Source organism: Mytilus galloprovincialis, chromosome 12 (assembly GCF_965363235.1).
Source record: "Mytilus galloprovincialis chromosome 12, xbMytGall1.hap1.1, whole genome shotgun sequence".
NCBI classification, from domain to species: domain Eukaryota; kingdom Metazoa; phylum Mollusca; class Bivalvia; order Mytilida; family Mytilidae; genus Mytilus; species Mytilus galloprovincialis.
This window is the reverse complement of record NC_134849.1, coordinates 17,303,311-17,375,399: the sequence shown is the minus strand read 5'-3', so window position 1 is coordinate 17,375,399 and position 72,089 is coordinate 17,303,311. Positions and strand designations below refer to the sequence as shown.

Sequence of the window (72,089 nt, the reverse complement as noted above, 5' to 3'; positions counted from 1 at the left end):
GAGCAAGTTAGTACTAATGGAATTACACATTTTAGAAGTAGTTGTACTTTGATAGTTTTACCTAAATCCTGTTAAGTCCCAACATTGTTATTTTATTTTTAAATCCATAATAAATAAATCCAATAAAAATTGAAAAGTATTCGGAAGGCAAGATATACATTTAAATTTGATATTTTCAGCCTATTTATTCTTAAACAAAATCTCAAAAAAGCATTTATGCATGTATATTTTGTATGTAGCGGCACAACGAACAAAAAAGATACTACAAATTGATGAAAGATAACAAAAATATTCAGTTTAAATCAATTAAGATCTTCGGGCATTTACAAGAGGGGAAATGTAAATACACATTCTTTCTAAATAAAGGTAGATACATGTATATCTGATATTTTTTTTAAACGTTACATTTTGTGAACACAATTTTTATAAATGTCAGAAAACTGAAGATACAAAAACAGTGAATGATTATGTTACAGTTGGTTGGTCAGCAAAACAGACATACTTTAAGGTACATTCATACTTTCATTAAACAAGTACAAGACATACTTACCACAGAAATTCAAGAACAAAACCCTGAAAATTATGTATAAAAAAAGCGTTAAAATCCTACGCAAATGAAATATTATTACTGTTGAATTTATAACCTAGTTCTGCACAGTTACTTACTGTCTTTTGGTTGTTGGAATGTGCAAGTACACGGCCACGTCCACTTGTATTTGTATCATTTGTATTTGTATCCATCTGATGACTAAGTCCTTTTTCAACCGATTTTTTAATTCGTTCTTATATTGTTCTATAAAACTGCTGTCCAAGGTTAGAGGGAGTGTTGGAATCCCACTAACATGTTGCCACATTCTGTTAGTATGTGCCTGTCGCAAGATAGGCGCCTGTAATTCAGTGGTTGTCGTTTGTTTATGTGTTACATATTTGTTTTTCGTTCATTAATTAGGCCGTAAGTTTTCTCGTTTGAATTGTTCAACATTGTCATTTCGGGGCCTGTTATACCTGATTATGCGGTATGGGCTTTGCTCATTGTTGAAGGCCGTACAGTGATCTATAGGGGTTTATTTCTGTGTCATTTGGTGTCTTATAAAGGGTTTTCTCATTGGCAATCATACCACATCATATCAAGACAAGACAATATAAACAGTTTCAAGTTCTTCAACATAAGTCTAAACAAAACTCTTTCAAATTCCTTGTAGCCTGAAAATATATCCTCAAATATGAACTGGGATTTTGATATATTGATATAATGGGAGGGCAACACATATGAAATTGCCTATTAGCATTAAAAAGGGCATGAACTCACTAGTGGCCATTTGTTGTTCGTTTTGAACTATAAGCGGCATCTGCCTAACGCGTTGATGAAAAAATAGACTTTTCAGAAACATAGTGTTCGGTCATCAAATCTGCGAATAATAAAAAAACAAAAAAAAATCCGTCCAGGGTTTAGTTACATTAATGATGAATAAATTTTATGAATTTTTCGCTAATTTGTCGTCTGCCTAAAAAAATGTCTAAATAATTTATTTAGAGACTTGTTTTGCAGCAACGCAAACATAAACAATTAAAGGCAACAGTAGTATACCGCATTTCGAAATTCATAAACCATTTATACACATAACGTTTGTAATACATTATGTAATGTATACCTGTACAATGCTGTACTGAAACCAATTATATTGATTTATTATTTAATTATGGTATTAAATTATTAATAGGCTATTTAATTCAGTGAATGGTTGGTTGTTTGGTTTATTGATTGTTTGGTTGATTCGTTAATATATTTGTTAACTGTTTTTTGCTATAAAAGCACACTTTCAGCACGATGGGTTAAAACGTTCCCACTAAACTTTTTGTGAATATAACTTGTTAAAGAAAAGGAAAACGGTCAAGTATAAACATGCTTAACCTTTTTAAGATTTTATTTGTCGCCACTGCAAACAAGGGCCTAAGGCATTGATGACATTCCGGCCATAGTCTTTAAAAATTGATTCGCAATTGAATTGTTGAACAGTTGCCACTAAACTGTTATGGATTAAATCGTTATAGATACACGAAGTAGAATAATTGTTTACGCCACACGCGCTTTTCGTCTACACAAATTAAAAAAGTACCCTTACATCTGTTCAATGCTAGATATATAGTACTGTTCTAAATAACCGTTTATAAAATACCTATAAGACAATGAATGTCTATACGACGAACAATATTGGTTTCGCCAATGGAGGAGTTGCAAAGAAAAAATGTATTATATTCTTTTTTAAATGATAAAAAGATAAGGTGAAAAACTACATGGTTTGTTCATTAGAAAAAGGTTTCTTACACTATCTGATAGGATTTTTCATGGTTCTAACATGGAACGATTGGGATACGAGTGTCTTTCATAAGGATGTTCGATGTGCAGTGAGCTTACGGTGTAAAAAATAAAAAGGGCTATACGCTTTCGCTAACTTTATTCTCGGTTTATATTCAAAGAGTTGGCCAGTAAAATGAATGCATAACATCATTGAGGTAATTCGAATGAGTGAATGAATAAATACTCAGTCAAAATGGCTAATGGGAAAAAAGAGACAATCGGTTAAAATACAGAGCAGAAAACTATACTGGTGGGCGATCGTCTCCTCACTTAAGTATTTAGGATACTTACAAGACATATTAAATAATTCATAGTGGAAGAGGTATAATTATTATTATGCAGTTATGATCTAACAGTAAACAAATACATTGTATATAATAACTGGAATAAGTAGATCATATATCGCCAAAAAAAATTATAGAAACATAAAAAAGAAAATAACATTAATTCAATGTCAATCGTCCTAAGTGAAGTCCTAAGTATTCAACTGGAATGCTCGAAACACAACATATTACCACCAACATGACCTAGAAGTATAAATATGTAAAAACTTTAAGAATCATATGGATAACAGGGAACTTATTATGTAAGAAGGATTGCCTATAAATGCGATTAAGTTCAAAACATGTAACGATTGAGTTTTTTTCGATCATTTTTTTGAATAAATGACATTTGTGTAACTTTTTGTATTCATACATTACAAATAAGGTAAAACTATGTTTTAATTAATTTAAAAAACTAAGTGTGCGAACATTTTCCCTTACGAAGTGCCATAACAAGCTACCCTTTCAGGACACAATTTTTTATTAATAAAACAAACACAACATCAAATATACGTGTGATTATATTCAAGTTATACAATTGAAAGATGTAAATTAGAGTAACATTACTAATTATCATATTCAACATCATAATATTTGACAAATACAAAAACAACAGGTTATGAACTTTTCTTACAAAATACAAGGACCATCATGTGTTTTTGAATTATGTGTATATGATCCCTAATGATTATTGTATAACGAGATCATATTGGTATGAAGGTTGACTAATTTTCGTCAAATGCGTAAAAGCAGAAATCTTGGATAAAAACCTGTCATAATTTTAAGCGATCATAATGTTTAAAATAAACAGTTTAACAACAATCTTTATGTCCCTTTTACTTAACTGTGAGGTTATACACCAGTCATTATAACGTATGCATGTATTTCATACATATTTGTCAATACAGATATTTCAATACTAAGATTTTTGAATAATGTTATCAAAATAAATAATATCATCTCTAAATAGATGTCATTTGCATCGCAGGTTGTGAATGTACTGCAAGTTCGACGCATGTGGTTTTGCGACGATATTTTTTTTCTTTTCAAATAGATTAATTAACTTTCGGTTATCATAAGTATTCGTCAGAAATTCTGATGAATTGGCGTTAACATTGGAGATAACTGCATAGTTTAAAAATGTGTTCTCCTCCTTCGAAAAAAGGCAATTTAATTCTTTTTTCAGCACTACATTTTTGATGAATTAGTATCGGGTCATGTAACAAGACGCACCATGAAAAAGAACAATCACTGAATGGGAATTATGTATGCCTTTAACATGTTTAAGGGCATTCTCAAATAGACTTTTAGAAACGAATCAAGTTGTGTAATGTCATCGCAACTCATTGATCGAGACAACAAATAAAATGTACTTTTAGTATCAGTAAATAAGGTACAAATGTTTATCAAAACAAACAAAGGACCTAGAAACTGAGTATAAGTGAACATGGTAATATCATTGCTATGGTATCATACTTACCAGCTTTAGGAACATTGACAATCGGTGCGTTTGTTTAATTGTTCAAATTTGGTCTTACTTCAGGTCCTTTGTGGTTTGATCCGCTTTTTTGTATTCTAATTTTGGTAATCATATTGGTTGCTCTAATCTAATAATTAGTTTTTTAATGTTTTGTGGTTGTTGAGACTTGGTAAAGTATGTTGTGAAGACGATAAGTTTGTTTGTTTTTAAAAGAAAAAAATAAACTTTTGATTTCAAGTATAACCCTTTCAAATAATTCAGGAAATCTTTATGTTACATACTTGTGTAGATTTATAAAACTACCGTCAGATAAACATGATACGAACTTATTGAAGTGGATGTTTATCTTCTATATAAGATAAAACAAACGTTAAGTCAGACTTTGCAGACACACCAAAAATCATTTTAGATCTTCAAAAGATAAATATGACAATTTCAGTAGATACAAAATTATATCGTATTTTCTTGTTTCTTATTCCGTTTAGACAAGAGGGTAGGAATAAATGTGTCGCACCGTTTATCTTCATTGTGAGTATTCGAATTATTATCATATTTTTTTCTTTGTAGTCCTACCAAACTATGTTGGATTTATATATGCTTTTTAGACTCCTTTGTTTCCTACGATATTTATGTTTTTTTTTTCATTTGCATGATCTTTGGCTTTTAAATGTCATAGCAAACACCTTGTACAGTAAACATGTTTACAATACATTTCTTCACATCATCTATACACGTGGTTTAACTAACTGTGCATGAGATGTCTTCACAATTGCAAACTACATTTCATTTAAATGTTCAATACATAAAATCGAAATTCAAATTTCTCGGATCACTTTTCTAGCAGTTATTCAAAGAGATCGTCAAAAAATAACGGTTCCAAACCCCCATAAACCCGAACCCGGATTCACTGATTACGCATAACAAACGTTGGCTTAGTGAGCTACCATTTTGAGGAAGGGGGGGACTAGATGAAAATCTATGTCCTGAATTGTTTGAGATGTAATCTCTATCCTGCCTTTTTAAGTTTCACTCTATTTAGTGCTCCCTTTTTTATTACATCTAGTTTATCCTGACTTGTTTTTACTTAGATTGTCTTCCTGACTTTTTTTACAAAGTGTCTCATCCTGTATTTTTCTTACTCAAAACACCTGTTCTGCCCCAACCAACCTACAGCATTTCTATCTTTTTTTCTATTTCTAAGTGAATTTGACCGGATCTGAGATACAAGCAAAACATTTCAATTCACCGCACAATCTTTTTAATAAAACATTCTAATGGGTGAGTCGTTAATTGAGAAAAGATCTTCGCAAATATTTCTGAGTACGTCCATTTGATTCAGGAAGAATGGAATAGGCAGATTCAGGGGGCCTTTGGCCCGGGTCCCCCCATTTGTGAGAAAAATTTGGTTGCTAATATTGGTAATCACTGAAGCGTGACTGGACCGGGTCCCCATTAGGTCAGTCATTGGGCCTCCCCTTACAAAAAGTTCCGGATCCGCCACTGAATGAGTTGTTTGTTTTGAAATGATGCTTTCTGTCCTGATAAGGTGTGAATAAAGCTACCTTCAGTTGTTTTTTTAACAAAGCAATATATCGAGTTGAGACAAATAACTCAGTAAAAAACTTTATTGGTAATTAATATAATTATTCAAAAACGTTTCTTCATGTTCTTAATACCTTGTTTTGTTTACACTTAACCCACACAAAGCCGACATTGACTATCGACTGAATGTAGACAAAACATGATAAAAAATACATGGCATGACACGGGTAATGTTCTTCTCATATATGTTATGATGGTATGATACTAAACCCCTAACGGGAAGGATTGTGCCTGATGTTCATATGATGAAATTATAATCTTTCAGTCAGTTTAATTGAAGTCTGGAGCTGGCATGTCAGTTAACTGCTAGTAGTCTGTTGTTATTTATGTATTATTGTCATTTTGTTTATTTTCTTTGGTTACATCTTCTGCCATCAGACTCGGACTTCTCTTGAACTGAATTTTAATGTGCGTATTGTTATGCGTTTACTTTTCTACATTGGCTAGAGGTATAGGGGGAGGGTTGAGATCTCACAAACATGTTTAACCCCGCCGCATTTTTGCGCCTGTCCCAAGTCAGGAGCCTCTGGCCTTTGTTAGTCTTGTATTATTTTAATTTTAGTTTCTTGTGTACAATTTGGAAATTAGTATGGCGTTCATTATCGCTGAACTAGTATAAATTTGTTTAGGGGCCAGTTGAAGGACGCCTCCGGGTGCGGGAATTTCTCGCTACATTGAAGACCTGTTGGTGACCTTCTGCTGTTGTTTTTTTCTATGGTCGGGTTGTTGTCTCTTTGGTACATTCCTCATTTCCATTCTCAATTTTATGACTTTGTAAACATTGAGTTTTATCACTGAGAACGTAATCATGTTTAGTTTACGTGTGAGTTATACTGACACAGCACCGAGTTTAGGTCAATGTGAACACGGCTTAAGTAATATAACTCCTAGTAGAGAATTTTAAGTTTTTGACGTACTTAATTAAACGTGACAAACCTTAACATTTGAAAGACATGTCCATTGTTATCTCCCGTTGACCATTTAACTTCTGAATTAAACAAAAACCGTATATTTTGACGTACGCAATACACCTTAACTTGGTCGTTGTAAAATTGTGTTTGTCTCCTTTTCTCCTTTTCTTAGTTCAAATTTATTTAATATAGCGTATTCCACGAGCTAGAGTATACACTTGTCTTATACGAAAAATCCAAATTTTGTTCGGATGGGACACAGATATATATTTTGAAGCCTAGAATAATGATAATTTGCGGAGAGAATTTGAACGTCAAATAATTATGTTTAATGCATTTATTATGAGATCGTTCTGGGAGTTTTTTTTTTTATTTTATTGCCTTTAACATGAGTAAGGGCTTTAATTTTTGTGTCTTATTGATAAATCAGCTTTTCTTTTATTCTAAATGAATGATCTGTGTCGTGTGTGCCATAACCTATCAAGAAAAGTAGTTTGAAAACTTTGCCAGCTGAAGGACACCTCCGTGTGGGGAAATTTCTCGCTGCATTGAAGACCCATTGGTGGCATTCGGCTGTTGTATGCTCTATGGTCGGGTTATTTTCTCTTTGACACATTTTCCATTTCCATTCTCAATTTTATTTTCCTTGGAAAGTTCATTACGGCAAGTGAAAAAAAACAAATCGCTGTGTTATTCATTTGACATGTTTCATGTTTAGAATTCCTTGAAGGATGTAGATTCAACAGTGTCAACAGGAGTGTTACGAACGGACAGACCGACGGACGGAGGAATTAAATGTAGCATTGTGTTACTATTACCCCTCGAAGCATCGCTGGGGACAGGTTATTACTCTGAAGAAAAACAAGAATGTTGTCTCTTGAAAAGAAGAGTTCGGCGTTTCGACAAAAAATTTCAAACTGACATGTAAGTTATCAAAGACAAGATACGGTATCAAATGACGCAGAATGGGTGATAATATCTCAAACATTTATGTCAACGAAACACGACTTGATTCTATGATTTTTGGACCCTTTTATCGCGATCAGCGCATAAACTTTAGAAATTGACTGTCACATGGCATTGCTGTACAAGCTAAGCTGTCAATAAAACCAATACATTACCATAACAGGTGAACCATGCCGAGTAAGGTTTTCGGAAATAGTAATCTTTATCGTTTATAATGTTTTTCCCTGTTGCATTGCCTTAAATATTGGAACCAAATTATGCATAAGTGACAAGCAAAGCTGCATGAAGCAGCATATTTGATTTGTTTAAAATTTCTGTTGTTTTTATTCGGGTAGCTATCAGACTAGTCTTATATGTATGATTATTTTATTAGTTGTTAGTCGCCTTGAACTAGCCGTCAGTATTTTCATATCTATTCCTCGTATCTTTTTGTTGTTGGGATGTAAAAGTACCCGGCCACGTCCACTTTTGTTTTTGTCTATCTGATGAGTTTATACTTCTTCGAGTAATTTTTATAGCTCGTTCTTACGTTGTACTGTTATATCACTGTCCCAGGTTAGGGGAGGGTTGGGATCCCGTCAACTTGTTTAACCCCGCCACATTACGGTGCCTTTCCTAGCCAGGAGCCTGTAATTCAGTGTTTGTCGTTTGTTTATGTGTTTCATATTTGTTTTTCGTTCATTTTTTTTTATATAGATAAGGCCGTAAGTTTACGTGTTTGGATTGTTTTACATTGTCATTTGAGGTTTTTTATAACTGACTATGCGGTATGGGCTTTGTTAATTTTTGAAGGCTGTACAGTGACCTATAGTTGTTAATTTCTGTGTCATTTTGTTCTCTTGTGGAAATTTATCTCATTGGCAATCATACCACATCTTATTTTTCATAAATCTGTTTCATGATCATCCAGACTGCAAGAAACTTGGATATATTGCAAAATCGTGGTTCTATGGCGGTAGATAGTAACAGGGGCGGATCAAGAAATTTCAAAAAGAGGGGTTCCAGAATAAAAAGGAAAAAAATAGTTGTTGTCTCTTTTTCTGTAATATTCACGTAATATTTCGAATTTTGCGAAGAAAAAAAATTATCCAATCACAGACCCGCACCCCTGGCAACAGCCACTGAGTTAACCTTTTGTAACTTTTTATCTGTAGTACGTGGTAAGCTGGTATGGTCTGAAGGCAAACTACCGAGTATGACCAACGATAAATGACTTTCTTCTGTTCAACTGAAATTGATGCGCAGAATTCCATGACCCTGACCTTTGACATTTTTAGTTTTTAAGTTCATTTCTTTTCTGAGTCATAATTTTTTTTTATAATAAATATTATATCATTATTTTGTTCAGTATATATCTTCTCTCGATTTATCTAACAATTATTGTGTTTAAAGTTCTATAATCATGAGACAAAGGTTTAAGTTATTTAAATTGTTTATGCTTAATTAAACTTGATGCACATAACTGATTTCGTAGTGACGACGTAAAACTTGCCACTTAGGGGATAACTGTATTGTATTTTAAGCTCCGACGGCATCAATTGGGGATTTGATGGTCGCAAATTCAGTTTACTAGCGACGCGTTTGATGCCGTCGGAGCTTAAAATACAATATTGTTATCTCCATTCTAATGAAACTGACAGAAAACAACGTTAAAACATGAATTTAAAATCTGTCATATGCCGTCTGCGCTTGCGCGTACGTCCCATAGCATCAATTGTCAATTGATGCCAATCAATTGTCAATTGATGCCATGTAAGAAAGTGACGTTATCCAATCAAAATGAACGTTACAAACGTTGTTGCATTAGAATAATTATTAATGATCAGACTGAAACGATCAAATCGAACTGAAAAGTTTAGATTTTTCAGTTTATACAGTCCAATTTTCAGATCACAGTCCTTGCTGTAATGTATATATCAGTTGAGTCTGTTTAAGTCTCACTCACCTACACGTCCCTACTTAATTAACCACAAGGATTGTAATTTGAAAAAAGAACAAAAAAGGTTTTTAAATATTGACAACTTTATCTTTTAAGAACGAAATTTAAACAAATCTTGCATGACTTTATTCTGCAACTGTATGAACATCTTGTTCTTCGTCAGGATCATTTATAAATCCAGCGCTTCTCTTTGCAAGTCAAATACATAACTCAACCTCACACGACGTTTAACCTTTATACACTTGTCAACCTGTCGACCTATGCATTTATCGAATTCTAAACATGTCGACCTGTCAAACATAACACTTGTCAATATTGTGGACCGTTTTAGTGTCAACCTGTCAACCTTTCTAGTGTCTGTCAACTTATGAACTGTAAAATATAAACCGATTTACTTCTTAAGTTAAACCGATTTACGCTTCCTTTTTACCGATTAAACATCTTACTTGACCTGACCTTATGAGGTATGGTCAGATAGTTGAACTGCTTTCTGCACAGTTCGATGCAGACCTATAGATTTTGCATCCTGGTATAGTGAGTTCGATAATTTCCTCAGTCCCGCGAAGACGGAAGACGGATAAAAAAGAATGGAAAATATTGACTTTCAAAAACCATGAATACCAAAAAACGTTTGTGTTAAACTTTTTTTCTGCACATGTGTTATTTTCTTACTTTTGCACATTTTACTTTCGTTCAGTTAAATACATGTCCATGTTTTTGATAAGGGAGCAACCCTTTTATTTTTGAGGGGAGGGGGTACATAGATAAATTTGTTTTATCTCTACTTTTTTGGAGAAATTTTGATTGAGCCTATTTTGTCATTGCTTGCCGGCATGATTTTTTCTATATTCCAAACAACATGTTTTGTAGCCCTTTTTTTATTCTGTCTTTTGATTTTGTAAATCGATCATTTAATTTTTCGGGGGAGGGGGAGAGATATTGATTCAGAAATTTTGTTTTGAAATTTATTTAATGGGCAGAAATATCTTCTTTTTAAATTCACAGCACGACCCCTCTCCCCAATATCGAACAGTCCTTGCCTCGTACATGAATGTTATTTTAGAATTAAAACAAGAATGTGTCCAAAGTACACGGATGCCCCACTCGCACTTTCCTTTTCCCTGGTCAATGGACCGTGAAATTGGATAAAAAAGCTAATTTGGCATTAAAATTAGAAAGATCATACTAAAGGGAACATGTGTACTAAGTTTCAAGTTGATTGGACTTCTATTTCATCAAAAACTACCTTGACCAAAAACTTTAACCTGAAACTCGCACTTTCATTTTCTATTTTCAGTGGACCGTGAAATTGGGGTCAAAACTTTAATTTGGAGTTAAAATTAGAAAGATCATATCATAGGGATCATGTGTACTAAGTTTCAAGTTGATGTAACTTTAACTTCATCAAAAACTACCTTGACCAAAAACTTTAACCTGAACTTCGCACTATCATTTTCTATGTTCAGTGGACCATGAAATTGGAGTCAAAACTATAATTTGGCATTAAAATTAGAAAGATCATATCATGGGGAACATGTGTACTAAGTTTCAAATTGATTGGACTTCAACCCCATCAAAAACTACCTTGACCAAAAACTTTAACCTGAAGCGAACGGACGCACAGACGGACGAACGGACGCACGGACGCACGGAGGCACTGACCAGAAAACATAATGCCCCTCTACTATCGTAGGTGGGGCATAACAATATTATCCGACTGAAATTTGACATGCTGAAACCGGCGAAGGGAGACAACCACAATTCAAATTATGTCTTATAAGTCGTATAATTGTAAAGCCTAAGTCACTTGCGTTTACGTAGGTAAGTTTCGTTTGAAACGTAAAATTTCTCTAGTAGACATTGGCGGACACTACGTCTATACCTATGATTACACTTAGGCTTTTGATTACAGGGCTATCTAAGAATTAAACTAAAATAAAAACAATAGATATACTAAAAAAATCCAAATGATTTTTTTGTTATGCGAATACAACTTTTCGACGACATTCTAATGCAAAAAAGTACTAATATGTTTTTCAAATCGAACAATTCCAGGTGTTAGGCAGACATGGCAGGTAACATTGAAAACGGTCGATGGAGTTTGATGAAAGCATGGCATACTATTTTTTGTGTACCCTATTTCTGGGAGGGAACGTCTTTTTATGCATACAATGGCAAATCAAAGCATGATTAATATTTGAGTATTTTTATTTTTCTAATAGGATAATGTGACTTCTTTTATTCTCGATAGTAAACCTTCCTTCCAACCTGTTGGCACAAAGTATGTTCGTCTAATTTATTTGAAGGGGTATTGTTTCTACAAAAAAGTAAAAACACGAGCACCAGACATACGTACAATATTTTCGATATTAACGGTTGAATGTTTAATAACTATTTTTTTTTGTTCATTCAATCATATCGATTTTAATTATACATGGTATAAGAATTTTCTAACTATAATTTATTGTTCATTTTAATAGGAAATCCCATCAAAATACAATAAAGTTCATGTTTTATAAAGTTTCTAAAAAAAAGTATTCTTCCAATTGATAAATCCCTTTTCAAATCTGAAAAATGCAATTTCTAATATTATGCACAGATGTAATCTAAAATCTGCTTCCATACACTATATGCAGTAGAAAAAAACATTGGCCAAAATGTGCGATCAAAAGGTGTATCAGTTCTTCCATCATAATTGTCTGTATTGAATGTATCTACCTATTACGTATTGGACACGTTTCGGTAATCATTAGCTAGATATTATTATGGCACCCTCAACGGAGTTGGGGTGACATACTGTTATTCTACGTTTCTTTTTTTTTTTCTTATTATGGCACCCTCAACGGAGTTGGGGTGACGTATTGTTATTCTACGTTTCTTTTTTTTTCTTATTATGGCACCCTCAACGGAGTTTTTTTCTTATTTTTATTCTTCCACACATTTTGTCCATACTATTTCTCGGAATTGGTCAGACCAATGTTGATGGAACTATACCATAATATGAACCGCCATGTGAAGTTGTGCAAGAGACATTGGAATGGTACAAAATGGCCGCCGTTACCATGGAAACTAAAAAAATGTAAAAAAAAATCAAATTTTTAAATCTTTCGTTATAAGAGGCAACCTAATGAAACTTTATGTAAATGTTGGCAGTGGTGCCCTGAGGTACCAACAGTACTTAGCTTATGCAAAATCTCTACCATTGCCATGGAAACTAAAGAAAAGTTTAACATTGAACCTATGGGAAAAAACATCAATCTAGCCTTTTCTAAAGGAATATTCGATTAAATTCAAAGAAACTTTATGAATATATAACATGGCATAAGTCGATGTTGAAACTGTTGTTGGAATTTTCAAAATGGACACTGTTACCATGGAAACAGCAAAAATGTAAAAAAATCTCAAAATGCGCCAAACTTAATGAAACTCAATCTAAATGACCAATGGCAAGTAAAGATAAGAAATTGGACTTCGGAATTTCCAAAATGGCCGCCGTTGCCATGGAAACTACAAAAACTTCAAAATTTTCAAAATGCTCCAAAATTCAGGAAACTTTACAACAATGTTAACAGAAATCTGTAGATGTGGTCTTTGACTTTGGAGTTTTCAAAATGGCTGCCGCTCACCTGGCAATAGGGGAAGGGTGCCATCCGCTATTGCTTGCAATGGCAAATCTAGTTATTATTATTTTTCTTGCAACAAATTTTGTCCAGGTGATTTCTCGAAATCCAATGGACCAATGTTGATGGAACTCTACTATAGTAAGGACCCCCAGGTGCAGAGTTGCAGGAAGCATAGAATGGTTCAAGATGGCTACCGTTTCCATGGAAACACATCAAATGTGAAAAAATCCAGTTTTTTGTTTTGGTAAACTGTTTGCATATGCTTTATCTCAGAATCATTATATTTTAATACAATGTAGGTGCCCACTATATACAGGTGTTGGATGATTTTGGTGATCATTGGAACTACTATGTTGCCATGGAAACTACACCAAAAATTTCGAAATTCTCAAAATGCTCCAAACTTCAGGAAACTTCACAGTAACGATGAGCAACATTGGAAGATGTGGAATTTGGCGTTGGAATTTCCAAAATATCTGTTGTTACCTTGGAAACAATGCAAAAAGGTCAAAACTTTGAATTTTCACAGAACATTCCAGAACATCAATGTTAAATTTATTATAGAGACATTAAATGGTATATTATTATGGAGGGCAAAAAATGCAGCACGGGTTTGACTTTGGAATATTCAAAATGGCCGCCGTTACCATGGAAACAGCAGAAATATGAAAAACTTCAAAATGCTTCAAATTTAAGGAAACTTATAACAAATGTTGCCTAGCTTATGTAGACTTGACTTTTGAGTTTGGAATTTTCTAAATGGCCGCCGCTCACCTGGCAATAGGGGAAGGGTGCCATCCGTTATTGCTAGCAATTACAAATCTAGTTATTTTTCTTGCACAAATTTTGTCCGCGCGAGTTCTTGGAATCCAATAGACCAATGTTGATGGAACTCTTCTATAATGAGGACCCCCATGTGAAGTTGTGCACCTTGCTATGGAATGGTAAAAAATGGCCGCCGTTTCCATGGAAACAGCACAAATGCGAAAAAAATCAAAGTGTTCCAAATTGGAAGAAACTCCACAGGAATGTTGACTGGCATGTGCTGATTTCCAGTTTGACTTTGGAATTTTCAAAATGGCTGCCGTTACCATGGAAACAGCTAAAATATCAATAAATCTAACTCTTGCGTTATAAGATCCATCTGGATGAAACTTTATGAAAATGTTCTCCAGTATGCCAAGATGTCAAGACAATATTTGGATAGTTCAAAATGGCCGCCGTTGTCATGGAAACTGGGGCCAAGTTTTACATTGACCCTATGGAAAAATGCATAAAATCAGCATTTTCTCAGAGAGTAGTGCACCAAAGTAAATGAAATTGTATTGATATATAACATGACATGTGGCAATGAGACGTCTGCTTTTAGAATTTTGGAATTATCTACTGTAACCATGGTTGCAGCACAAATCTTCAAAATTTCCAAAAAAAATTAAGTGCTGCAAACTGGATGAAATTTTACAGGAATAGTGACTGACCTGTGCGGAGTTGCATTTTGAAGTTGGAATTTCCAAAATGGCCGCCGTAACCATGGAAACAGCAAAATTGTCCAAAATTTCAAAATGCTCCAAACTTAATGAAATTTTCCAAAAATGATAAGTTGCAGGTGTAGATGCACTCTTTGACTTTGGAATTTCCAAAATGGCTGCCGCTCGTCTGGCAATGGGGGGACGAGGGTGCCATCCGTTATTGCTAACAATTACAAATCTAGTTTATTCAAGATATTAATAAAATTGAAAAAAGCATATTATCATTTTAAAGACATTCAAATGTTCATAAATGTGCTTCAATCGATAATAAAATGTATTCTGCATTGTGCTTTTCTCCCATCCCTAAATATAGAGATGTCAATTCTATGTTTGCTTTCAAATGCATTATATCATTTTATTTTTCTTTCCATTGTGTGTGTTAGATACTAACCAGTATTGTATATGGAAATGGAACATTCAATTATTTGTTTTCTATAAAATGTAAATCTGTACTTTATACTAATAGCATACACTTGATCAATTAAAATGACTTTCAAGACATAAACTCTATATTTTAGATAGCATACGCTTAGTTGCTGGAGGAAGATTAGACGTTTTACATAGCAGTCAATGGGGAACCGTATGCGATGATTATTTTGACGACAGAGCCGCAGTGGTAGCCTGTCGACAACTTGGGTTTAAGTAATTGACATTATTCTTTAGATGATTATAAGTTGAAAAAAACACAGATACGACAGTAATGAAAACATCTAAAAATACTAGTAGACAAAGCAAAACCGCAAAAGACCAACTTTTCCGACATTTAAAATGGAAAGGCTCAAAAAACTTGAACCTATAGTAATACAAACGCATTTGTATTGCAAACACATATCCATCTAACCCTGCTATAACGTGCATCACTATCAACTTTATTAACGATACAATTCAGAAAACATTACTTTATTTCTAAAATAAGATTGACACATCGGTACATTTTATGTTGTTCAGTTAAAAAAATGAATTGACGTAAAGAAACCATCAGATAGAATTTATATTCATCAACCTTTTAAAAATAATTGTTTATCAAATTGATATTTTTCATTAGAAACCTAAAGTAGTATTTAGATTTCAGTACACATGGATCGTATACATATTTTGTTGAATTTTGATTAACATTTTCATATATTCGTGTTTTTTAGGGGTGGTATTTTCATAGGCAATTCAGGAAGTGACGGCAATAGTAAAATTTGGTTGGATGATCTAAGATGTAAGGTTCAGAAAGGACACTGGTCGAATGTCGAAGAACAGGTTGGGGAATTCATGATTGCCATCATTCAGAAGATGTTTGGATACGTTGTGATAATTATGTTCGAGCAGAAACCGGTAATAAGATGTTTGACATAGAAAACAATTTGTTCTGACCTAAAATCTAGTTACTTGAATAATTAGGTCAAAAGTGGATGGATAGGCTAGTTAACAAAAATTGAAACTGTCATGTATTTAACTACGATATACATATCTCACTCGTCATTTTCAGTCTTTTACCAAAGAGTTGACATTTTCTTTATGACATTTGAGCCTGATCTGTGTTTTCTGAAACTTCTATTTTCTTTGTTGTGAAAATGTAGAAACAGTTGCATTCATTCTAGACTTGAGATCATTTGATTAGACTTTTCAATATTCCGTTACTAGTTCCTATTACTGTGGTTAATTTAGATTTGCATCATGATTGAATTTCGTCAAGACATATTCAGTTACTCTGATCAAACTTTAGTATAATCTAAAACAGTCTAACATATGGCCCGATAACACAGTTAAAACAATACCAAAAAGATTTTAACAGTGAAGTGTTCCCCTTTTTGGACACATGATATAAAATTTAACAAAATGTATATCGGCTCTAACTAAAAGATGAATTGTTTTATGTTAAAGGGAGTCTGTAATTCAGACTGACACCATTATGCATGTTAATTTGTTTCCTTGATTTTTAAACCAGACAAAATCACTACCTTACCTAAAAATTCTAGCCAAAAATAGTTTAACATGGAATGTTATCCCCCTAATAACAATTGATTGCAATAAATATCAATGAATAAATTTTGAAGGTGTATGAAACAATTACAAGTTTAACACTGTATCCAATAGAGACTCTGTGTGTAGACAATGTACTTAAAAGGACCATAACTGTGTCCGAACACCAAATACAGATAGTTATATTTCGTTTTGACAGTTTTTATATTATCATTCACGGTACATTGGAAAAGACGTGTCTACAGTTAGCTTTGATACTTATGATACAATTCTACATCGAGATAAGAAAAAATTATATTTTTGACAGTTTGTTACGACCAGTTTTTCAGAAACACATTTTCCTTGTGAATAGTATGAAATCAAATTGAGAATGGAAACGGGTTATGTGTCAAAGAGACAACAACCCGACCAAAGAGCAAATAACAGCAGACGGCACCCAGAGGCGTGTTTTAACTGGTCCCTAAAAAAATGTATACTAGTAACACCAACAGGGTTTCCTATGGCTGATTACGTTCTTGCCAACCTTCTAGCCAAAACAACATTTTTCTTTCGTTTGTTTGGCAGATAAACCTTCCTTGCAAAGAAATTCTATTAGCACCTTTGTCGTCTCTTTTCCATCTGAGATATAATATAACATGTATTAAATCTCAAAATAAATTAATCCTACCTCTTTATTCATAATTTATTTTAGTTAAACATTAAATTATTCATGTTATGATAATAATGTTATTTCAGTTAACATGTATATATACTGTGCAAATACATTATAACGGTAATAACTAAAAATGCGTATCAGTTTATGTTCAGTCCTCCGTCTTTTTTGTGAATACTTAAGTCCTAAGAAAACCAAATATGTTTTGAATGTTATTGTTCTTTTTTTTTTTAAATATCTATCTCTCCTTGTTCATTGTTTAACATAAAACTACGTTTATCAAGCAATATGTATATACTTGTAAAACAACTAATGACATATGAAGTCTTTTAACCACTAGGTTTTATCCAAACATACAATTGGCACCTTTTGTTGATTTGTTTACTGTCGATAACGCTGTACATAATTCAAATTGTTGGTATTCAATTAAATTCAATATCATTTGAGCTTCCATCTATAAACGTGAAAGAAAGATGCCACATATCTGGTTCCTAAGAAAACAGGGGCATATCTAACTTATCCCTTATCAAAACGTCCGGGTTTAAAGGTGGTTAGTGATCAAGCATATTGATAATGTTGATTTTGTTAATCTTTTATCGGGCATTATCATATAACGATACAGTTAGGTTAGTTAAATTAATGATTTATATCCGGATGTAAAGATATGCGCTGTTTGCAAAAACAATATCACTTGACACAATTTTAATTTCCGAATCTTTCCACTTCTATCCAGACAAATAAAACATTATCTTAATTAAATTTATAAATTATTTTATATTTCAGTTATGACATGTAAGGACCATGTAAAACTGGCAAATTGTTTTCAAAATAATCGTACCAAAAGCGTTAAATGTTAAGATAGTTCAAATGTTTTCATAATAAGGGGTTTTCTTTATTCCAACTAAAGATTTAAGTGCGATTTTCAAGCATTTGTGTTTGCTTATTGTCTTATGTATTGTAATGATCTGTTGTCTCACTTATCTCTTCATTGACATCGACATTTTGATCTTTCAATTATTAATAATTAAAAAAAAACGTATTTTGTGATTGTTCATGTTCCTTTAGACATTTTGTTATTCAAGTTCAAAACAATTTGGAAAATGAAGTATTACAAGAACCAAAATATTTCATTAAATTGTTTGATTCGTGTCATTCTATTGACAAACATGAATGCATATGATGAAAATATATTCGTACTGTCGTTTTTGTTTAAATATATCAAAGATATAGAAGGATGTGGTATAAGTGCCAATTAGACAACTCTTCACCCAAGTCACAATTTATAAAAATAAACTAGTATTGCATGTATAGGTCAAGGTACGGTCTTCAACACGGAACATTGGCTCATACCGAACAGCAAGTTGGAAAGGGCCAAAACAAATTACTAGTATGAAACCCTTCAAATGGAATAACCAACGGTCTAATATCGTAGTTCTCTTATATTTGATACGTTTCCCTCAGTTTTAGTTTGTAACCCGGACTTGTTTTTTTCTCTATCGATTTATGAATTTTGAACAGCGGTATACTACTGCTGCCTTTTTCTAATACAGTTATAAAACAAAACGAGAAACGAGAATAACGTATGAACCACAACTACTGAACATCAGATTCCTAACTTAGGACAGGATCAAACAATCACATCGTTTTAAAACGTTTGAATGGTACCAAAACTTCACCCTTATCTGAAACAACAGTGTTACATCACAACATAGAAATACACACAACACAATATCAATTGGAATGGCTAAACTCAATCAAAAGGCGTAGTAAAACAAATGAACAAACACTGAACGAATAAATTTGATTCATGCAATTTTAGTACACAGTTAATTAAAAAAGAGATGGTTCTTAAGTATTAGATATACAAAGAGAGCTACGAAGTATAAATATATCATGCATAGGACATAAAACGGTATTTAGAATATATGAATAACATCACACATATATAGCTTGTTTTTGCTACGATCTATTAATGTATCGTTTATGTTCTTTTGTTTTGATTTCGAAAAATGCATTTATATCTTAGAATGTGTTTCCCTGAGTTTCAGTTTTGTGATCCAGATTTGTTTCAGTTTAATCGATTTATGACTATTGGTCATCGGTATACTACTATAGCCTTTATCTTCTCAAAACCATTTTGAATTGTTTTACATTCAAACTGGACAGATTTTTAAAAAAAAATTAAACGATGCTGTATTGTACCTTATATTGGATTCCCTGTCTTATGCGTTTTAATAAAAGTGAAGGATACATGTACATAATGTCAAAATATATGTAAACTTCATACTACAAGTCCTTACAAAATGCATCATATCATAGTATAATGCGGATGTAATTGTGCTATTTGTTCAATTACAGATGGTGTATGGGGAGATTGGTTGAATTGGTTGGTATGTTCGTCAAGTTGTGGCGGAGGAATACAAATGCGACAACGAAACTGTAACAACCCACCACCATATTTGACTGAAGATTACTGCTCTGGAATGCCACTCGTCAGTCGTTCCTGTAATAAGATGTGTTGTCCAAGTATTTGTTCATTGAATTATGCGTATATGGTCACAAGGGAATAACCCTAAACCGAAGTATACAGTTTGAGTTCTTCTATTTGAGTTAACGTTGTGAACAAAGTAGTCACTGTATGGCAATTGTCATCAATTGTTAAAAACATCAATTCATCAATCATGTAAACTTTGATGTCTTTCTATGTGTGAAATATCATCATTCCTTATTTTTACTGACACTTTTGATTAAGATATGTTCGCGCTTATTTTACAATCATTTGCAAATCTAGTATTATATTAACTATCTAAGCAAGCACTAATCATTTTGGGCGGGATAACACCTAAATGGCTCAACATGATGAAACTGTTTTTGAATTCAATGATAATGACCTGTATGCAATTGGGATTTGTACCTTAACAATTGGCAGAAGTTACGAAACGGCCATACAAGACTCACATGTAAAAAAAACCCAAAAAATACGAAAACACTTAAGCAGTTCAGAAAAAAGAAACATATTTAAAGACTGAGCATACCGTACTAAATGATGAAGGGAAGTGTATTTACATCAGACAGTGTTACATATATTTTAGTTAGGGTTTACGTATCCCTATTTATAACAGATAACCCTATAATAACAACCCAGTTAACACAAAAATATTTTGTTTATGTTTTTAAAACATTTTGAAAAATGTTGTGAAAATATCGTAGAAAATATTAAAATAACGTGCCATTGTATGGTTTCACAAATATTTTCAAAACATTTTCTATAACATTTCCAGAATATTTTTAAGACATCATTAAAACGTTTCTAAATTTTGTTGACAATGTTTGTAAAATGTTTTATAAATGTTTGTTTTATATTAAAATATCCTTGAAACATTTTTAAAACATAAAACAAAAATGTTTTGCAGGAAATAATGTTGTGAAAATGTTCAAAAAACATTTTACAAAATGTTTTAATAATGTTCATATTCTCAAAACATCATTTAAATGTTATATGAATATCATTAGAAAAATGTTTTCTAACATCATTATTCAAACGTTTTATAAAATTTTATAAAACAGTTGATCGTGTTTGAATATGGGGAGATCCTGGGTCCCCGCATGGAGCTATAATTATGGTTTATCTAATTCCAACTATTTCACTTCAACTTTGTCTAGTTTAGAGCATGTGGCCACTTTTCTCATAATCCTAGATCTGCATCTGAAAAACAACTGCTGTCATACTGATCTTTACCCAACATCTCATTTTACAATTGTTTGTTGATTACAGTTGAATCAGCATATATTTTATTTACTTTTGTCAGATTTAGATTGATATCTCATTGACATAACCCTATTTTTTGTATTTATTGAACACGTAATATTATATAGTTTGTCATGGTTTTACTTACAGAAAGGTATTCTTTTTTTCTGATTTTAAATATCTTTGCGCATTTTTTTTAAAAGTATTTCTTGATCTCATGTTTGATCACAGGTACCCTCAGACATTTTTCTGCTTCTGCATAGTTTTTTAACTGTTTTCTCTGCTACCTTATAAGTAATTAGTCAACACTATACAAGATAGAACTACAATTATAAATGCAAAACATTTATTCAATATTTTCATATCACTGTTCTTTTTCAAAGTTTCCTTTGTTCCATTCTTTTTATTTCCTTTGACATCTGCTGGCTCCTGTAAAATAAAGTGTAAGCAAATTAGTCCTTCAGTTTAGTGATTAAACAAGTGGCTGAAATTTCAGTTAATTTAATCAAAATTACACTATAAACTATTTCTCTTCATTAAATCCAGCGGTTTTACAAAAATATATTGAAAAGTGTCAACTTATCAGTGTTAATTGATTGTGAAGCAACAATTGTAGCTATTTTAAACATCTAGAGGTTTTTTTTATTATTAAACAAGTGTAACGGTAGATTTCACCAGTTTTTAAAATAAGACACTATAGTTTTCTCAACTATAAAGAGTAGCCAGCCATGAAGAACCTGTAACATTTTCTTGGTCTTCCATAAACAAAAATATTTTGTAATGGTTATTGTATATTTTTGTGCAAATACATGTAATGTAGATTGAGGATTTAAAATAATAAATACCTTCAAAAATTTGCTCTTCCAGGATATTTGTAGTCATTTCTAAGCTTATATTCTTCTTTAAAATCCCCATTTCCATTCTTCATTTTAATCTGCATTTCAGAAAATTTATCATAAATTTTGGAACGTCTAATTGATCCTACAAAAGTTAAAATAAACAAATGAATAAAATATAAGTTAGAAAAAGTCACAGTGTAATAGTCAGCTACAAAGGCCACAACATTTAAAAGTGAACAGCTGCTCCATGTATATAAACAATCCAGTGTTATTCAAATTGGTTAAAGCTTTTTTGAGTTAGTGTCGGACATGTTGACGCAACAGATAGAGGAACGAAGAGGCCGACCGACAGACACAGTATACATTACCATAATACGTCCTGTAAAGTCGTATAATTTAAACAATTCTAACAATGAAAGTAATGGCATAATTTATAAAGTTTAACGAAAAAACAAATTTGTCAGAAATGAACCGGCAACTACTGAATCAAACTCCTGTCTTGGGATCGGCACATAAATAATTATCTGGCTGGGTGATAGGTTGTTACTTGTAGGGCTCAACACAAAAGTACAAGTTACAAAAACATAAAACAATATATTATAGAGGCAACAACACTCGCTTTGTCAAATAGCAAAAGCTTTGATAATCATTGCGTATTTGAGATTCCCTTGATAAGTAGATGTGTAGCCAGCGATGGAGCAAATAAAGTATTGCCCTGTCTGTTAAAGCAAATAATAGGCTGACTTGTAATGCTTATAACAGAACTTTTCAGACATGCTCAGTGGTTACAAGTGATTGCATTTATAGACTTTAAAATAATATAAAAAAACCTTAAGTTTAACCCTGTTTGTATAATTCTAATATTCACTGGACATACACATCACAACATCAAGGCAGACTAAATTATCATCATCCCCCTTTTTGTATTATACTTGCTTACACTCGTATTTATTGTTTGAATATATTAAACAAATTAACCAAGATATTTTTAGAAGCATAACAATGATTTATAAATGTGAACTAGTGTCATATCTTACCAGTTTTAACGCATGATAAAGTTATTCTTTATTTTGTACGTTTCCTTTGTCTTTGTTTACAGCATGGCAATAATTAAAACTTCCGGTTACTGGTTTCAAAATTCCTTTGGATCAGGTCCGTTGATCATCGGGAACAGTTAGATTTTAAATGTGTAAACGTTTGATGTCGGTAGTGGAATATAAAATCCGGAAAATAGCAGTGCGTGCACTATATAATGCTATATATATATGGGATCGAGGTACAGCTCCAATCTGTGTCATTTATTAAAAATAAAATAAAGTATTTTACATAACCTAAATCAATGTTTGAAAAATATTGTTAAAACATTTTCTATTAAATATTTTTTTGTAAATGTATTCATAATATTATTTTAGAATGTTGTTAAAATATAAGCAACAAAATGTTTTATAAAGTCATTTTCTCAATATTAAATGCGAAACGTTTTTAAAATGTTTTGGGGTAAATGTGTTCATAATATTATTTTAAAATGTTGTCAAAATATTAGCAACAAAATGTTTTATAAATTCATTTTCTCAATATTAAAAGCGTAACGTTTTCAAAATGTTTTCATCAAATATTATGAAGAAATGTTGTTAAAATATCTCAAAGGCATGTTATTTAAACATTTCATGAAACATTTTTAGAAAATATTTTTAAAACATCGGAGTGATATTGTTAAGAATGTTCTACTTATATACTTTTAAAATGTTTTTCAGAGGTAGAACCTACATATCTTCTGAACATTTATAAAACATTCATACAAAATATCTTAAAAAATATTATCGAAAACATTTTTATTAATATTCTTACATCATTGTAAAAATATTTTCAAAAAATGTTTTAAATAAATGTTTTAAAAATCAAAGAAAAAATATTCACATAACATCACGAAAATATTTGTTTGACAACGTTTTGATAAGACATTTATACAACCTTATAAAAATGTTTTGAAAATGTTTTGTGCTACCTGGGAACATGTTAATAATCAAAATAAACAATATGATTTACATATTGTCGATTTTATTTTGAAGATAAATTAACATAGAACAATTATTATGTGTTTGGTTTTGGGCGCTGACACGGCTTTCTCTCATCTTATATCTGAAGGTACCTGGTCTGAATGGAGTACCTGTCCAGTTAGTTGCGGTGGTGGTATTCAAAACAGATTAAAAGATTGCCACATTCAATCATCAATTTGGGATTCAACCTATTGTGATGCGTCAAGGGAAAGTCGGTTGTGTAATAATACCTGCTGTTCCGGTACGTAATACTTTAATCCAAAATATCATAATGATATATAAAAGTACACACAACCTACCTTAAACAATTGTATTGAGAAACATTTAAAGCCAGGTTAAGTATGTTACATTTTTGTAGTTAAAGGTTTATATAAACTTGTAAATCTATTTTCATCTTTACAAATGATATACTTTTGCATATAATGCATGCAATTTCTATAATACGGGAGATGAGTCTTCTTTTCTATGAACATTACGATAGCTCTTTCATTGTATAATTTATAATTATGATTGTCTCATATATGATGATAGTAAATAAAGATTGTACATTGTGAACTTTGATTTGTAGTATTTATATTGTAACCTATTATCTACTAACACTGTGCTATGTTTGCTTTTCTCACAAAGCTTCAAGCCTAAGTGCATGTTCTAAATACAGTGCATACAACCTACACTTATTATTTGTACTTGATTATTGGAGTATTTTTTTAAGGAAAATTTGAAATTATCGAATATAATACACCTACATGTATTTATCCTCTAACGATTTAAAAATCAAAATGTAGTTTTTAAGTGCAACTTACCAATTCATATAGCAATTAACCAACAAAAAGTATATCTGTATGTAGTTTTTTTTAACAATTTTTTCTTTTAAGAACATTTGTTTCGTAAACGTGTAACTTATATTCAAGCCGTCTGATTGTTTTTACATTTTTCACGGTAGTAACCCGTTAGCACAGTCTTTTAAAATATAAAAATCACCAGTAAAGCACTTTTAATCAATTACAGACAACAATAACGTAATTCATAAATTAATGTCCAAAACATAGTATAACAAAATATAGTTTTCGTATTAACGTTCATTTTATCAACACAGTCATACAAATTTATTGAAAACCATTATCAAAACATTAATTTGTAACTATCTATTTTGTTTGCTACAGTAACTATATTTACAGAGTACATACTGTCCAGTAGAGATGCAGCAAACGTAGGTGTGGTATCTGTTTACTTAACGTTAACGTTTTGTTTAAAACGAAATTAAAACATATGTCAATCTGTACAATTTTGTATACCATAATAATACCCGTCTGAATTTATAAACTGTTTACCTTTGAATTATTCGTTACTAACGTGTTAATAGATAGTTAATGATAGAAGAGTATGTATTTGTTAAATTGTAAATTTGATTGTGTATTTAAGATTACACTTTCTGTTGAGTTGTTTATCTTGATCGCAAAAAAATATTTAATTGATTATGAATTATTATTCTGTTCTCTATTTGCGTAGATAATTTGTTGCGTTTAGGAGATATCGTCAGTAAGTTTTAGTATATTTGACTGAATGTATAATGTTCTATTTTTCATTATCGTTGTTTTTTAAGACAACTGAGCATGTTGAAAAAATATGAATATAAAAAAAAAGATAACTTACTTTACATAGTTCAGTGAATACGTTTCGTTCGTGCATGTTCACACTATAGGTTGCAATTTGTAAATATATCTGTTTCATAAACTACGCCAGTTTTTGGGAGATATATTATATTCATTTATACTTATGTTTTGTTTACGTAAGGGTTTCCATATATGATAGCTAAGTTATATACCATAGAGACATAACTTGGACATGTTACCAGTATAAATAAGCATAAAAATCCGCTTGAATTTTGAAGAATACCCAAAGTAAAAGGGAGGGGGTTAATCATGTTAATACAGACTGGTAGTTTACGATTTTGGCATATAAATGTTGAAAATAGGCCAAAAAGGTTTATATTTTTTACCTATGAAAAGAATCGTAGTGTATATCAGCTTGATATTCTATCATTCAAATGCTTTAATGAAACGTCATTGTAAAAGTAGTACAGATTTAGCCGTAAAAGGAGTTCCTTAAGGGAATTGATTGTCTATAATTACAGACATGCAACCTTTACACATCTCTTTCAAACCGTTTTGTTTTGTGCTTTTAACAAAATATCCTCAACATGTATTCTAGGAGAAACTATTCTGATCGACATTGCACTGGGTTTATTATCACCACAATACGATGTGTATGGGTTTTAACTCAACAGAAAACTTATCTAAATCAATTTAAATATTCGAATATAGATGCACGAATAACTTCTTAGTAAAATAAGATATACATATTGTATGGTTATATTGTTTATAAAGCGAAAACTCTAGAAATAGCCCTTTTAAGTTTGAAAAACTATTGATACGGGATTTTATGTAGATTGCTTTTTATTCACATCTTTTATTTTTCAACAGATTAAACCAGAGTCATTTGGGTCATTGTATTGGTGCGTCAATAGATGATGAAATTCATATGAATCAAAAAACACTTCCGAACGTTAGAATTGAACAAAAACATTTATGAGGAAACAATGTTTGTAATTTGATACTGATGTCATATTAAACTTTCAATAAACGTCTTTAAGTCAACATCGTAATAAGGTTCCAGCCGAAGGTCTATAAGTCTTGATTAAAGAGTATTAATTTCTTTTTCGTTATATTTTATTGAACTAATATTCTATGATTTTATAAAATACATTTAATAACTAACGCTGACAATTATTTTCAAGAAAGTAATATAAAGTTGATATTTATATTGATTCAAGAACTGCAAATATTTATATTTGCTGTTCTTGAGGTAAATAATGCGTTAATGTGCAATTTACTTGTAACACAAGAAAATATAAAAAATAGATACAAAGAACTTTTAAAGAAAAAATGATCAGCAGGATAATTTTCTACAAATATAACTAAAATTGTGTGTTAACTTTTTATACCGTTACTCCTCTTTTATACTCAAACGACACCTTGAGAATGTCCAATAATCGAACAAGACCGTCAGGGTAGTAAAGGTTGTAAAAACTACCCTCTGTCGTCGCTTGACGGAAATGTTTACTTAAAAGTTACAATTGTTAAAGTTACATGTGAGCGACACCTAGTTTGATTACATAATACGTTTCCCAACAGACAACACATTTATTTTAATTTTAAAATGTTCTATAAAACAGTAGACGGATGACAAGACTCATTTTTCAATTTATACGGATCAAAGAACTGTTACGGTAGTTAAAAGTAAAGGACAACACATTGTAAACCAAACCAACAGCTGTGATGTGATTTAAACGTGGAATGGGCTCTACAGACAATATATGAATAAAGTCGTTATAAAATGCCTTGACAGTTCATAATTAACGCGTAAATGTTTTCTCTGCTTTATATATCATTGAAGTTATATTTTATGAATTTACCGCTATAACATGTATTATACAGAAATGAAACCTCCTGTTGCTGACAAATATTTTATGAATTTACCGCTATAACATGTATAATACAGAAATGAAACCTCCTGTTGCTGACAAATATTGTCATGAAAAGTCTATAAATTACAGATTTAGATAAATTATCACTGGTCTTGCGGTAAGTTATAGGATGTGTTAATATCCAATTAACTTGTAATAACAAAACGGAAATGTTCATAGTACTATGGGACAGATACAATACAAAAACCGACCACCAATTTTATCTTAACACCTATGCATTTCAAAGAATATGATTGGTTAACAGCAACCGCGTGGATACCGTGTACATTTCGATACACCGTTAATAGTGATGTTACGTCGCTTCAATAAAAAACAAGGTGTTGAGGGAAAATCTGAAAGGTTTCAGTAGACAACGAAATTGATGATTAACGATTGAAATAAACTTATATAACACATTAAAAGCTAGCAAGAAGTTATTGTTGGCATTTGTTTTTAAATAGACAATTTGAAGTAGGTTCTTGATACTAAGTATTGAAGACTAAATCATGTTGATAGCCCACTAGTCTATATACAACATGTTAAAATAGTCAATAAGATAAATTCGTTACATAATGTGTCAACGACCTTATACGATATATATGGACTTCTCCCTCATCCCATATGGAATTTACTGACTCAAATTTTATCATATAAGGTCACTAGCACCCTCTGTAACTAATATCACAGCCCCTATCGACAACAATGGTTTTCAAAAACGCTGAAAAAAAACCCGAATCCATACAAACCAAAAATTAACACCATAACTGCAATAGTCGTAACACATACATCTATTACACTATTAATCGTTACTTTAGGATATGGTTAAAAAGAATCAACCAAAAAAATCAATTGGTTTTTGCCCCAGATGCAGTTTAGAATGTTTATATCATAGAAAAAGTTCCAAATTATCTCCTTTTTGCCCAAAAATGTATTATTTTTGGCATTAAATTAAAATATCTGTTTTAACTCATCGGTGACCTATATTCTTTTTTCAAATAAGCTGTACTTAAACAGTTGTAAAATTCAAGCGATTTCTGTATTCAGTTCTTCTTTTATTTCGAGATTACCTCTCATGTTCCTATTAGTTCAACAGACAAAAGTACCTTCACAAAAATCTTAAATGAACGGTGACCCCATTTTTTTATTTTATATTTCTACTTAATATACATGTTATATGATAAAGTTCATTTATTAAAAACAATATCGAAATCCTATATTTAAAAAAGGAAATTATACCATCGAGTCCCCTTAAGTTCAAACGAAGTGGATTTAGGCGATTTGTCTCGATTCTTTAGCTATTTAGTCTTGATGGATGTTGGCAATAATTTGTTTTGTTTCAATCCAAGCATTGTATATTTATGGTATTTATTTGAACATTTCGAAATAGTGGACAAACAAAATTATGCTCCTTTAGATTTTTTTTAAATCATAACAAAACATACAAAAACAAATTATATTTAATTTCTAATATATCTCTTGGCTACTGCCCCTTTAAATGGCATATTATATATATGTATGAACACTACCACGTTCGTACATGTTAAATGTATATTGTAAATGTTTGCATTACTTAAAAAAGAATTCGTTGCATACTTATCTTTGAGACATCAATCCAACAATACATTTAAAGTGCAACATGCAGTCTTAAACGTTCGACATGTGTCTATACAATATGCCAAATATATAAAGGTTTGTATAGGTTCAACAGAAACAATCTAGGTATGCTGTCAAAAGCGACTACTCCTAATAATAAAATCCCATTGAAATATAACCTACATATAAAACAAACACTGATTGGGGTCTAGAACAAGAATATGTGGCAGGGTTAATTTAAATCGAATTCTATTTAAAAGAAGAAAACTACAAACATTAAAAAGTTTTGCGGTATATCTCCAGCAAACACAAATTGATCAGAAATTAAGGAATTTCACAGTGGTGCTAAAGAGAGATCTTGTAGGTATACTTAGTGTAATATACATTTCTAAGTATATTTTACAGTCAATTCCGAAAATTATATTATGTTTTCTCTTTTTTATTTTGGTGGTGGGGGGGGGGGTTACATGGATATGTTAACAAAGACTAAAAAATGAGAAATACCATATATTTACTGGGAGACCTATTATGTTATTAAGCCATGCAAGGTAAGAGGAAAATTGATATTTTTTTGGTTTGGTTTGTGTTTGCGTCATAATATATTTTACTGCTGAAACTATTGGTAGAATATATACGGAAAAGAAGGACAACTCGTACTGTCAACAATAAAGGGAAGTTTTTAACAACCTTGACTGGCTATACACCTCTTTTACCAAAAAATGAAAGAAAAAATACATATAAGGTCAACTTTATGAATAGTGTCTACCCTTTAAATTAATCACTTCGGGGCCGGATATGTCAATGTATTGTCGCGGACTATAACTGAAAGTATCAGGCAATAGAAACAGATCGTCGACAAAAGACTGTAGTCATTATGTGATCAACAATTGATTAATATTATAAAACCTATTAGTAATGCATTCTACAAAATGGAAGATAAAATGAATGAACAAAAAATACAAAAAACAAATGAGAATGTTTGTCAAGCATATGTATAATAACATGTCAGTTATATTCACAAATGTACGAACACTCTCGATCTGCAGCGGTAGATAACCAGGTGTAATTCTTAATTCGAAATAGTCGAATAAACGTTCCGTTTGCCTCCGGTTGGCCTGTTCCCCATTTAGAATAAGTCATCAACTCCCCATCGTTAAATGTCCATTTGTTGGAAGGGTTTATCATACTTGTACCCTGTATGCAGATAGAATGGTCATAAACAAGACCAATGTCAGCTGAAAATTAAAATTATGTCATGTATCTTTATATAAAAAAGGGAACGTTCATGCTAAAAACAAACATGCATTCGTATATGGGTCATTTTCAAAAAATGACGAATTTTGAAATTGAAAAATTTATTAAAAGTTACTTATTCAAACAACCCTCTACATAAGCAAATCAAAACAAACAGTACTTTAAGAACAACATATTAAAAGATGCAATCTTAATGATGTCATACAAGAATATCTTGAAACATTTTTTGATCGGTGGTACAATATTTTGTCTATCCTAATACCATTTTCAAAAGAAATTTTGGGTTATTAAGAAAAGGTTTAGATAAAATGTTAAGCTTGTTTTACGTTACCATTTAGATGGTTTTCAAGAGAATAAACTTCTATATATATTCATTTGGTAAAATAATAGATTATTTGCCAATTTTCTAGGTTGTACTGAAAAATGGCTCTAAAAATTGGTTTTCAAAGGTTGTAAAAATTACCACCAGTAATGCAAGTCTAAGATAGCAATTTATATTGTTCGGCCTTTTTTCACCCTTTCAAATAAACCCAACATCAAGTAAATTCCTCATAAGTTAATTTACTTTTCTCTTTATTTCGTTGGTAACAGGAACGTACATTTCTGATATATCACTATATCAAAGAATATCCTGTTACCTTTTTGTCTATCCTGTTACCGATATCAGTATTGCACTTGCATATGCTTAATTGGGAAGATTAAGACGTTATAACCTTAAGATGAGTTCAAACAATGAAATATTTCATTCGTTTTCCACCTACATGTTAAGATAAAACATTTAACGACGTTTTTGTCTATAATTGTCTATCCTGTTACTGTAACCATAGCAACCATAGTAACAGGATAGACATAACAGGATAGACAAATTTCTTCGTTTTTGATTGCTGTTGTGAAATAACTACTCCCTTTGGTGAAGTGATTATGGTTTTCTATTGTGAATTTGGTTTCCAACACTTTATTGCACTTTTTACAACCATACTGTTAGTGTAATTAATCAAAATGGTTGGTAACAGCATAGACATGAAATAAAGTACGCTCTATTTTTTTCACTAAATGTCTTGAAATGTCTTTTCTCTACACTCGTTCAAAAAAGGAGGCGTTTTAAATGTAAAGATTACTTTGCATTTTTAAATCAACACTGACTGATTCAATATTCATAGGGAGAATAATTTAACGACTGATTTAAGTAGCGGTAGCAGGATAGACATGAACCTCCTGTACGCTGATTGGATTTAGTTTGTAGATAATCTGTTACATACAATGATAAAGAAGCTACGATTTTTCGTTAAAATTATAATTAAGGTTCTTAAAAAGTCCCTTTTGCAGATATCATTGCGATCACAAAATCGGAAAAAAATCATTTGAAATGTGTTTTTCTGACAATGTACGCACACAAATACCCCCAAAATCGGACTTAAATGCAGTTTAATCTTATCAAAAAAGATGTGAGGTGTGTTTATTATTAATGTTCTGAATCACAAATCCGACTTTCATTTAAACCATTACAACTGAAATTTCCATTAGAAATAAAAATTTTAGCATGGGTGTACTGAAAATTCGACATTTTTTGAAAATGACCCATATATTACTAAACAAGAGGTATCAGATTAAGGCGGCACAAAAACCATAATTCAAACAAAATCACTATTCTCATGTATACGGAGTCATAGATCTTAATTAAATGTAATAGCCATAAATACTGTAATTTTATCGACTGTTTCTTTACCCGATTACGAAATTTGACCTATTGGGGATTTTCATGGGGGGGGGGGGGGTAGATATATAGATAGCAGAAGACACTTATCATATATACACACTTGGTCTCACTCCTGTTTAAAGCTACATGCGATTTCCTGGGTTTGTCTCAATTCGTTTTTAAATCGATTAGTTCTGTTTTCTGTGTTCACGCATCGTTGTAATTATAAAGGAATTTGATGCGACCATCATACAAGTGAGAGGTTTAGTGCTATAAAACCAGGTTCAATCCACCATTTTCTACATTTGAAAGTGCCTGTACCAAGTCAGGACTATGATAGTTGTTGTCCATTTGTTTGATGTGTTTTATAATTTGATTTTGCCATTTGGTTAGGGACTTTCCGTTTTGAGTTTTCCTTGGGGTATTGTGGAGATTTAAACACCTGTTAACTACTGTTGTCTAAATTACTCCATATGAAACGAGTTATCAATGTCGTGAAGCCATCGTTTAAATAACCATTTTATGAACTAATGTTAATTTCAATTTGTAAAACAAAGCACTATTTTTTATGTTGGATTATGTTGGTTTAAGTAATGTACCCGGTTTTTTACTGCTATTGGTTAATACTTCAGTTTTATCATGTATATCTATTATATAGTCATTTTATAAAATTTACTGTTTGCAAAAGTATTAATTATTCTAAATAATAAGGATGTTCTTATGTGTCACTGTACTTTTCTATCCCAAACTCATGTATTTAGTTTTGATGTTATATTTGTTATTCTCATCGGATTTTGTTTAATGCTTAGTACGTTTCTGTGTGTGTTACATTTTAATGCTGTGTCGTTGTTCTCCTCTTATATTTAATGTGTTGCCCTCAGTTTAAGTTTGTAACCCGGATTTGGTTTTTTTTTTTCTATCGATCTATGAGTTTCGAACAGCGGTATACTACTGGTGCCTTTATTTAGTCAGAAGATCTTGTTACAATGAAGGACAAGTATGTGAAAGTGTAACGTAGTTATACCTAACTTGCTCGACTTTCAGAAAAATTAGGGAAAAAAATAATGTGCTAACCAAACGCACAAATAGTAGTGGTTTTGTAAATGTTTTAAACAAAGTAAAAAATAACAATTGTTTGAACTTTATAAATGTACGTACAGTTTATAATCAAATATTTATACCTGTGATATGTTCTATATATGTTTGTCTGTCTTCCGAATTAATCTTTACAAGTTCTTCGCCAGGTTGACTACAAACCATATTAACGTTTGAATCAGACCCAACAATGGTGGGTCCGAACTTAAAGCAGAGATCTAGATGTCGATAATAGAAGAAATATGCTTTGCAGCGTCCATGTGCTTCTAAAAATGTAAAGTACAAGTGTAACATGCGTAATTATATTTGTTTATTAATTCTGGTATCTAAGATGAGTTTATTAAGATTTAACAATTCCAGTCTATCTAAAATTAATTGATAACGTGTATGTATATCGGACTTGCAACCTGCACTCCCTTAGGTGAGGTACTTGGTCGGAACATTTGATATATCTTTCAACATGTTTAATACGAATTTGAAATGCTAAATTGTCAACTTTTTCTGCTGGTCGGTCTATATTTTTCGATGTTCTTATATTAACAACTTTTTCTATGAGGTAAATTGAAGGAAAAAATACCAGTTCTGTAATTTAACAATTACCAATTCTTAAACTTTGTATGTTTCCTGTATCCCACATTACATGAAATGCAGATATTATAGAGTGACGGAAAACTTAAAGGAAAAACTTTTGGTATTCCAATGAGCATGACTAAATAGAATGAGTCCAGACTAATTTTACATAATTCCTGGCTACAAATGTTGATGTGCCAATATATGTTTGTTAATTTGTATTATTAAAGTAAACTCTCTAATGTATGTTAACTCGATATCCCCTAGTGTATGATTTGTTTGTTGTATGGATGGATGGATGGTAGGCACGAGAAGTTTGAAGGTAACAGTTTATTTTCTTCCAATATACTTATGTGCGTTTAATTTAAATGGCATTGATTGTCAAATTCATGTTACATCATTTGATCTAAATGATCATTTTCGCTTCGCACATTCATGACCTAAGATATATCATAGTAACAATAGTCCATAAAAATGAGTAAAAAACGGATGCGCTCGCTTTAATGTTACAGCATTTTGTGCATTTCAGACAAGATTTCATCTCATTTTTTATTGAGATGACCTTCGGTCATATAACTCCATACCCACATTAATGTTAAATAGACATATAAGTATGCGCAATCGTATAGTGACGATTTTTTAAGGTATATGCAGTTTCTTGTTGTATGTAGAATCATGAACCAAATATATTAAAATGACAGATTTACCTTTAAAAAACATAACTTGTCGGTAGAATCTGTAAACGACATTGTAATTCCTAATGGCTCCAATGATACACTTTCAACGTTTTGACATTATTTTTCTTTTGAATGAAGACCCGACCGACGTGTGACCACAGTCTGAGCACACATGCAACCCATATCAGAATTTCAAAGGAAATATGTCAAGATTAGGAATTCAATAAGTTAATTTTGATTGATTTGCAATCTAATTATAATTCCGCTATGTTTCCGAGGTTATTTTGACGACGTAGAACCATAATTGTTTCTAATGATAAAAAAAATAAAAATTATATACCTTTTCTGTATAGAAATCAAAACTCCACTCTCAAGATCTACACTATATAACTTTCAAAAAAAATTTCATGCAATAATTGTATTCTCAAAGTATTGTTTTGTTTTTATTATGGAAAACACTCTTCAATTTATCAGTTAATTAATATAGCATAGTGCTGAGTTTCAGATCTAATTTTGATAACGTTCCTATTTTCTTGATTCAGTGGAAATAACTTTGAATTTGTATACTTACTTATAAATGTTTGGAAAAATATCCAACCAGTTCCGGATTTTGGTCTATTTGTGTAAGTGAACGGGTCTGCATGTAGAATACACGTTTTCGTAATTGTATTGTAAAAAAACGATACACAGCGGTTGTCATTCAAACATTTTATTGAACATTGCATAGAAGATCCTACGTTAGATATGCCAAGAGATTTTTCATTTTCGTAAGTTCCATCATACGCATGCACATATTGATAAGTTATCTCCCTTACAAGAGTTCCTGTTATCAATTCAAAATATAGTAGAATACAGAGCAAAACGCTGTATGAAACTTCCATTTTGCTTCTAACAATAAGCACTACTTTCCCCAATAAGACATTTTCTGTTTCGTTTCTATTTTTTCGCGTTTGAAAAGTCATGAATGCAAAGCGTCAATATGAAATAATACGCTGCATATAGATTTTAGGATTTCCAAAAGTAAACTTGTATTGTCAAAATCCATTTTGGTGAACGGAAATACATTACAAGCATTCTAAAAGGATACAAAAAAATGGTACCGATCGATATTTTCGTTTAATGGTTTTCAAAACTTTTCTTTGATGTTAATTAACCATTTGTGCATGTTTTAATTACAACTGTGGATTATAAACTCCGAGTATGTGTTTTGTTCAAAAACAATCATTCAAAGAAATGTTAAAGTTTAGTATGCTACAATTGATTACATGATGTGTAAGAATCTCTTCTGATTTTTGTCTTTTAATAATATTGATTGTTGAAGTCTACCAACGTAATTTACGCTGTTGTAAAACTTTTGAAAGATGACAAATTAAAGTTGCAATTTGCAAATGTGCATTGTAGGGTAGTCTGTTGTATTTGTGAAAAACAGCATGAAAAACATTTTTTTTCATTTTTTTTTCTACTAACCCCTCCCAAATCCCCCTAATTACATGATAAATCATGTAGATATCCTACTAAAAAACCACAAATATTTGACAAAAGTTTCTTATCAGGTTATATCAGGAGCCACTGGGTAGTCCATAGCAGCGTAAAATGAATTTGGCAAAAGTTACAAGTTGAGTCACTAGTTGTGTAACTTCTAATCCGCAATCAAATTTACCGCATGACAAATTTAACAGAAAGAATCAACATCATTATCAACTTCAACATCAACATCAAAAGCAACATCATTATCAACTTCAACATCAACATCAAAATCAAAATCAACATCATCATCATCAACATTAACATCATCATCAAAATCAAAATCAACATCATTATCAACTTCAACATCATCATCAAAAGCAACATCATTATCAGCTTTAACATCAACATCAAAAGCAACATCATTATCAACTTCACCATCATCATCAAAAGCAACATCATTATCAGTTTCAACATCAACATCAAAAGCAATATCATTATCAACTTCAACATCAACATCAAAATCAAAATCAACATCATAATCAAATTCTACATCATCATCAAAAGCAACATCATTATCAACTTCAACATCAACATCAAAATCAAAATCAACATCATTATCAACTTCAACATCAACATCAAAATCAAAATCAACATCATTATCAACTTCAACATCATCATCAAAAGCAACATCATTATCAGCTTTAACATCAACATCAAAAGCAACATCATTATCAACTTCACCATCATCATCAAAAGCAACATCATTATCAGTTTCAACATCAACATCAAAAGCAACATCATTATCAACTTCAACATCAACATCAAAATCAACATCAACATCATAATCAACTTCAACATCATCATCAAAAGCAACATCATTATCAACTTCAACAGCAAAATCAAAATCGACATCATTATCAACTTCACCATCAACATCAAAAGCAACATCAATATCGACTTCAACATCAACATCAAAAACAAAAGCAACATCAATATCAACTTCAACTTCAACATCAAAAGCAACATCAATATCAACTTCAACATCAACATCAAAAACAAAAACAACATCATTGTCAACTTCACCATCAACATCAAAAGCAACATCAATATCAACTTCAACATCAACATCAAAAACAACATCATTATCAACTTCAACATCAACATCAAAATCAAAATCACCATCATTATCAACTTCACATCAACATCAACATCATTTCAACTTCAACATCATAATCGAAATCAAAATCAACATCATCATCAAAAGCAACATCATTAGCAACTTCAACATCAAAATCAAAATCAACATCATTATCAACTTCCCCATCAACATCAAAAGCAACATCAATATCAACTTCAACATCAAAAGCAACATCATTATCAACTTCAACTTCAACATCAAAAGCAACATCATTATCAACTTCAACTTCAACATCAAAAGCAACATTAATATCAACATTAACATCAAAAACAAAAACTACATCATATCAGCTTCACCATCAACATCAAAAGCAACCTCAATATCAACTTCAACATCAACATCAAAAACAAAATCAATATCAACTACAACTTCACCATCAACATCAAAACCAACATCATTATCAACTTCACCATCAACATCAAAATCAAAATCAACATCATTATCAACTTCAAAATCAACATCAAGATCAACATCATCAACTTAAATTCAATACTGTAAACGTCATTACAAATTTTAATTGATATACATGTGTCAACATCAACTCTAATATCAGCTTAAATTCATTACAGTCAACATCAACATTTTTTAGAGATTTGAATTCCTTGAATCTGATTTAGGAATGCATCCAATTTTCCCTTATCGGACCGATGCATATATAGCCTTCATATGAGCGCGATCAATTGCTCCTTTGACAATTATGGACCCAATTACCCAAACATCTTTCAGCTGGTACCCTGAAACTAAGTGTTTTAGTTCTATTCGAGGTTTGTTCTTATATAACCTTTTTAAGTAGCCGATTTCCATCGACCTTTCATATTAAACGATTTTATCTAAACCATCAAGAAAAGATTGTGTTGCAGCTTCAAAACGTAAAGAGTGTATGAAATGCAGACGGATTGTAACCCAGAAAGGCCAGGGTTTTCTTTAGAATATGAAAAAAAACTGGTACCTTGTTAGAGTTTTTTTCGTTTGCATGACACAAAAAAAATTGTCCATCATCTTTGTGTCTCATGGCAATGTATTCAGTCATCAACTAAACAGAACAAATCAAACTTGTTTTTCAGAATCGTCGTTACTGAATTACCCACCTGATCAGTTTTCTAAGAAGGAACTTTTATATAAAGTAACCCCGAATAAGCATCAAATATTATCTTTGATCGTTTTACAATAAGATGTTCATGTAAACTTGAATTAGCAATTCCTCCAAAACTAAGAAACCCAAAATTCTAGCTGGAAATAAAGCTTTAAATAAACATGTTTCATATACTGAATAACAAACTAATTTCAGTGCATCTAAAAGAGTAGTTAATGTATCTATAGTAATAGGCTAACGACAGTCGTGTCGCTTATCTAAACGAAGCATGCGACGGAGCATCTGTTGAACAATAAAAGAATGAGTGTTGTCCAATAAACCATTAATCTAATGATAAAAACTAATGCCTGAAAGGTACGCTTTCCCAGTGGAATAAGACTATTCTTCCTTAAACATGTCACCTATATAATTAACTAAATGTGAAACGGAGCATGGCCATACGTTATACAAATTCAGTTTATGTTTAAAGATTTGAAATGAATTTAAACCATTTGATACGTTGGCAAAGTATTTGAAAATCTCCGCACTTCCGGTAAAGAGATTTAAAACAGAACTCGACAACCACTTGTCGCCCAAAATATAAGAAATCCAATAATAATTTCTAAAATCATTTTCCAAACTCGTAGATTTGAAATAGGTCGATAGTAAAAGGGCCCCGAAATTCTACCATTTTGCACTTCAACCATGACTTTTTCGAAGCTAAACTTGGATCTTGAAAAACAGACTTTTTGCTTGTATAATGTGTTCGAAAACCATATTTAAAACCATCATATAATATATTTGCCGATATTTTATCGTGGTCGTCTTTCAACATATTCCATAAAACCGTAGTACTAACAGGGGTAAAACAAAAACACCAATTATCTTACTGTTGATTGAATTGCAAGCTGTAAAAATGAAATATAAAATTTGAAATGAATAAAATTATATCCATGGAACATTTGCCTGGTGACCTGGAAATCTATAATTATTTATCGAAAAACGAGTATTTAGGTTAAAATGTCCATGTGTATTCAAACACCTGGTTTACTGCGTTGTAGCTGTAACATTGAACTGATACCTTGGTGCAAACTTGTTTGTAGCAGGTGGCCTAGTGTAATTTTGATACCTAGGAGCAGAATAGTCCAAAGCTACAAAATATCAAGGATTATTCGTGTTATTATATGAATAATTTGTACAGTACATCAAATGATGAACTGGCTATATATTATACATGAATGGCTGTATACACAATTCATACGAGTACAAACGGCATTAAAATTATTATCGTAACAAGGGCTGTTAACTGTGTGAGAAATATAAGAAGATGTCTGTGGCACATGATGATTTCGAAATCCTGGGTACCGTGTTGTGAACCCCTAAACAAATGACCTTGATAATGAAAAGCAACCAGATGACAACAATCAATGGATATTGTACACTGTACGACAACGTTTCGAAAGTGAGGAAATTACGTTTGATAATATTCTGGCTTTTTAATAGGCCATTCCAACATCTCAAATTATTGATCATTGGAGTAAATCGAAACTCTCGTCTTACAATCCAAACAACGCGTGCATTATGATGCAAATGCAAACAATGAAAAACAAAGTGAAAGTATTTTTATTTATCAGATATAATTACAATCAGAGAGAACTTTTACATGCAAAATGTCGGACGTCACAAGTCATTAACTTCCGATCAAAACGGAAACCTGAATAAACCGGCTCACTGTCCAAACCGGCCTTTTTTAGCTCAACTGGCCCGAAGGGCCAAGTGAGCTTTTCCCATCACTTTGCGTCTTGCGTCCGTCGTCGTCGTCCGTCTTCTCCTCTGAAACTGCTGGGCCAAATTAATCCAAACTTGGCCACAATCATTATTGGGGTATCTAGTTTGAAAAATGTGTGGCGTGACCCCGCCTACCAACCAAGATGGCCGCCATGGCTAAAAATAGAACATAGGGGTAAAATGCAGTTTTTGGCTTATAACTCAAAAAACCAAAGCATTTTGAGCAAATCTGACATGGGGTAAAATTGTTTATCAGGTCAACATTTATCTGCTCTGAAATTTTTAGATGAATCGGACAACCCGTTGTTGGGTTGCTGCCCCTGAATATGTAATTTTAAGGAAATTTTGCTGTTTTTAGCTCACCTGGCCTTAATAACCAAAAACAGCAACATTTCCTTAAAATTACTAATTCAGGGGCAGCAACCCAACAACGGATTATCTGATTCATCTGAAAATTTCTTGACATTGGGGTATCTAGTTTAAAAACTGTGTGGCGTGACCCCGCCTAACATCCAAGATGGCCGCCATGGCTAAAAATAGAACATAGGGGTAAAATGCAGTTTTTGGCTTATAACTCAAAAACCAAAGCATTTAGAGCAAATCTGACATGTAGTAAAATTGTTTATCAGTTCAAGATCTATCTGCCCTGAAATTTTCAGATGAATCGGATAACCCGTTGTTGGGTTGCTGCCCCTGAATTAGTAATTTTAAGGAAATTTTGCTGTTTTTGGTTATTATCTTGAATATTATTATAGATAGAGATAAACTATAAACAGCAATAATGTTCAGCAAAGTAAGATTTACAAATAAGTCAACATGACTTTTAAATGGTCAGTTGACCCCTTTAGGAGTTATTGCCCTTTATAGTCAATTTTTAACCATTTTTCGTAAATCTTAGTAAGCTTTTACAAAAATCTTCTCCTCTGAAACAACTGGGCCAAATTAATCCAAACTTGGCCACAATCATCTTTTGGATTTGTAGTTTGAAAAATGTGTCCGGTGACCCGGCCATCCAACCAAGATGGCCGCTATGGCTAAAAATAGAACATGGGGTAAAATGCAGTTTTTGGCTTATAACTCAAAACCCAAAGCATGTAGAGCAAATCTGACATGGGGTAAAATTGTTTATCAGGTCAACATTTATCTACTATAAACTGTAAACAACAATAATGTTCAGCAAAGTAAGATTTACAAATAAGTCAACATGACCAAAATGGTCAATTGATCCCCTTAGGAGTTATTATAGTTATATAGGCCGGTTTATACAGGTTTTACTGTATAACTAAAATCTCACCGTTTTGTTCAGTACTTCGAACTGTAGGCTGCCCTGGATGTACACATCCCTTATCATGATTTTGTTGTTCAACGGATTGGTTAGGGACGTTTGGAGTTTCAACCTGATGTGGTGGTAGAATTGGCTGTTGTGGTACTAACGGCTGGTGTGTCAATAACGGAGGTGGTGCCACTAATGGCTGTTGTGGTGGTATTAATCGCTTCTTCTTCTTCTTCTTCTTCTTCTTCTTCTTCTTCTTCTTCTTCTTCTTCTTCTTCTTCTTCTTCTTCTTCTTCTTTTTCTTCTTCAAAGATTAATTTTAAAATGCTAACATATTCACAAGTTATTCCAAATTCAAAATGTTGAAAAGAATTCCTCCACCAGAACATTGCACATTCATAACATTTATTTACAGAAATGTACATATTATATACACGGATAACACATACCTTGTCCAGGATCCGGATTCGATAACAAAAGCAATGTCTAATCAATGACCTAGTTTGGCTCTTGAATTAACTGGATAGAGTTTATGTTTTTAAAGTCAAGATCATCATTTATACTTTTGATAACTATTATATGAAAGCCTAGTAGAGCAAGGCTTAAAAACTATGCTTTCCGAAGATGTTACGGATGTATATTTTCTAGATAATGTTGAAATCTCTGTTAATAAGCAGTTATATATGTTTGCGTTATAAAAAGTTGTTCTACATTGTGCTCAATTTTAAAAAGTCTAGCTATACACACATTCAGGTTTATATATATGTTGTATATAAAGGCAACAGTAGTATACCGCTGTTCAAAACTCATAAATCCATGGACAAAAAACAAAATCGGGATAACAAACTAAAACCGAGGGAAACGCATTAAATATAAGAGGAGAACAACGACATAACACTAAAATGTAACACATATAGACAAAATCCCACGAGAATAACAAATATAACATATATATATAACATCAAAACCAAATACATGAATTTGGGATAGACAAGTACCGTGACACGTCTTATCGCAATGTGAATTTACACTCAAAAATAAGATTGTATATTAGAGGTAAGCAAGCAGATATTAATGCTGCGTATATTTGAGCATATAGATCGCACTATTTTGCTGTGTATGATTGATATGTATCACATAGACACATGGTGGCAAATATTGTCATTGGTGTCTTTATGGGGAGCTATGATACTCAGGGAAGTGTTATATCTCGGCAGATAAACTCTTTTTGTGAATTTCATAGCAGTTTATTCTGGACATATTTTAAATCAAAGAATTTCTTGGTTGTTTGGTATAAAGGCCAGATTTGCAAAGGTCTGACAGTATACTATCAAATTCAGAATGTAAATATTGCATCACGGTTACTGATTGAGTTGACCATTTTGTTTCAGATATTATACTCAATATAAATTTTTATCCTGATGTTCAATTTACAATGGACAAGTTGTTAACACATGACAAAGAGCTTCTGTTGCAGTTCTCCAGTTTGGACAAATCGGGTCTACTTCGACCTGGTTAAAACTGTGTCTATGAGCTTGTAATAGATAAGTTCTTTTAACATGCGGCTTTTTGTAACTGCTTTCCTAACGTTCGAGACTGATCAGGAAACTGTAGCCCAAGCAGAGTGTGTGACACCTTTTCCTAAGTTTGAGATTGCTAAATTTTGTAGTCACTGTGTTGACTTTTCTTCACATTCTAGGCGTACTTTGTTCTACGGTTCTAAAATTCTACGGTTTTAGTAAAGAAGCTTTTTTGATCTTCCGGACATGTATGAACGCATAGCTAGTTTCATAATTGCTATTGAGAACTCCAAATAAGAGGCTAAGTTGTCTTTTGTGAATTTCAGCAGTAAACGGTAGAGCTCCAAGAAGAAGCTATACTGATGCACATGCTGTCCTTTTAGGAAGAGACTTTAGTTTTCCCAAAATATCGAGGTGGAAGCTTAATAGAAGCGCCATTCTCTCTTAAATGCGTGTTAGATAATTTATTTCAATCGTTCATCATCAATTTCTCGTCTTTTAAAACCTTTTAACAATTTTCCTCAACATCGTTTTGTTATTATTTATAAAAGGACGTGACAAAACTTCTAACACCGTTTTGGAATAAACCGCGCCCATTAACTTAATATGGAGTATGCACGGTATCCAAGCGGCTGTTTATAACCAATCATAATCCTAGAAACGAATAAAAGGCGAAATGAATATTGGGACTTGTTAAGTAACTTTTTGCAGGTCTCCCTTGAATAATAAACTGTGGTACCTTTTCAGCAATGTTTTTTCGTACTGGGTAATATTTTCAAAAATCTTTGATATATTAGCATTTGTGTAAATAAAAAAACGTAAAAAAGGATACTTGAAATCACTTTTCTGGCGTACTCTAGCTTTTCTGATTAGCTAGAATTTTGTAAGAATCCCTTCAAAAGTCAAGAAACATATATAACACGTAGGTCAGGGATCAGGCACTATAGGCTTCAACTTTTTTTTCTATTTCTAGAATCAGGCTCATGACATGACTTTGTAAACTTTTCATATTTAAAAAAAAAAATGTCTGACTTTTTTTAACTTTATATTTAATTTAAGTAGTTTATTTAGGGTACATGACTTCCTGTCTAATATTTTCAGGGAAAGAAAAGAAACGAAAATACATATTGTGGTAACCGCTCTTGTAACATAACAAGCTATTTTATTTCCAATTATGGGCCCCAAAGGGAATAAACATCACAACATCAATAACTTTCATAATACAATACAAACAATGAGATAACAACAAACATAGTATTGAGAACTATTTAAGTCCTTAAAGAATATATAACACAAAGTTGTTCAATTTTAGTAACCTCGAAGGAAATACAATTTCCTTCTTCAAGATTTAATCATAAATGAAAACGTCTCTTTTTTATATGCCATTTAAAGAAATGTTTGCATTGCTCTCACTACAAACGGTAGTTTAATTTACGTCAAACTGTTCAGAACTAAGTACAGCTGGTACTAAATTACCTATTTTAGCTAATAGTATCATACAACGTGTTTATCCACACTATCTTTAGACAGTTACACTTTGTTGACATCATTTACCTGTACACCAGAATTAAAAATAAAAAGGCCAAATTGATCAGGAAATAAACAGGTAAGTTTTCACAGATATTTATTGATACAAGGATACGTGGGGGTATACATTAATAAGACAACAATCCAACGACGCATAAACAAGAATATTTCATACAGTTTGTATACATATGGCTGTCAGATATGTAAAACGTCTAAAAATGATGTGGTTTGTTCAATAGAAACTTTCAACAATCTGTAACACAAATCGTTTATAGTTTCTATTGATTAACATATAGGCCATTTGTATACGTACATAATAATAAAATTGTGTTATGATATATGTAAGCATCAACCAATGTGTTTTAATTTAGTTACGGCTTGTGCTTCTGTCCAATTTTAACATTTCTTGATTCGTGTATATATTGTTTATTAAACAATTTCAAACTGGTTTGAATCATAAAACATTAACCCTATTTTAGCTGATCTACTTTGTATGGTGTTTATATACCTGCTTGTTATAGAGACAGTCGGTAGATTAGCTGTCATAAAGTCAAATGAAACTTTAAATAAAAAAAGTAATGCATAATTATTTTTTTTATAATTAGATGGCTAGTTTTTTTATATAAAACTTCTGTACATATACTTCTTTCTCAGGAAAATTCTATAATTTGTCCAAATTTAGAAAAAAAAATCCTTTTTTTAATTGTTTGCTTCCAGTAAACAATTCGTCCATATGTTTTCCGTATGCAGTGAACTAAGCGTGACAATCTGTAAACTATGACTTGAAAACACGACATTTAATTAGCTGCCATATTTTCACATCATAACAAATCGAGAGAGAAAAAGGACGAATACTTATACGATATGGGTGCGTAATAAATGAAATATATATGCATTTGTTCAAATATTGGATAAACCTTATTTTTTACCGGTCACTCGTTTCCAATTACTTTAATGATGTTAATTCTTAAAATCAACGTTCTGTATCCATCTTCTTTGTGATCGATTTCCGTCGGGTTAAGGTAGATATACATATTAAGGCTGATATTCGAAAATATATAAGGAATATTGAATTTTCATATATACGGTAAATATTTTATTCATTTATCAAGTTTTTATTAATTTATTTGCAAAATTATAGAATATTCTTAGAATTGCTCTATTTCATATTACTAAAAACGGACCAAAAACATGTTTTTGTTAAATACCAAGTTACCAGAACATTTTATTTAACGTTATTAATTTGACCTTTTTGATATAAAATATATCACCCGATTAAATATACTTAATGATACGTGGTAAATGTTAATTAGATAACTTTCCAGTGATACAAATAGCACAAATAAAATTGAGAATGGAAATGGGGAATGTGTCAAAGAGACAACAACCCGACCAAATAAAAAACAACAGTAGAGGGTCACCAACAGGTCTTCAATGTAGCGAGAAATTCCCGCACCGGAGGCGTCCTTAAGCTGGGCCCTAAACAAATATATACTAGTCCAGTGATAATGAACGCCATACTAATTTCCAAATTGTACACAAGAAACTAAAATTAAAATAAAACAAGACTAACAAAGGCCAGAGGCTCCTGACTTGGGACAGGCGCAAAAATGCGGCGGGGTTAAACATGTTTGTGAGATCTCAACCCTCCCCCTATACCTCTAACCAATGTAGAAAAGTAAACGCATAACAATACGCACATTAAAATTCAGTTCAAGAGAAGTCCGAGTCTGATGTCAGAAGATGTAACCAAAGAAAATAAACAAAATGACAGTAATACATAAATAACAACAGACTACTAGCAGTTAACTGACATGCCAGCTCCAGACTTAAATTAAACTGACTGAAAGATTATGATTTCATCATATGAACATCAGGCACAATCCTTCCCGTTAGGGGTGTAGTAGCATACCATCATAACATATATGAGAAGAACATAACCCGTGTCATGCCAACAACTGTTTTTAGAATAAATGTGTTTAGTTCCGATGCAAAGACCTTATTAAAGACAACTAGAGGACAACATACAGTTGGTTTTATAGTAAAACAATAGGTCATGCAAAATATTCCGCAGTCTTAGAATGTTTGAATAAAGAATATTGTACGTCATCGATCAAAGATCTGCAATCAGTACCATGGCATATTCTTCAAATGACAAAAAAACACAGATACGATAAATAAAGCTTTAGCCTAAAATTGATAATGTATCTTTGCAGCTGATTAATTGATAAATCGGTTATTGTTAACGCCATTTCAGCACTAATGGCCATTTTGTGGCGATCACCTTTTGTAGTGGAGGAAACTGGAGGGAGCTGACAATCATATTCACTTAAGTTTGAGTCGAACGCACCGTAATTGTCATGAAATTAGTGACAGGCTATAGTAGAAGAATACAGAAAAAGTAGTTGAACTGCTTTCGATGCCCCCCTTATCAATCAAAAAGAAAATATTTTATTGAATGAATTATTTAAATAAATTGAATGAAATTAATATGCCTTCAAAAGATAACTACCGGTTAAATAAGTTTTAATCGTTGATTTATATACAATGATTTTCCCTATTTCAATATATTCCTTATAATTTACAAAGTATATTTTCCTTCATAATACAAAACAGGATACAATATCTTAAGTAAATTTCCGACCGTGTCTACACGAATGTCACGCAATGTAAATATTCTTATCTTTAGAGGTAAATTTTCTTTCGTTCTTACACTAACTTAATGTTCCATTATGGAACCTAATTTGCTGATTTTTCCATGTGTAATATATCTATTTTTGTTCATACAAAAGTCCACATGTTTTCTGCTGGCGGGAATGAACAATGGATATGCCATCTATGTATGGAGAGACGGTTATGACCCAACGATACCCGGATGTAGTCAAAGTGACTTTCTCAACTGGGATAAACATTCGAAATGCTTTACACATACCTGGGACACTCATAGCAGACGACAATGGCTATGGAACACATGTAAGGTTCAGGGCAGAGAAATTCGAAAGATATTTCTTGCAGACGTTCATCATAAATTACGTGATGGGTTTAATGCCAAATCGTGCGGAATACCTGGAATTCAATTGATAAAACAAACATTAAGTGAAGGTCATTCAACAGTACCGGGACTCCAGGTTTATGCACTATTTGCTGTTAGTGATATTGACGTATCAGAAAAGAATTTGATAAAGCACGTGGTTTGGTACAACGATCATTGCGCAGGTATTGTACACATAATATATAAAAAGTATAAGACAAATAGCGATCAGACAGTCATGTTTGTCACTACACATGTATGTATACTAAAGCATAGATATATCTGAAACGTATATTTTGTATTTCAAACATATGGTTTCATTGATATGATATACACTGCTGAAATGATGTTGCATTAGATATTTGCAAAACAAAATATACCAAATGAATTTGAGCGTCACCGCTTTGATTTCAATATAAACAAACATATGTTATTGTCCTTACTTAACCTACTGCTGTACTGTTTACACTTGACATTTGAATCAAATCACACAATGGAACTGGAAATCTATGTTACGGTAAATCAGACCGTTCGATTTTCTTTTTCCCACGTTGTCTGTCATTTTTTATTAAAACTTACACTACTAATAAGTGTCTCCTTGCCAATACCACAATAACGTGTTTTTTAACTAAACCTTAATAATTTTACATTATGTAAATATTTAGCTGCAAATGAGAAGTTTGACGGAGTTGCAGTCAACAATGAAGCATATGCATCGATAAAATGTCACAGTGGACAGTCAGAACAGACAAAGTACTTACAAAACCTAAATATGATTAAAACGGAAGCCATGAAACAAGTTCATGGTCATTTACTTACACATTACTCCGTCAGCTGGCACTGGGGACGCTGTGGTAGTACACAGAAACTGATTACGTACAACGGGAAAACACAAGTTGCAGTCAGACACATGATTGACGTTTTCGATAGTCTTGATGTTCAGGTAAAACTATACTTTGTTGTGTATGTGTTTAGAGCTAACCTAGGTAAACAACAATTGCGTATTTTAAACACATTTTCTTAACAGAAAACAGAACGAAAAGAAACAAAACACAAACATGTGGACAAATATATTGTCAGTCGGCTAGAGACACCAAAGATCTGATTCAGACCCAAATTCTACACTTTGAAAATATGACAAGCAATTTGAATAATTTTATCAGTTATCTGTGCTCAAGACAATTGTTTACTCATTTAAACAATCTTTTTATATATATTTATAGCATATGACTGTACGACTGCAAGAAAATAACGAAAAGAACGTTTGTTTGATAATTATTCTTATATGTTGAGATCATGTGGCCATTTTGTTTATCCGTTCCACATGTCCATTAAATCAATCAATTAATGCTATATTTTCAGGTTGGATACATCACGTTCCCTCAAATATCTGACCGGACTAAACTGGCAGGATACCAGTATGCGTTAGATACCGGCAAGGAAATATTTGTCACACTTTACACCAATAAGGTTAGATATCAACATACAACTATATCACGTCTTCTAATGTCCCGCCTTTTTGTCTCTCCAGCGATAATTTATCAGAAATTAAGCTGAACAAGATTTAAACATCGATGAATTTTGTTTAGTCCAAATATGTGTTTTCTATTTTGTATCTAAATATTCATCAATTCATGAATTTCAAATGTTCAGGCTTGGGCGTTCTGTGCTTTTCCTTTTGAATGTGAATTAGAAATCAGACAAGCGCTTCAGACTCACAATATTTATAATATGCTATTTTCATTCATAATCAATTGATAGTTTTCAAATTGTAAAGAAAAACATATTGTTTAACATTATTATATTACGACGCTTTAATATTCAAAATTGTCTGTGTATTATTAAAACTCCAATGTAAGCCTCTGACTGATACAATATGACGGATATTGACCATACTTGTTGTTCAAAATGTGCTCCTTTCTGGGTTTTTAATCTTTAGATTTTATATCTTGCTTTAATTCAACTGCTTTAAAATAGAAACTGTTTTTGATTACATTTTCAGGGCGATCCTTGCCAGACAACTTTCTTTCCATCTCCTTGTAACAAAGGTAACCACACCGAGGCTGGAATGTTTGATGTCTTTGATAATTTTAAAAATAATGGAATCGAGCACGCAAGTCCGTGTATTCACTATTTCAGAGGGATATATTCCAGTGGTGGGAATCCTGATTGGCCAAAACATTGACATAACAACGGACATAAAACTTAATTATTCATAAAGAGTTTGATATAAAAGTATGTTTTCAACTCTTAATTTATAAATGCTTGATTTTCGTACGAATTAATAACGTTGTATAGCTTCCGAACGTATGCTATGTAAGCGCCAAGTATTGGTTTGTCTTATGCCTTCTTAAGCATTAGCCTGGTACTTATTTAGCATTATTGGTTTGTTATGACTTTAATATCTACTTCTGTTTTATGGGGTGGTAGGATGCACATCTCTTAATTCTAAACATCACAAAATGTGTACAATCCTCTCATACATTCGAATAAACTGTGTGGCAGTTAAGATAAAATGTACAGCTCATTAACTTTTCACATTATTTTTCGTATGTGTTCCGTAATTTGAACGGGTGCCACGTTCCAGTGCAATAGAGATCAATCCCGTTTTTAGTTGTCGGCTTATGCGTTTGAGTGTCTATTTGTGGTGTTTTCCCCGTCTTAAGCATAATTATTTTTTGCTAATGCCAATGCTCACGTCTTACAATTGGGAGGGGGTATCAAAGGGCACTTATTGGGAGAGGATATACAAGTGTCATTGTTGGTACAGGATACCTAGCATAAAAAAAGATGTGGTATGATTACCAATGAGACAACTCTTCACACGCGACCAAATGACACAGAATTTAACAACTATAGGTCAACAAACGGCCTTCAACAATGAGCCCATAATGCATAGTCAGCTAAAAATAAGTTTCTTTGAAATACATATATCGTTATCGGATATGGAGAACATTCTACGGAGAACATTCTACTTAGAAAGATTCGTTCAAAAGGACAGCAACTATCTAGTTTCTCGTATAGGGTGGCCAAAATCTAACAACATACGAGAAAAACAGTGAAATTTTTATGAAAACTTTTAATGCATGAAAAAAAATCTAAAGGAATCCTAGCAGTATAATCAAATAAGACACCAGTAAACACATACATCGCGTTAACAGAATTCCATTTATTAGATATTTCCGTTTTTTCTTTCTATGTTACTTGTCTAATCTCTTTGTGCAATTTACTAATACCTTAAACACAAATTGTTTATGCAGCTACTAGTATATCATCACAAAAGTTAGTTTTTAATGGTGACTTTTGTCCGTCACTATTGTTGAGTGTATTGCTGTTTTCTACATCGCTATTTGTACCAGTTAATCTTTGGTGTGAACTATGGTTAGACTCGACAAAAATGTCGGAATCATTTGAGCTGCCATCTTTTGAAGAAATAACCTCATTGTTGTCAATCCCGCTGTTAAGGAGCTTTGATGTAGATGTATTCCCGTTTCTTTCGGTTATGACTTTATCAGCTGTGTTATCGATAGAACCGATCGAGTTCGTTGTTTCCGTTAGCAAACCATTGTTAATGTTATCGGTAGAGCAGTGACAGTTTATCATCGATGCTTGTTCGGAAGGAATATATTCTCTATCCTGGTTTAAGGTGATATCTTTAATATCAACACAGGTAGTGTCATAAACAGGACAACAATCAGATGATTCAGTTGTATTCTGTTTATTTACTGTACTAGTTGAGTCCAGTTTGCATTCGATGCCTTCTTTTGTCATCTTATTACTTAAACACACGTGTGAGCAAAGTTGAATTGGTTGATAATTTTGATGAATGTCTGTTATATCGCGCTCTATTTCTCTACGATGGACGCTATTGCACGACACTTGATCGTTGTATAGAAGAGCATAGCCTGATGTTTTCTCGTCCCAGACGTGGAGTGGACCTCGGAATCCATATTTATCTGGTCTGCATAAACTTCCATAAGGCGTAAAACACCCTAAAAAGTTATAACCTATCCCGTCAGTATCAGGTATACGAAGACCCGGTTGTTTAAAAATTGCAGAAAGACGCCATTTTTGTGTCTTTGTTACTTTTACATTGTTCGTCTTTTGAATTCGTGTTGGAACTTTTTCAGCACGACTTAAACTTTTCTTGGGTGAAACATCTGTGACTGCTTCCAAAATGTGGCATCTATTTAGCGTTGCATCAGACTGTTTCAAATAGTTCATAGTACAACTAACAGCATGGTCCGCGAGCTGACGTACTTCCGCTTCCGTTTTCAACATCGCAATTTGATATTCATATGCAAACCCTAACTCTGACGCAATGTCTCTCAGTGTTTCCATTAGATCATGATTAGGAATGTCTAGTAGTTTACTCTCTATTCGTGACGCTCTTGCACGGCGTACAATCTGATAAATTTGACGGAAAAGTCCTTTTAAACTATATGCACCCTTCATCCGACAGGCATTCTTTATTTTATTTCTTTTTTCACTAACAATCATGTCAACTTCGTCTTCAAAAGTTGCACAGAAATTAACTGAACAATTACTAAACGCTTCAGGAAGTGACGCTCCGTTCTCCTGAAGCAGTTTTGCATACTTCCGGTGTTTCTGAACAAATCTTGCTACAAAGCGGGTCACAAATACATTTCTTGTATGTTCGATTTCCGGTAGTGTTGGATATGGCGAAATTTTTCTTTTGCTAATTTCCATAGAGTCCGACATGACTCCTGTAAAAGACAAAAATACAAATATATACAATAATAACAATCATTTAACATGAGAGGAAATGTGTATGATGTCTTTATTCTATCTTTCCTTCCGTTATTCATAATTTTTTTATATTCAAATAAAATCATTATAAAAATAAATGTGTTAAGTAAAAGGCTAGTCAAAGATTAGGGAAAGCACTTAAAATCCAAATACATGAGTATTACAGCTTAAGTTGTCGTAATAGATGCTTTCGTTTCTGTGTTCTGTGATATGTTAGGTCATTTGTCTCTGTACTTGTCATCTATTATCCCTTCTTCATACTCAAAGACTCAACTCAAACAAATATGTTATATAATGATAAAACAATAGTATTGTAATGTCTATATCGATATGTGAATACATTGTCTGTATGTGCATGATTTCAATAACATAATACCTCCTGCATTGATTATTTGATTTATTTTTCAATGTTAAACGCCACTTTCAACATTACTGGCTGTTTCGTGGCGGCCATATTTTTATTTGTAAAGGAAGCCTTGAGAAACCGTCTACCTTCGGCAGGAAAACAAATTATTTTGGTCAATTGAGATTGGAATCTAAAGAACATGCATCTGTTTAAAGGGTGTTTCATGATTTCAACATGTGTATGTACCATTCAGTTCGATCATGATTTCAACATGTGTATGTACCATTCAGTTCGATCATGATTTCAACATGTGTATGTACCATTCAGTTCGATCAATAACATGTGTATTTACCATTCAGTTCGATCAATAACATGTGTATGTACCATTCAGTTCGATCAATAACATGTGTATGTACCATTCAGTTCGATCGATAACGTTTCAAAAGCATAAGAGAGATGCTAGGAAAAGACTTCACAGTTGAATTTCACTACGTTTAAAAAGAAGAGGTAGACAACGAAGGGGATAGAAAAAGATAAACTTATGTAGAACAAAAACAGACAATGCAATTTGTCATTTTGGTACATTTCGGGAAGACTCATTATCATTTTTTATGCGGTTAAGATTTTGTAACTTAAACAAAATATAAGTCTCATTTGTTATTAGAAATCTCAGATTAAATTCAGCTAAAATGTGTGGTTTCGGATGACAATAAAAACATGCCTGCTTCAAAAGATAAGTTGATTGATGGGTTTTTAGATGCTGAACGTCATGTGGCAAGTATTACATGTATATTCATGACAACAAACTACATACCGATTGAAATTCTCACATTTTGAAATTATATTTCTTAGGAAAACATATATAATGGTAGACCCATATTCATGACTGACATGCCTCCGCTGTTACCTCTTGTGGATTTACTTTTATAAATTGTTATTTGGATGGAAAGTTGTCTCATTGGCACTCATACCACATCTTCCTAGATCTACTTCTGGGCGGAGATACATAAAACGCTTACCTAAAACCTATACACTATCCTACTTACAGCGTTAGGACTTATTTCTACTTTCTCCTTTAATGTACCGCTTCAATGATGCACCTACAAAACATGTGGTTTATATGTGATTACTTTTGTTGTTTAGTTGCTGTCAAAAAGAATTTATTAGATATTGATTTCTCATCTATTGAACACATATTAACTCAAAAATTTCGAAGTCCTAAAACGACGCCAGAGATCCATAATCGAACCTTAAGGTTTATCAATTTGAATAAAGCCACGACGTAATTTCTGAATTCTAATCAAAATTGAATTTTTGAATCTTAAACGATTTACTTACAAAATTTATACAATGCCCAGGTATCGTAAATCCTTAATATGGCGTCAGATAAGAAAATGAAAATACAAATGTAGCCAAATAAATTTTCCGTGCACCTAAAAATAAATTCAAATCAATGATCTTTATCAAATCGTGTGATCATGTCCTTGTTGATAATTTAATTCAGGTAACAAAATGCACACTATTTCAGTGTTTGATTAAAATCATATATTTTGTATACATTTTTACATAAATCAAATCATGTATATTACTGCTTTCCGTGTTGTAGTTATAATTTATTAAACATGCCAACGTATATCAGTGTTTAATATACATGGGGAAATTGTTCATTTTTTATTTTAAATAATAATATTTGCTAGTGTGTCATTGATCATCAAGTTATTGTGTATATCTAATGAGAAGGTTTATATTAATACATTGTAAAGAAACATGTACATATGAGATGCCAGCGTGTCCGCACAGGGCGTTTTCATAAAATTGTTTTAAACTTATGTAAAGAGAATGGGAATGGGATTTCCAAAAGAGAGATAAATGGGGGGGGGGGGATAAAGAATAGAGAATAATGAGGCAGTGGCGGATCCAGCCATTTTAAAAAGGGGGGTCCCAACCCAGAGTAAAAGGGGGGTCCAACTATATGCTCCCATTCAAATGCATCGATCGTCTACAAAAAGGGGGTCCAACCACCGGAACTCCCTGGATCCACCACTGATGAGGTGTTGCAATATAAAAATAATGAATACAGAAAAATTGACTTAAAGTTATCAAACTGAAATTAAGGACCCTCCTCCATTCAGACCTTCATTAAAGCCCATGGTGTAATGATTGGTGTATCTTCTTCTTTTCTTTTTTTATTCTCCCGTTGCACAATTTGCGAGTATGGTCTTGAGAAACAATGCTAGTCCGTTGGAAGGGGGCGATAAATGGCTGAACCGTGTTATGAGAGAGCAATATCTCTTGCACGTAAAAGACGCTCTTGAAGATTAATTTCGCAAAAGAGCAGGCAAATGCCGCGACAAGGCAGCAATCGAACTAGTCAAGTGGAAAGGGATTAAACAAAGTTGAATCAACTAGCTTCCACATCCACTATAAATATGTTTCAACTAAAGTAAATAAGAAAATATAAATAATTAAATTAGAAAATACAAATAATTAAATTAGAAAATAAATGGTAATTTAAGGTCGGTAGAAATCTACAGTATGAAGCGAGATCTTTATACATGTACTAATTTATACATCATGTATCTATATATATATAGCAATTGTACTTATTAAGGAGAAAACGTATTTACACAGTTCATTGACATAACATGAGTTCACATTGTATATGAAGGTGGATACTTGTAGTTCAAAATGTCAAGCTTCAGTTGTTTTAAAATAGATGTTAAAAAAATCACAGTATTCAATTGCTTTGAAATTGTTCTTCCGATACAATGTTACTATATATAACAAGTGATAGTACACAATAGCAATCAACTTACTTGTGTTGTAACCGCTAGATCTCCAAGAAACACATGTTACCGTTAAACAATCAACGTAACAGTATGCTATCATAATGCAATATGCATTATACATAACATTCATAAGTCATAAGTAATGATTTGCCTGATGACACATTTCACAAAACATTTACTACTGCATACATTTACCTTTTCTTTATATGTGTGAACATTGACAAGGGTTGACAACCTTAGGTATCCTGAGTCACACCTTACCTCGGATATTGTATATTGATCAAAGCAACAGAAGCTGGATTATGAGGCTCTCGTGGGAATCGAATACAAACTAATTTCATTATCGGCATGTTAGTCTATCGCTCAGCTAACACCAATGTGAAAGTTATTGATTCCAATTAATCATAGAATTGTTAAGATTACGTGAATTTATATCATCTAATATGTCTAATGTACAGAAAAATCAATGCTCCTTTCGCCAAAGTAGTCAGTGTATAGGGGTCCACAGCATAACATTGCACTCGCTTTAACGTCGTATCCACATTCAAATTTTTTTTAATTACTATTTAAAAAAGAGTGTGCAATGAGAACTTTTTAAATATTTAAAGCGATAGGCTTGTAGTGCTCTTTGGTTATAATTAAATTCAACTGTCTAGAGTTGAGAAATACTGGTAAATACACGAGTTATTGTGATGGAATCTGAAATATAGATTTATTCCATAACAGTAAAGAGTGTGTAATGAGAACTTTAATATTAAAAGCGCTAGGCTTGTAGTGCTCTTTAGTTATAATTAAAATTCAGCTGTCTAGAGTTGAGAAATACCGGTAAATACACGAGTTATTTCGATGGAATCTGATTCTGTAGTGATTTTTTCCCTTCCTTTCCAAAGATAAGCAGAAAGTTGTGTTCCCTATATGTGACTTATTCAGACATGTTCGCCTTTTTTTCTGAAAGTCACAATAGAAAATTCTAAAGAAATCAAAACAATCAAACGTCATAATTAAATTTCGAACGATCATTTGCACAAAAATTAGAGAAATATAATTACCAACTAGAAATAAGAATACCACATCTAACAACAATCCACTGTTTGCATCTTTCAGAGAAGAACTTACTTAGAACTGTAAATGCTACGTCATGAAATTATGGAAATGCCAATTGTGAAGAATTTTCCGAATTATTTATTTTTTGTAAATTCATTATACAGTCATACCATATTTTCTTATTTTTATATTTAAGATACATTTAAGGAAATATTTGTGGGCGTTAATAAATGATAGTTTCCGGTTAGAAATATAACACCCTCAAATAGTAAAGTTATAAGGAACCACTATGTTATATAAGTGTACATTTTAACATCAAAGTAAAAATGTACTCTTAACATCTATATATAATATTACCATGTAAGGCATCGCAAACTGTCAAATCAGACGTACTTTTAATGTCTACGTTTATTTCTGCATTTTTTAAAGAATGGATGAAATAGCGTCAATAAGTGCTGCATGGACACAAATAATACAATAAAATGTTACAAGATTTGATCTTTTATATACGTAATCCTACGCGATTTTCACAATAATATGAAAACAACAACAGCGCAATCATTTCTCAATTTACTACATTTAAATATCTATAGAAAATTACAGGGTATGTACATGTATGTGCATTTGTTTTTACAAATTGTGACTTGGATGGAGGATTGTGTCATTGGCACAGCTATCACAACTTCTTTATATTTACATATGATCTAATTCTGGTAATAAAAACCTCGTAATACAAATGATGCAATACAATTTTAATTCATATTTCCTTGATAAAATCCCCCACAGAACAGAATAATATCAACAAAGGGGAGCTATTATGGTTTTATTTGGTGAAGTTGAAATCATCCCATCGTAAATTTTATGGACGCTAGCCATCATGAGTTGGTTGACCGTAAGGGAACATCCATTTCACTGATGATTGCGGATATGTCACGTGTGTCTTTACTACAATCCCGTCCCCTTTTCAATGTCAACAAATGTTTTCTACCAAATCAGACGGGTCTTGTACTAACATGACCGAGACAATGGGTGCTACATGTGGCGCAGGATCTGCTTACCCTTCCTTAGAACCTGAGATACCTTCAGTTTTGATGTGCTCCGTGTTGCTCAGTCTTTAGTTTTCAATGTTTTGTTTTGTGTATTATTGTCTGTTGATTTATTTTTTTTAGTCATAGCTTTGTTAGTTTTTATTATTTTCAAAATTAGGAGTTTGAGTGTGTCTTTGAGATCTTTCGCCTTTTTTCTTCAGCTATACATAATCTTGCAAACACAATCAATAATAATTTTTCTGCATCCTGCATCTGATATTCCAACATGCAAATTTAATGTGAAAACGACTTTAATCTGATCTAGACGTTGTAAATGTATCGTAGACAGAACATACATGTGAAAGGGCTACCAATATGGAATGTCCTGACTAATGACAGGCATATGAGCATACAGTTGGTTAAAAGTGTCAGTTGAGTTCTAAATCCATTGGCAGATATAGGCATGGTTATATAAGTAGTACATCATCCCCCCTTTTTTTTATCAGACAATATTTCTGTTTGCAAAATCGGCAAAATCGGCAAAATCTATTTTCCTCATTGTACTCATCTCAATTTACCATTCTGAAAATTTATGTCCCATTTTCCTCCAACCATGAACCTCTTTGTCTTTGTTAAACATCCATTTTACCTACAAGAACCCAATTTTTGCTATTGTTGAATGGCTATTTCTAAAACCAACCATAAAGCTAACAGAGATTTAAAAACTTAAAAAAAAAAAATGAAAAATATACGTTTTAAAATAAATTTAGAGTCTGATGAATGGATCTGCAGATTTTTAAACTAGTTTCTTACACAAATACAGACTGGCCACCATGATATGGCTTGGGTTGATAAAAGTAGCATAAAACACAAACATACATGAAGTCAAAGTCAATTTATTTTCATGACGACCCATGTCATTAAACATAGGGTGTATCTGGCGCTAAATAACTAGTATAACCCTGCCACATTTTCTTTGTGCCTGTCCCCAGTCAGTAGCCTGTAATTCAGTGGTTGTGGTTTGTTGCTGTGTACCACATTTGTTTTCCTTTCATTATTTTGTTCATAATTTAGCCAGCTAGTTTTCTTCTCTGAATTGTTTTACCCCCTTATGAGTCATAGCTATATATAGTATAGGTAACAATCAGGGTTTCCCTTGGGTCAATTATTTTTTTTGCCATCTCTTTCTCCAAAACAATTTTTTTCGCCACTGTATTATTTTTTGCGCCAAGAAACATAAACATGCTTTAATTTCATTTAACATCCCCCTAAATAAAATGAGTTTGCCCCATTGTTGTCTATGATTATTCTCTCAAACTTATCTTAAAGAGTCTACATTGTAATAAATAAACACTAAACACTTATCTTTTAAAAAGGAGAACTTTATGGGGAAAATTGATTATAGTTTGAACAACTTTAAAAGAAGGGGATTTTTCTAGACCATCATAAATGAAAAAGTTTTTAATCGCCACAATTATATTTTTTGTAAATTGCGAAAATGGTAACCGCCAGTGGAAACCCTAGTTACAATGCTATTACATGTTTTAGGTATCAGACAAAACAATCTGATTGAAGTCAAATTAGTAACTTAGATATACTATTGAATAAGGATCTCCCTCATCAGGATGGTTCAGACTGACCACTATCTAAGTATGGCACATTTGTTTTTATTAAATGATATTAAAACTAATACAACCATGCAAGGGTTGTATAGTCAGTCAAGGTCGTATTAAACTCCCATCATCATATACATGAAAAGTTATTAATGCATACTTAATGTTTGAAAAGCTTATATCTTTTATGATCTTTTATTTTCTGACTCTATAAATCCAGTTATATAAATTATATATATATATAAAAACATGAAATAAAAAGTTCCAGAGCTCCAGATAAGAAATCACAAAATGGTGTTTTTACCCACCAATTTTTTATGTAATTGAGTAATCAAGTTTTTAATTGCATTGTTTTTAATTGCATTATCAATTCCAATTCACCCCTCAAGCAAATATCAAATTGGGTTTTTCACAACCAAGTTCCTTAATTTATTGGGTTTTATCATCAATTTTTGTTATGTAATATATGTGAAATTTAGGTGCTGTAAGAAAGTTTTAAGTTTTCCCAGTCCTTTCACCTATTTGCCAGATCTTCTTTTTAATAAAAATAATAAGTAGTTCCAAGATTTAAGATATACCCCAAAATCTTGACCAGATTAATAGTGTAGTTTTATTATAATAATGACGGCTCTAATATGACTGAGACCACATTCAACTTCAATTTACAAATAACTCTGCAACTTCAAATAAATAAATGACAATGTTATACTGCACTAACCAATAAGACAACTATCTTAAGCATACAAAACACTTAGACCAAAACAAAGAAAGTGTCAAGCTGCATTGATGTAAACCTACGGATATGTGTATTCACTCATCAACTAAAATGAAAAAAAAAATTATAAACTAATATTATACTTGAATGTTTTTGTTTAATTTAATTTACATAAATCTGGGTTAAGTTGTCCCTTATTAGAATGTTTGGTTTCCGATGCTTTCCAACTTCATATCATATCATAATTGATTTGGCCTCTAACTTTTTCCAACCTCAACTGATTTCGTTCTTGACGAAACCCCGTATTTATCGTTCTAGCAATATTCTTGTTAAGGTACGCAAACACTCCCGAGCAATATATTGACGCTTCATAAAAACATTATAACTTTCCCTCAGCTATCAAGAAGATGAAAACATTCTTCTATTCAATATTTTTACCGGACCTTTACTTTCATTTTAATTCATTGTATGCTATGATAAATCATGAGAAATTCGAAAAAAATATGACAACATGACAAATGGTAACTGGATAAACACGGAGAAAATCAAAATGTTTTCATAAACAACGGTAAAAATAAATTTACACGACGACTGTCAGATATGGGTAAATAACGCAAACAATAGCAAATAAAAGCGTTAAGAACTTATGGTTTTTGCATATAATTGGGTTTTCCTTTGGATGAATTGGGTTTTAGAACCCTGCAATGAGCAATTGCATTGGGTTTTTAATTATTTGTATTGCGTAATCACGCATATACGCAGCTTATCTGGAGCTCTGATTAGTTCTTAAATAAAAATAGAAAATATACGGCAAATTATAAAAACAAGAGTGCACACACTGAAATGTCTCGCCTTCTTTACTAATCATTGATATTATGTTGATAGACCTAAATATAAAGCTTTATTACAACTGTCACATAAACTCAACATTAACCAAAGAAAAAGAAACATTGATCAATGAACCATGAAAATGAGGTCAAGGTCAGATGAACCATGCCAGGCAGACATGTACAGCTAACAACTCTTCAATACAACAAATATAGTTGACTTATTGTTTATAAATTAAGAAAACAGACCAAAACACAAACACTTTACACTTAGCAATGGGCCGTGAAAATGAGGTCAAGGTCAAATAAAACCTGCGTAACAGACATATAGATCATAAAATATTTCCATACACCAACTATAGTTGACTAATGCCTAAAGTATTAGAAAAATAGACCAAAACTCAAAAACTTAACTTTGACCACTGAACCATGAAAATGAGGTCAAGGTCAGATGACACCTGTCAGCTAGACATGTACACCTTACAATCATTCCATACACCAAATATAGTAGACCTATTGCATATAGTATAAGAAAAACAGACCAAAACACAAAAAACTTAACTATAACCACTGAACCATGAAAATGAGGTCAAGGTCAGATGACACCTGCCAGTTGGACATGTACACCTTACAGTGCTTCCATACACCGAATATACTAGACCTATTGCTTATAGTATCTGAGATATGGACTTGACCACCAAAACTTAACCTTGTTCACTGATCCATGAAATGAGGTCGAGGTCAAGTGAAAACTGTCTGACGGGCATGAGGACCTTGCAAGGTACGCACATACCAAATATAGTTATCCAATTACTTATAATAAGAGAGAATTTAACATTACAAAAAATCTTAACTTTTTTTTCAAGTAGTCACTGAACCATGAAAATGAGGTCAAGGACATTGGACATGTGACTGACGGAAAGTTCATAACATGAGGCATCTATATACAAAGTATGAAGCATCCAGGTCTTCTACCTTCTAAAATATAAAGCTTTTAAGGAGTTAGCTAACGCCGCCGCCGCCGTAGCCGCCGCCGCCGGATCACTATCCCTATGTCGAGCTTTCTGCAACAAAAGTTGCAGGCTCGACAAAAATGCCTGTAAGCATGAATACACAACTTTACATAAGATTCATTGGCATGCTACATCTCCTTGGTACTTTCTTGTATATTACACTTATAATGCATGTTTAAGCATTTTAGAGTTCAGATGATAACCACTTTTGACTTTAAAAAGAATTTTTTATTTCACATTCTTGATATCAAATTTATTGACCTAGTACAAAATTGCAATAATAAAATTGATTGTGAGCACTGGAGAATAAACATTGCATTCAGTTCCCAGTGGATACAAAATATTATTGCATTGCATTAAGTATTGAAAATTAAATCATTATAATAACAAACTATGATGAATTGGATATTTATCAACTACAACTATGAACAAAGGAAAGGTAACTCCAATTTTGAATGTTGCTGTAATTATAAAACCATTGGTAAATTACAGTCATGACAGTATAAAGCAGATAAAATATTTAGAATTAAAAAAAAATGCTCACATTAATTTACATGAAACAGTATAAGCTTGGATGCTAGTTGTGTGCATTTAAAAATTAGGTACTTTCTCTTGTAAAATTTTAAGCTTACGTGCGAGTCCAACAACATAAAACATATTATATACAGCCTTTTGAAACCCTATAAATCATTTGTTCACAATTGTATTCATTTGACAATACACATGTACAACCATGACAATGTAAAATTTAAAAGTACAACCTAAAAGGTAGTTCAACAGTAAAACAAAATTTATGAATTATTAAATGATGATATCTGACCAATGAAAGCACTTGAATAGTTCATCAGCTGGACATAACAATCCTCTAGTAAGATTTATCGTTATAATGTTGAATCAAATCTTTTTCTGAATTAGAAAGTATAAAAAAAAAATATTTTGTTAAAAGCATAGACTCAATAAAAAGAAACATAAACATAAAAGTATCAGAAACACTGTCTAGTTACATGTGTATAAATGCTTGATTTGTTTAGATGCCAGACAGAAAAAAAAACCTAAAATCTTAAAAATGCTCTTTGCTAAAAATTGCCATTTTACAAAATGCGTATACAGTATATAAAGCCCTTATAACATGCAATAATATTTGTCCATATTGCACTTATATATAACATGTGTAACACTATTTGAATGACTATTCTATTTACGTTGAACATGTTTAACATCTACTTTAAAGTAATGGTAGCACTTTAGCCATATGGAACATATCTGATATATCTGTAGGAGTCTGTCGTCCATAGACACTTGTTCTATATAACATTTGATGCATCAATAACATTGTCTGTGGATTAACGTGGTGGAATGTAACAGAAAACTGGCTACAACAACCTCCTCCCTGTAAAATAAAGAAGACAATGGATTAAGATTTAAAAAGCATTCTGTGAGTAATGCATGTCAATACAAAGCCCCCTACTGGTTAAATTCATTGCTTTGGAACAAAATTTGAACTTGATCTATAACCTCATAGATCTTGTTATGGTGTAAACTAAATATACATGCATAACAAATATCAAGTCAATATCTTCAAGCAGGACGAAAAGGATTTTTGAAAACTGATTATTTAAGGACTGTTGTAAGTCAAATTACCAGAACTCTGCACAAAATCATAAGTAAGTCCGAAACAAAATTTGAACTTCATCTGTAACTTGTCATGACAAAACTATATACCGGTTTTCAAATCAATATCTTTCAGCATGAGAAAAAAAGGCTGAGCCTGATTGTTTAATGTTTTAGTGAATTTTTTGTCAAAAGACCATAAGTCTGCATAAAATAATCGGACCAGGACAAAATTTAAACTTGATCTGTAATAACTTGTCATGATAAAATAATACTCCAAAAAAGAGTGGAAAACAGATTTGCTGGACTAATGGAAAGACAGACAGAATGACAGATGGACAGACAAACAGACAGACTTTGTTTTAGAGTGCAAACCTAAATTCCCCTTCATCTGGTTGGTAGGGGACTAAAACCCACAATGATACAAGACTTGGACAGGAAACTGAATATTTTCTAAGTCAAAGGACAACAACTCTGTACAAAATATTCGAACCAGAGCAAAATTTAATCTTGATCTTTATTTGGTCATGATAAACATGATAAAACAATACACCAAATATCGAATCAATATCTTCAAGCATAAAGAATAAAAAGCATGGAAAACTGATTTGCTGGACTGAAGGACAGACAAACACAGCCTGACAAACAGCCAGACAGAGTGCAAACCTAAAATCCCATTTAACTTGTCCCTAGGGGACTAAAAACCACTAAGATACAAGTCTCAGACAGGAAACTGAATCTGTTTTGTGTACAATCATGACAATATATATTAACAAATTTTTAAAAAACATAAAACAGTGCAGTGTTCATGGTGTTCAAATCTAAGGCAATTAAACGATGTCTATAAAAACAACAAATATCTAAAAAAGCATCAAGAGGTCAAATTATGGTCTTTGATATGTATATAATAGACAATCATTGCAAAAATTGAAACAAGAGAAAACAAATTCTTAACTAGAAGTTCTAAGAACTAAAAGTGAACTGATTTTTATTATACATGTTATACAACATTGTATCATTAAATATTATAGGCCACTGTTAACAAATTTCTTATTTGAGCATCCCTTGTAGGGCTATGTAGGAAGGAAAGGATTTTCTTGACCAACAACATTGTAACATGTTTTGGACAAGAAATGAATGTAAGAGCACAGAAAAACCTTTAAAAAATGATACAAAAGATCATTGTAAATGTTTGTTATGTTTTTATAGAAATATTTGAGTTGTTACATTATTAACATACAAAAGACCAACAACAAAATCAAATTAAAATAGTTACCTGCCCATAGCTACACACCTGAAAAGCAGCTTACCCAGAAAAATGTTAAAAAAACATTTTTCATTGATCTTTTTATATATATTTCACTGAGGTGGTATGAGTTATCTCCCATTATCCGAAATTAAATTAAAAACTATGAGCTGAGAAACACATACTGAACTTATGTTCAATTAAAGATATTCATTCAAAAAGCATAAAAAGCAAAATGTGCAGTACTGTCAATAGGTATTTTGATTTAGCTTTACACATTGGATTGAATATATTCAAAATATAACACATACTGTACATACATGACATATGTTCAATAGAAGACATTAAAAAATTAAAAAACCTACAAAAAACAATCACAGCCATGACAGCACATTAACATGTTGACATTACCATGTAGGTATGCAAGTACCAGGACTTTTTATTGTCTCATCTAAATCTAGTCAGAAAATTCTAAAATTTCAATAAATATTTCAACATTCAACATGTAAACTTACATCATTTACCCCATTCCAACTATATTTTTTCAGGTATCGGGGAACAGTTCCATAAAGATGTTGCCACACTTTATCAGTATGGAATGTCTCACGTCCATATTTGTCATATGATACAAGCGGAGGTACACCCGCCATCTGTAGACATTTACCAATATCTAAATCTTCATCTTTTCCGTCTGGTGGGCAGCCATTTTCTTTAAATGCTACCTCGATAACTTTTTTCAACCCTGACCTACTAATCACATACCCAGCTCCACCACTCATGTAACCTTGTTTTAAATGCATATTGAAATGGTAACCTAGGTAACTAGGTAAATCAGGATTATGAAATGATAATAAAAATCTTAAATTCTCCATGATCACATATGTATCGTCATCTGCCTTTAATATCCAATCGTAATCCTTTAAATAATGAAGATACACATATCGCAACATGAATCGAACTTTTCGAGTCAAATGACTTTTTGATTCCGTCACATCACAGGAATTTAATATGTCTGGTTGTTTTTTGTCTGTACACATGACATAAAGAATTTTATTACATCTTGTTCCCCATGTAGCATTTACAACTGGAATCTGTTTATTTAAATGGCCACTTGTTGTTATTACAAGACAAAGTATTCTGACTTTCTTGAACATTTCATCTGCTGCTGTTGTATTTTCATAAACTAAAATGAAAATGTAAAAAATGATAGTAAAAAAAAATGTTTATCTTTACAAGAATCAGAATGACAGTAAACCAGATTTTTTAACATTTAATTTATGTCCTGCCTGGCATATGCATTTGTCAATATCACAAGGACAAAAACACCTAAATGGTAAAAGTTCAATATCAAACTTGACCTCTATTTTGTCAAAAGTAACAACATTTTAAAATTTGAAAAGCTTTGGTTGAATGGTTCATTAGTAAATGCAACAACCTGACTTGATACCTTCAAACACCATTTTTCAATATATTAAGAACCATAACTCCTGAACAGGAAAAGTGAAAATCGCCATTATTAAACTTGACCATCATTTTGTCATCAGTAACAACATATTTAAATTTGAAAAGCTTTGGTTGAAAGGTTCATGAGCAAAAGCACGGACACAATTAGAAACACCATTTTTCAATCTTTCAAGACCTATAACTTATGAACGGTAAAAGTCAAAATCGCCATTATTTACCTTTACCTCGATTTTGTCATCAGTAACAACATAGTTAAATGTGAAAAGCTTTGGTTGAAAGGTTCATGATTAAATGCACAGACATGGCTCGAAACGTCATTTTTGAATCAATCAAATTTTCACATTTTCTTCACTTTGTCAGTTACTTAATACCTAGTGTATAGCAGCATTAGCCTGCTCTTTTTGGAAATCTACAAGGGTGCAAGAGATATGTCTCTCTCTCTCTTAACACAGATCAGTCATTTATTGTCCCCTTATTAGGCACTATCATTTGTTTCTCAAGACCATGATCATGATGTACTCTCAAGTCACAAGTGGTGTTAAGGGAGAGTCGCAGAACAGAGATGAAACCAGGAACCTCAGTTTGTGTTAGAAGTCCAATGCGCTAACCACTACACCACGGCTCTCTCTTTTGAACCTCATTAACACATGATGAAAATGTTACATAAATGTTAATGCACCAAGTTTTAAATACATTATTTTATTTTCCGTTGTTATTTCCACTCACTTGTTTTATCGTTTTGAAATTCTTGCGCAATTCTGTTTACGTCAATTTTTGTATGGAATGAAGCAAACCAATCCACTAAATCTGAAAACATAAAAATTAAATTCAGATAAGAATGTTCGCTACTCTGTTTCAAATTAACAAGTGTTAAGCTTATTACAAACAATGATGTAAATTGATAGTACATAAAGAAAGGATTTATACAAACAGAAAACAGTTAAGTGTTTATGTGCTTGTTTTCAAGATATAGGCCCTTGAAAAGGAGTAGGTCTGGTAAGGGCTGATTATGGTCTCAAATTTCAAGTTCATCTGACAAAAGATTTTGGACACTTTTTAAACACTTAAGTGTCTATTTCAGTTGATTCAATTAGTTTATGTGAAAGTTTTTACTGATTTAGTCATTTAAAACCCTCCGATTCAAGCTTAAATATGAAAAATCTATCAAATATGCCAAAAAATGTCACTTTTCAGATGTTTTGTGTCAAAAATAAAAGTGGTCGCATCCTTGTTCATCCTCAACCTTTAAATATGTTGTGTTTTATGATCAACTACAACTAACATCTCAATGTTAAGAATGAACACAAATGCGGCCACTTTCATATAAGACGGAATCCATCAAAAATTTAACTAAAATGCTAAAATTGTGAGGATTTCAGTAATTTAGCATGAGTTAATGATGCTAGTACCCGATATATAGAGATTAATACATGGCCTTTTCCATATCGGCCCAGGTATCATCCCGAGACCCCCATATCAGCCCGAGAGGAAGTCGAGGTGCTGATATGGGTCAAGTACTAAACTATCCCCACAAAAGTTCCTGTAAATTCTGAGGTCGTCTTAAAAAATATCTGACGTTACAATGGAAAAGTAAACTTCTGATACCGGAAATACCAGAAGTAACTTGCACGAGAGGCACTAATATGGGTTATGTGCACAAGATGCCCCTGATATGAGTTATCAGCCAGGGTGGGAAATTATGGCTTGTGTACTTCCGCTCATTACACATATGCAAAAGCTATCATATCAATGCTAAGTATATGATAAATGTGCATTGTATTGTCAAAAACAGCCCATATTTATGTAGAAGATTCAAGAAGCATTCTACTTTCCAATTAAGAACTAACCGTTTACATTTAAACAATTTTGTAAAACTGCTATATTTTGGGGCCAAAAAAGGGGTCTTACTGAACCTACTCCTTTGGCGTGAAATTATTCTCTCTAGATTTTTCATCCAGGGGCATATCCAGCCAGGAAGGTTCCAACTATATGTCCCCATTCAAATGCATTGATTGTCCAAAAAAAAAGAGGGGGGGGGGGGGGGGGTCCAACCCTCTGGATCCGCCACTGTCATACATTTACCATTAGCATATTTTTTCTGTCAAAAAGTATAAAAAAAAATAATAAAGATTTAATAAGATTTCTAAAAAAGATTGCATTTCAAACCATATGTAATCAAATGATGAAAAGAAATGTAGGGGTAATTCGTTGGCAAAAATTATTAATAGCATTACATGGATGAAATCAGAGGATTCGTAATATCTGGAAAATATTCAAAAAACAAAAGGAGTGAACATCCTTAACAAAATGCTTAAGTTACTTTAAAAAAACATCTGACGTCAGAATCTGTAAATTGGGGAAAAAAAAAAAATTTTGTTAAGGAAAACATTAGATAAAAAAAAGTCAAAATTATTATGGAATCAATGAAGCATGAATGTAGCCGACATTTATTGAGACCCCCACTTCTTACCTTCACTTAGAGTGACACAGAACATTGAGGTGAAGGATATGACACAAGCTGCACACAGGTACTTCAGGTATAACTTCCAAAATGGTCGGTGATATTTTAGGCATAACCTTCCTCTATACCTGTAGATAAATGATATTAGATTAGACTATAATTAGGGTGATACAGAACATTGATGTGAAAGATATGACACAAGCCGACACAGGTACTTCAGGTATAACTTCCAAAATGGTCAGTGATATTTCAGACATAACCTGCCTCTACACCTGTAGATAAAAAACATTCACTATTTTTTTTGAGATCATCAATTCTAAGCAATCTAAACAATCATGACAATCATGAATTGATGATCAATGTTTTTAAACACAATTTCATTCCATATATAACTGGTAAACAGAATAAACTAAATTACATGAATTATACACATGATACATGTAAATTATTTTCTATAATCATTATCATCATGATCATGATTATGATACAAATGTTATGTTTCAGCTGTATACATTTCTTTTTTTTAGCATGGATTAAAGATCATCTGATAAATAAAACATATGCAAACTAGACAAGCCTTTTATTTTTGTCAATATCATAATGCAAATAACACATAAATGTAACTAGCAAAGATATTTGGTATAGGCAGATGTGGTATAACCTCGAGTGTCAATGAGACAACTCTCCATCCAAGTCACAATTTATTAAAGTAAACTATTATAGGTCAAGGTACGGTCTTCAACACGGAGCCTAGCCTCACACCAAATAGCAAGCTACATGTATAAAGGGCCCCAAAAATTACTAGTGTAAAACCATACAAATGGGAAAACCAATGGTCTAATCTATATAAACTAGAAGCTCTCAAAGAGCCTGTGTCGCTCACCTGTTACTCTATTTACTAATGTCGGCCATCTTGGTTGGTAGGCAAGGTCATTAGACACTTTTTTTAAATAAATACCCTAGTAGTGATTGTAGTTTGATTTAATTTGGCCCATAGTTTTAGAAAAGAAGATTTTTGTACAAGTTACAAAAATGACTAAAAGTTGTTCAATTTTGATTATAAGGGGCAATAACTCATTAAGGAAGCTGGCTTGTCATGTTTTTGACTTTTTGTCAGATTTTCGGAATCCTCTGGTTTTATCCATTTAAATGCCTTGAAAAAATTTGCCCGGTGACCCCCATTTTTCTTTTTGAAATTCTTTAACATGTATAATGATAAGCCATCTGTAAAAGTCTTATAAAATTTTAATTACTTTTTAACAGTTTTTGAGAACTTTAACTTGTCAATGATAAAGCTATGAAAAGTCAAGAGAGGATTATTTTCCCGCCAAATTTTCAATGGCTCATATCTCGAAAACAAGCACGGTGACCTATATATTTTTTTTGCTTTTTGGATTCCTTTATTAATTACTTATCAATATAAGCTAGTGTTTTGAAAAGTTAATTACTTTGAAACTGAGAAGCGAGCTCCCTTAAGAGGTTGACTGACTATTTTGGCCATGTTGACTTATTTGTAAATCTTACTTTGCTGAACATTATTGCTGTTAAAAGTTTATCTCTATCTATAACAGTATTCAAGATGATCATGATAATAACCAAAAACTGCAAAATTTCCTTAAAATTACCAATTTTAGGGCAGCAACCCAACAACAGGTTGTTAGATTCATCTGAAAATTTGTGAGGCGATAGATCTTATTCTGATTAACATTCAAATCTGAAAGATTTGCCCTAAATGTTAGTTTCAAAGATATAAAGCAAAAACTGCATTTTACCACTATTTCTAATTTTAGCCATGTTGGCCATTTTGTTTGGTAGGCCGGGTCATCGGACACATTTTTTAAACAATATACCACAATGATAATTGTAGCCAAGTAGTTTCAGAGAAGAAGATTTTTGTACAAGTTACAAAAAATGATGAAAAGTTGTTAAAAATTGACTATAAAGGGCAATAACTCCTTAAGAGGTTGACTGACAATTTTGGTCATGTTGACTTATTTGTAGGTCTTACTTTGCTGAACATTATTCTTGTTTACAGTTTATCTCTATCTATAATAGTATTCAAGATAATAACCAAAGACTGCAAAATTTCCTTAAAATAACCAATTCACGGGCAGCAACCCAACAACAGGTTGTCCGATTCGTCTAAAAATTTCAGGGCAGATACATGTAGGTCTTGACCTGATCAACAATTTTACTACTGTCAGATTTGCTCTAAATGCTTTGGTTTCAAAGATATAAGCCAAAATATACATTTTACCATGTTTACCCCTGTGTTCTATTTTTAGCCATGGTGGCCATTTTGGTTGGATGGCCAGGTCATTGGACACATTTTCTAAACTAAATAAAACTAGATAAACTAGATTATGGCCAAGTTTGGTTAAATTTGGCCCAGGAGTTTCAGAGGAGAAGATTTTTGTAAAAGTTTACAGACGACGGACAACCGAGGGACGCCAAGTGATGAGAAAAGCTCACTTGACCTTTCAGGTCAGGTGATCTAAAAACTAGAAACCAGAAATACTTATTAAGGACCATATAAACAAACAACTACTTAACATCAGATTCCTGACTTAGGACAGGTGCAAACTATTACTTCGGGATTAAACGTTTTAATGGTACCAAACCTTCTCCCTTTTCTGAAACAGTATTTGTAGACATATACCTGAATCCAAAGTAGGTTCAAACATACATTTAAATTTAGAAACCATGTTAACTGATTTTACATACCTCATTTTGGCTATCATTTGAGAGTCCTTAAATAACCTTCAACATGTTCAAGGTATTATTCTAAATCTTTACATCTTTATGCTGATGACTTCGCAATCAATTTTCTGACCTGTTACAATCCACTGTCCAGGATTTCTGAAAAGATAATTGAAAACCTTCAGAATTTTCCTCCAGTACATACAGTCAGGGATACTAATTGTACAAGCAATCTGTATTTACAATATGTTGCGTGTTTACTTGAAGAACTATAAGAAGTAAAAAAAAAATACTTATACATGTTATATAATTATATATATAAGTTAATCATGTCATGCATGTTAATTATAATGTTTAAATAATCTCCAACTAATTATATAATTTTCTCAAAAATTTATTTGTATCTAAGTAAATTCTTTTACAATTCCACAAAAATTCTCAAGTTTTGAGATGCAAAAACAAGCCTTTAAATCAAAGTTTGGCATACAGCAATAAGACACAAAAATCCACATAAAAACATATCAATATGATATTGCAACTTTATATTGAATTGTCCTTGGATCTTAAGAATTTGTACATTCATTATGACTCGAGTTATTACAATGACATAGATGCCAACCATTACGATTTTCCCGTAGTTTTTCCGATTTTGCGATAAAAACTACGCTATTACGGTCAAAGTCGAATAGTTACGGATTCCCAATCATCGACGTTCAATTTTGTAAAACGCGGATTTTTATCATTACTTTTCCGTCCTGGTCCAGTATTTAGGAAACGCCAATGTAATGCTTCCGGTTTCTCGGGAGTTATCAACCTATTGTTGGGTAACTAACTGACTTCCGAAGAGGCAAACTTGCATTTTATTAAGTAGCTTTACCGCTTTCTCTACTTCTCCTTGACAAAACAAAAATGTTTGAGTCGAGAACATCTGAACAATTAATGAATGGAATACATACTACAGACAACATGTTAAATGACAAATTTTAGTGTACATCACTTTGCAACCACTCGTCAGTAATTTTTATTGGTAAATGCATGTTTATGAATGATTACTGAAAACTTTTCAAAAATACGGAAAATTTGATAGTTTGTTACTGATTGTGTCAAAAGGGGGTTGGCATCTATGCAATGAGGCAGTTGCACTATAAAAATAAAGCCTTCATTTTAAATTGAGGA

General features: G+C 32.2%; 2 protein-coding genes and 2 long non-coding RNA genes across 12 annotated transcripts; 1 reads left to right on the top strand and 3 right to left on the bottom strand.

Annotated features, from left to right (window-relative positions):
* Positions 1-21,432: 21,432 nt before the first annotated feature.
* Positions 21,433-23,065, bottom strand: LOC143055017 (uncharacterized). Its single transcript, XR_012971911.1, has 3 exons — positions 22,980-23,065; positions 21,949-22,084; positions 21,433-21,532 (listed from the first exon to the last, which is right to left on the bottom strand). It is a non-coding gene; the product is annotated as an uncharacterized LOC143055017 (long non-coding RNA).
* Positions 23,066-44,319: 21,254 nt separating this feature from the next.
* LOC143054677 (uncharacterized) lies at positions 44,320-49,521 on the top strand. The gene is made up of 5 exons (XR_012971780.1): positions 44,320-44,334; positions 46,513-47,471; positions 47,952-48,229; positions 48,649-48,756; positions 49,289-49,521. It is a non-coding gene; the product is annotated as an uncharacterized LOC143054677 (long non-coding RNA).
* An 829-nt stretch (positions 49,522-50,350) lies between these two features.
* On the bottom strand, positions 50,351-56,300 carry LOC143054675 (uncharacterized). Of its 9 annotated transcripts, none has more exons than XM_076227701.1 (3): positions 56,241-56,300; positions 53,449-53,502; positions 50,351-52,013 (listed from the first exon to the last, which is right to left on the bottom strand). In XM_076227701.1, the coding sequence occupies exon 3, from the start codon at positions 52,006-52,008 to the stop codon at positions 50,539-50,541; it is 1,470 nt and encodes a 489-aa protein (XP_076083816.1). In that variant the 5' UTR covers positions 52,009-52,013; positions 53,449-53,502; positions 56,241-56,300; the 3' UTR covers positions 50,351-50,538. The 9 variants fall into 9 exon arrangements, with proteins under 9 accessions (XP_076083816.1, XP_076083812.1, XP_076083811.1 ...); XM_076227697.1 differs by having other exon boundaries at positions 53,422-53,502; positions 56,241-56,259; XM_076227696.1 differs by lacking the exon at positions 56,241-56,300 and adding an exon at positions 55,387-55,460 and having other exon boundaries at positions 53,422-53,502.
* A 6,340-nt stretch (positions 56,301-62,640) lies between these two features.
* Positions 62,641-71,076, bottom strand: LOC143055580 (glycoprotein-N-acetylgalactosamine 3-beta-galactosyltransferase 1-like). Its single transcript, XM_076228735.1, has 5 exons — positions 70,938-71,076; positions 68,223-68,341; positions 66,479-66,559; positions 64,804-65,471; positions 62,641-62,821 (listed from the first exon to the last, which is right to left on the bottom strand). Exons 1-5 carry the CDS (start codon positions 70,952-70,954, stop codon positions 62,657-62,659), a joined length of 1,050 nt encoding a protein of 349 aa, XP_076084850.1. The 5' UTR covers positions 70,955-71,076; the 3' UTR covers positions 62,641-62,656.
* Positions 71,077-72,089: the final 1,013 nt, after the last annotated feature.

Bases quoted from the DNA above. Each gene is read 5' to 3' on its own strand.
- LOC143054675 (XM_076227693.1), bottom strand. From the start codon at position 55,321: ATGAATGTTATGTATAATGCATATTGCATTATGATAGCATACTGTTAC. The intron at 52,014-55,218 runs GTAAGTTGATTG...TGTCTTTTACAG, and splicing joins ATCTAGCGGTTACAACACAA to GAGTCATGTCGGACTCTATG.
- LOC143055580 (XM_076228735.1), bottom strand. The intron at 66,560-68,222 runs GTAAGAAGTGGG...TTATGTTTTCAG, and splicing joins CTGTGTCACTCTAAGTGAAG to ATTTAGTGGATTGGTTTGCT. The intron at 62,822-64,803 runs GTAAGTTTACAT...TTTATTTTACAG, and splicing joins GTTGGAATGGGGTAAATGAT to GGAGGAGGTTGTTGTAGCCA.